The sequence below is a fragment of the Mytilus trossulus genome, chromosome 11 (assembly GCF_036588685.1).
Source record: "Mytilus trossulus isolate FHL-02 chromosome 11, PNRI_Mtr1.1.1.hap1, whole genome shotgun sequence".
NCBI lineage: Eukaryota > Metazoa > Mollusca > Bivalvia > Mytilida > Mytilidae > Mytilus > Mytilus trossulus.
In genome coordinates this window covers 24310734-24382822 of record NC_086383.1, presented here as the reverse complement: position 1 = coordinate 24382822, position 72089 = coordinate 24310734, and the positions used below count along the sequence as shown (strand labels likewise).

Sequence of the window (72089 nt, the reverse complement as noted above, 5' to 3'; positions counted from 1 at the left end):
AAACGTGACTAAAAGAAGTTTGAGTACACTTCCTGTCTTCTATGTTTGCGGTGCGCCCAAAGTGCCAGTTGGATATTCAAAATATATAGCGAAAACCTACCAAAGACCGCTTAAATGAGGTTGAGACCCCCCTGGTCTTTCAATGTCTATAAAAGTCTACTAAATCATTGAATCTGTATATATAAAGGTTGTATTCGATGTTTTTTTGAGAATTACATCATCTTCAATATCTACGGAGGGCTAAGATTGTCACTTTTCAGTCAAAAAATGTCAAAATATTAGGACAAAGGGCACAGGGTAATGGTGAGAGCCCCCTGATATCTTAATCTTTCTAATATCTTACAGACATTTAGTCACTAGGTAGATACATACGTGACGAAAAGGAGATTTTGTACACTTCCTGTCTTCTATGTTTACGGTGCGCCCAAAGTACCAGTTGGATATTTAAAATATATAGCGAAAACCTACCCAAGACCGCTTAAATGAGGTCGAGACCCCCTTGGACTTTCAATGTCTATACAATTCAAGTAAATCATTGACTTCGTGTATATAAAGGTTGTATTAGATGGATTTTTGAGAATAACGTCAACTTCAATAACTACGGAGGGCTAAGATTGTCACTTTTCAGTCAAAAAATGTCAAAATTTTAGGACAAAGGGCACAGGGTAATGGTGAGAGCCCCCTGATATCTTAATCTTTCTCATTTCTTACAGACATTTAGTCACTAGGTAGATACACACGTGACGAAAAGGAGTTTTTGTACACTTCCTGTCTTCTATGTTTACGGTGCGCCCAAAGTACCAGTTTGATATTCAAAATATATAGCGAAAACCTACCCAAGACCGCTTAAATAAGGTTTAGACCCCCCTGGTCTATCAATGTCTATAAAATTTAGGTAAATCATTGACTCTGTATATATGAAGGTTGTATAAGATGGATTTTTGAGAATAACGTCATCTTCAATATCTACGGAGGACTAAGATTGTCACTTTTCAGTCAAAAAATGTCAAAATTTTAGGACAAAGGGCACAGGGTAATGGTGAGAGCCCCCTGATATCTTAATCTATCTAATATCTTTCAGACATTTAGTCACTAGGTAGATACACACGTGACAAAAAGGAGTTTTTGTACATTTCCTGTCTTCTATGTTTAAGGTGCGCCCAAAGTACCAGTTGGATATTTAAAATATATAGCGAAAACCTACCCAAGACCGCTTAAATGAGGTTGAGACCCCCTGGTCTTTCCATGTCTATAAAATTCAAGTAAATCATTGACTTTGTTTATATGAAGGTTGTTTTAGATGGGCTTTTGAGAATAACGTCATCTTTAATATCTACGGAGGGCTAAGATTATCACTTTTTAGTCAAAAAATGTCAAAATTTTAGGACAAAGGGCACAGGGTAATGGTGAGAGCCCCCTGGTATCTCAATCTTTCTAATATTATACTGAAATTAAGTCAATAGGTGTATACAAACGTGACTAAAAGAAGTTTGGGTACACTTCCTGTCTTCTATGTTTATGGTGCGCCCAAAGTGCCAATTGGATATTCAAAATATATAGCGAAAACCTACCAGAGACCGCTTAAATGAGGTTGAGACCCCCTGGTCCTTCAATGTCTATAAAATTCTACTAAATCATTGACACTGTATATATGAAGGTTGTATTAGATGGATTTTTGAGAATAACATCATCTTCATTATCTACGGAGGGCTAAGATTGTCACTTTTCAGTCAAAACATGTCAAAATTTTAGGACAAAGGGCACAGGGTGATGGTGAAAGCCCCCTGATATCTTAATCTTTCTAATATCTTACAGACATTTAGTCACTAGGTAGATACACACGTGACGAAACGGAGTTTTGGTACACTTCCTGTCTTCTATGTTTACGGTGCGCCCAAAGTACCAATGGGATATTCAAAATATATAGCGAAAATCTATCCAAGACCGCTTAAATGAGGTTGAGACCGCCTTGGTCTTTCAATGTCTAAAAAAATCAAGAAAATCATTGACTTTGTTTATATGAAGGTTGTTTAAGATGGATTTTTAAGAATACCGTCATCTTCAATATCTACGGAGGGCTAAGATTATCACTTTTCAGTCAAAAGATGTCAAAATTGTAGGACAAAGGGCACAGGGTAATGGTGAGAGCCCCTGATATCTCAATCTTTCTAATATTTTACAGACATTTAGTCAATAGGTATATACAAACGTGACAAAAAGAAGTTTGGGTACACTTCCTGTCTTCTATGTTTAAGGTGCGCCCACAGTGCCAGTTGGATATTCAAAATATATCGCGAAAAACTACCGGAGACCGCTTAAATGAGGTTGAGCCCCCTGGTCTTTCAATGTCTATAAAATTCTACTAAACCATTGACTCTGTATATATGAAGGTTGTATTAGTTGGATTTTTTGAGAATAACGTCATCTTCAATATCTACGGAGGGCTAAGATTGTCACTTTTCAGTCAAAAAATGTCAAAATTTTAGGACAAGGGGCACAGGGTAATGGTGAGAGCCCTCTGATATCTCAATCTGTCTAATATTTTACAGACATTTAGTCAATAGGTGGATACAAACGTGACTAAAAGAAGTTTAGGTACACTTCCTGCCTGTTATGTTTACGGTGCGCCCAAATTGCCAGTTGGATATTCAAAATATATAGCGAAAACCTACCGAGACCGCTAAAATGAGGTTGAGACCCCCTGGTCTTTCAAAACCTTTCAAAAACTCTGTATATATGAAGGTTGTGTTACATGAATTTTTGAGAATAACGTCATCTTCAATATCTACGGAGGGCAAAGATTGTCACTTTTCAGTCAAAAAATGTCAAAATTTTAGGACAAAGGGCACAGGGTAATGGTGAGAGCCCCCTGATATCTCAATCGTTCTAATATTTTACAGACATTTAGTCAATAGGTAGATACAAACGTGACTAAAAGAAGTTTGGGTAAACTTCCTGTCTTGTATGTTTACGGTGCGCCCAAAATGCCAGTTGGATATTCAAAACATATAGCGAAAACCTACCCGAGACCGCTTAAATGAAGTTGAGACCCCCTTGGTCTTTCAATGTCGATAAAATTCTAATAAATTAGTGACTCTGTATATATGAAGGTTGTATTAGATGGATTTTTGAAAATAACGTCATCCTCAATATCTACGGAGGGCTAGGATTGTCACTTTTCAGTCAAAAAATGTCAAAATTTTCAGACAAAGGGCACAGGGAAATGGTGAAAGCCCTATGATATCTCAATCTTTCTTACATTATACAGACATTTAGTCAATAGGTAGATACAAACGTGATTAAAAGGAGTTTGGGTTCACTTCTTGTCTTCTAAATTTACGGTGCGCCCAAAGTGACAGTTGGATATTCAAAATATATAGCGAAAACCTACCCGAAACCGCTTAAATGAGGTTGAGACCCCCTGGTCTTTCAATGTCTATAAAATTCACCTAAATCATTTACTCTGTATACATGAAGGTTATATTAGTTGGAAATTTGAGAATAACGTCATCTTTAATGTCTACGGAGGGCTAAGATTGTCACTTTTCAGTCAAAAAATGTCAAAATCTTAGAACAAAGGGCACAGGGCACTGGTGAGAGCCCCCTCATTCTTCAATCATTCTAATATTATGCAAACATTAAGTTACTGGGTGGATGCAATTGTGACTGAAAAAAATGTTGGTACACTTCCTGTCTTCTATGTTTACGGTGCGCCCAAACTGCCACTTTGATATTAAAAATATATAGCGAACACCTACCCGTAACAGCTTGAATGAGGTTGAGACCCGCCGAGTTTTTCAATGTCCATCAAATTCAACCAAATCATTCTTGAACGGAATTTTTGCTCCTAGGATCAGAAGAGAACCCTAGTAGAATCGAGGACCTTGTTTAAAGTACAAACCGTCACCATAAGTGACGGGGAAAGATATACAGACCTTTACACAGATCACACAATCACCCCTTCTGATGTAAAATCAGTTCCAAATGCATTGTTGACTACTATTTCACACAGGCAACTTAGGGCTCCAACACCTCATGCTGGCAGAAGTGTGTTAGCCAACATAGGAAGGACTCGCATTGCCCTTCCCGCTTACATGAGTAGGAATCCTATTTCTATTTGAATAATTTTTTTTCAATTGGGTAGTGCTTATTTCAAGAGTCATACCACTAGAACCTTTTCGTAGGAGCTTGGTGATCTTTTCAATCTGTTGCGGGGTAGGCAACATCTTGGGTTCACCTTGCAGGTTTGTGTGGGATAAACGAATGGTGACCGTGCAACCTTTTTTGGCTGCTCCGTGTAATTTATTAGCTTGACCTTTTATCAGGCTCAAATCTTATTTTGATAGTCTATTTTTTCATACCTCGCGAAGATGGAAGCGGATGATGAAATGTTCACGGCGGAGGTTGATAGCTTCGCCGTCTTGATCAGCTAGGTAATGTATGTTTGCATGCGATTGATGGTTCACAAGGTCACGGGTTAGTACACCATGTTTGTATTGGTTTGAATGATCTTTACCCTGGGATCGATTGCGGTGGAAAAGCTTTAGATAGCGGACTGTTGGGTGCCAATCACGTAGCTTCCATTGATCACCAGGATGCCGTTTAGTCTAACAACGTATTCAATCACTTCGTAACCGTTTGTTGCCCGATCAAACCGGGTAAAAATGCGGATATCGTTTCCAGAGAAAAGAATGGAAAACCCTTGTTTTGGGTCTGTGTGGTCGACGATATCTGCAACAGTGTGGTGTCCATTTACTAATATTCATTAAAACACGACGTTCATCTTCTGACCGTCCGATTCGAACTGGAGGACTCCTTCGGAGATTGTAAGTGCAAATGCTTCGGTATTGGCGGGAACATTACGCTCGAATTTCGCTCGAATCTGGATGTCCACTCGGACGGATGACTTATATTTAATGTTATATTTAACTTTGCCATTAAAGTGCAAGGTTTGGCATGCAACAAAACCAGGTCCAACTCACCATTTTTATTCCCCTTTAAAAATGTCCTGTACCAAGTCAGGAAGATGGCCATTTTTATAGTATTGTTCGTTTCTGTGTGTGTTGCATTTTAATGTTGTGTCGTTTGTTTTTTCTTATTTTTGAGATATTAAGATAAGACGTGGCACGGTACTTGTCTATCCCAAATTCATGTATTTGGTTTTGATGTTATATTTGTTATTCTCGTGGTATTTTGTCTGATGCTTGGTCCGTTTCTGTGTGTGTTGCGTTTCGGTGTTGTGTCGTTGTTGTCCTCTTATATTCAATGCGTTTTCCTCGGTTTTAGTTTGTTACCCCGATTTTGTTTTTTGTCCATAGATTTATGAGTTTTGAACAGCGGTATACTACTGTTGCCTTTATTTACCTCGATCACAAACAGCGGCTATAGGTCAATGAAATCAAAGGGGTTGACGCCACCGTTACTGAGGAGGTTTGCAATGTTGTAGAATTTCTTTCTGGAGCCTCCTTGAACACTCTGGCAACCTTGTTTTGTGAAAAATAGGCTTTAAAGTCGACGGCTGAGTCGGGTTCAGCTTTGAGGGTGACATGTAGAATTTGCAATCGACAGTGATGAACACGAAAGCATTATTGGTTTTGTAATTATCTCGGTTGGTTTGGAAGCCATTGATGATATTTCTAGGCTTTTCTAGATCACTATTGGCAGCTAGGCGAAAGTTAAACTGTGCGGCTTAGGTCACGGTTATGGAATCGCACTGTCTCATGCGAAATTCACAGTCGATCTTGGATTTATTCTGGATGGTTTTGTACAGTCGCATCTTGGTTTTGTCTGCAGCAGTGACGCCAGGGATGACCCAAGAGATCTTACACAGGATTTGTGTTGACACATTAATGACGGCGCCTGCCCTCAGAATGGCATTTGCATTTGAATTGCGAACGAGTGGAAGTTCGTGTCTGAACCCGTACACTATTTTGTAGTAATCATTCCGAAATATGTTTCAGTGGAATGGCAAATGAGTACGATCCTTTGTTGGTTGGCTTGGTGATAATGTTTTCATGGCAGGCTGCAAACCCCGTGTTCTCAGTCTCGGCATCAGTGGAAGAATCCTTATTCCCGCAGTCGGTTCCCGTCTAGGTAGGTTAACATTTCCAGCATAGTGGTGGCGATGCCGGGGTCGTTAATGTGTTCAATCTGCTGTCCGGACAGTCAATATCATATAGTTTTGAAATGATACATGATACCATTGCAAATGAGATCAACGTCTGCATATGCAGTGCCGTCGTGGTTTCGAAGTCTTCCTTCTACCAAATGATAACGCTAGATTGGGCGGAGGAACAGGTCCTGCGTTCCTGTTGATTCGGATCACCGCTCGAGAGTTGGTAAGTTGGGCGCCGGCTCCAGGTACGAATTCGTGACTGGTATTAATATTTTTGAAGAATTCCATCGTAGGTTAACCCTTCTGTCATTGTAGGGATGTCAGACATAATGTATTTAGTGATAGCGTTGGGCGAAGTCGTGGATAGTAGCGATGCCACGACCAGAGATGAGATTGTTAAACTGTGTTTGGTTGTGGGGCTTACTGTGTTTAAAACTGAGCTGTTAATTGGCCTTGCTGCGCTGGACACTGGGTTTTTGAAGGCGGGTCACTTTTTCAACGCCATAGTCGACGACTTTGGCTACCACCTTTTCAACTCCTATCATGGCTGCATTGATGTAAGCGCTCATAGCCTTACTTTTCAAGGTATTGGCTACAGGGGAGGTGAACATGTGACCGGAGATACCAGCGATAGTGTCAAACAAACTACCACCGTATGCATACTTTCGAGCAAAACCTTTATCATTTATTTACAGGACACTACGATGGAGTTGCTTATATTCCTTGATGCTTTCTTCATGGCATCGGGTATCGCCACAATCTCGTTGCGCACACCATTGTTTCAAGCACGGTAGGCAGCGCTTCACAGATCCAAGCGATATATGGAGGAGCTGGTCAAAGTCAGAGTGTAGAAATACTGTTTGCAGTCCGCTACAATGCTTATATTGCTTTAGATGTGTGACACAATATTCGTCCACATGTAACTCTTTATCGCCTTCGGGTTGTAGAGAGGGTCAACTGTCTTGATACAAGGCACCGGAACTGTTCAGGATCTCTGCATAGTCGACAAGGTCTTAACAGCTTCGGGCTCGAACGATTCTGGTTTCTTTTTCACCATGAGTTCCCAGAGGTCAAGGGTTCCTGTGTACCTCAGTGCATCCCCGAAAATGTCATTGCCGTAAGAAGTAACTATAGTCAGTTTTCGATGAATATACCATCATGTTCAGATCGCGATCTAAAGGTCTGGTCGGCGTTATGTTGTGATCGAAGTCCGAGGATGGTGGTGCAATGGGTAGTGGGTAGGCAAACTTTGGCAGTGGAGGAGGGAGGGCTGTCACTGCTGCAGGAAGGTATACGATCGTTTTGGTATTGCTGAAGCTGCCTCTTGCTGAGCCTCAACAACAGGTTTAACACCTTGGAAAGGTCCCAGGTGAGTACAATATTCTCGATGCTATGCCGAATGTTACTGGCTTGAATCTGCCGCTTGATCTCTTGCAACTCCCTGGCGAGCGCCTCACACTGTTCAGTGTCTGTAATTTTTATAAACGTCATTTATTTATAGCGTTGACGTGAAACCATATAAGCGATGGTTTGAACACTTTTAAGCGTTTGTTTGAACGCGCGTAAGCGTTGGTTTCCTGAAACCATAGGTATATATATATCAAAAGGTAAAAAAAAATCACATGTATTTCTGCTCGGTTTTTTAATAAAATTGATTTGAAAAGATCGAGCGATAAATCTTTGTTGATAATCACTAAACTAATTTATGGAATTATGGGTGTTACGGATAGGACAATACGGACTTTTAAACACATAAATGCCATATAAATCATGCTAACAACCATCTAAATGTAGATATAAAACCACTAAGAAGGCTATATTTGTTTTCAAGTATCTAAAAATCTATTCTATTGTACAAAAACTTTCATATTTTAAAAAAATCACCATTACCATAACATGCACAATGCGAAACTAAACTCAAAACTGTGTATTGCTACCTTTTCGTATTTGGTTTCAACCTTATCGATAAAACACTCAAAGTCTGCGAACACCACGATAAGAACTCTCATCGTGTGGGTGTTGTTGACAAAGTTCAGCTGGTATGTCCCTTCTTTGGACAGCTCGATCGTGACTACCTTGTGGTTGGCGCGCCACTCTTTGTTGGTCTCCAGGGCTTACTTGCTGTAAAAGTTGTACAAGCACATGTAGTCCTCGATCAGCAGTAAGTTGAGTTCTCTCTCCCGCTGTTCACCAACGTCTGAAATGCGAAGCGGGTATACTTCACCACTATCATCTATTCCAAATATATTAGCCACCAGGGTGGAATTGGCCTTCTCAAACTTGAACCACTCCTCGTCGTTGTTTTTCACATTGATTACAGCCTTCTTGGCTTTAATCCACGCCGGCTAATCAATGAACTGTGACCCACCCAGCGGTCGGTGTTGTTTTACAAATTGCCATCAATGTCCATCCACTTTTTTCAGGGGTCCACTGTGCAATCTTTTCTCCGATCTTTTCATCCATCTCCTCGACGGTTTCAACCAAGTTCGTGGTTGTGGTGAAAATCTGTTTTCCCGAGTGAAAGTTGCCCTCGTTTTCATCATCCATCTTATACCTGTTGGGTTAATCAGTGCAGCATCACATTTTTTTTTTATCCTTTCAATGCCCAATCGTCTATAAGTTCCACCCTCGACATCCGAGAGACCTCAAGGAAGGTCTGCACATCCATGTCAATAACGGGGGTCATCTTTCAGGTAATAAATACATCTTTAAATGCTTTCTTCAGTGGATGTACCTCAATTTTATCTCCATGGCTTTCCTATCTTCTCTGATCTTTTCCTGTACGTTCTGCAGCAGTCGATCTTTCGACATGTGCCAACCCCTATCAACCCATGCTGTTTGGCCTGGGTGATAATATAATTCCTCATATAGGGTTGGGACAACGCTCAAATAAAGTTGGTCTTCGTTTCGATCAACTGAAACCAAGTGATCCTTCCCCATCCGGGAGTACCATCGGATGTGGTTCATTTTGGCAGTACCTCTCAGGGGTTTTGACGTTTTCAACAACTAATTCCAGCTATTTTTAGCTATTGGATCAATGTCTTTATCCTAACAATCCAAAACAAAATCATTTTAGATCACCCAAAACCACTATCCCAAATTCAATGTTTTAGACCCGGTTTTTGATCTTTCGATCCTATCGTCAAAAAATATATAATTCGTGGTAATCATACCCCGTACGCCTGTGTTTTTTCATCCCATAGCTCACAATTTGCAGAGCGCAATCGATCTCTTTCTTTGCCAAGACGGTGGTCACCTGCTTGTTTAAGTTAATCTCTAACAACCATAAGTGGGGATAGTTGCCCCCTTCCAGCATAAGGTTTTAATTTTTGCCTACCTATTAACTAAATGTCTGCATAATAGAAAGATTTAAGAGATTATGGGGCTCTTACCATTGCCAAGTGTCCTTTGTCCTACATGTAAAATTTTGACAATTTGTAGCTGAAAATTACAAACTGAGCCCTCCATAGATATCGAATATGACAATATTCAGGGAAATCCTTCTAATACAACCTTTATATATACAGAGTCTATCATTTTTTTTAAGTTATGGACATTGAAAGACCAGGGGGGTCTCACCCTCATTTAAGCGGTCTCAGGTAGGTTTTCACTATATATTTTGAATATCCAACTGGCAGTTTGGGCGCTCCGTAAACATAAAAGACAGGAAGTGTACCCAAATTCCTTTTAGTCACGTTTGTATCTACCTGTTGACTAAATGTCTGCTTAATATTAGGCAGATTGAGAGATCAGGGGGCTGTCGTCATAGCCCTGTGCCCTTTGTCGAAAAATTTTGATAATTTTTAGCTGAAAAGTGACAATGTAAGCCCTCCATAGATATCGAATATGACAATATTCTGGGAAATCCTTCTAATACAACCTTTATATATACAGAGTCTATCATTTCATGTAAATTTATGGACATTGAAAGACCAGGGGGGTCTCACCCTCATTTAAGCGGTCTCAGGTAGGTTTTCACTATATATTTTGAATATCCAACTGGCGTTTTGGGCGCTCCGTAAACATAAAAGACAGGAAGTGTGCCCGAATTCCTTTTAGTCACGTTTGTATCTATCTGTTGACTAAATGTCTGCTTAATATTAGGCAGATTGAGAGATCAGGGGGCTGTCGTCATAGCCCTGTGTCCTTTGTCCTAAAATTTTGATAATTTTTAGCTGAAAAGTGACATTGTAAGCCCTCCATAGATATCGAATATGACAATATTCTGGGAAATTCTTCTAATACAACCTTTATATATACAGAGTCTATCATTTCATTTAAATTTATGGACATTAAAAGACCAGGGGGGGTCTAACCCTCATTTAAGCGGTCTCAGGTAGGTTTTCACTATATATTTTGAATATCCAGCTGGCATTTTGGGCGCTCCGTAAACATAAAAGACAGGAAGTGTACCCAAATTCCTTTAAGTCACATTTGTATCTACCTGTTGACTAAATGTCTGCTAAATATAAGGATGATTGAGAGATCAGAGGGCTATCGTCATAGCCCTGTGCCCTTTGTCCTAAAATTTTGATAATTTTTAGCTGAACAGTGACAATGTAAGCCCTCCATAGATATCGAATATGACAATATTCTGGAAAATCCTTCTAATACAACCTTTATATATATAGAGTCTATCATTTTATTTAAATTTATGGACATTGAAAGACCAGGGGGGTCTCACCCTCATTTAAGCGGTCTCAGGTAGGTTTTCACTATATATTTTGAATATCCAACTGGCACTTTGGGCGCTCCGTAAACATAAAAGACAGGAAGTGTACCCAAATTCCTTTAAGTCACGTTTGTATCTATCTGTTGACTAAATGTCTGCTTAATATTAGGCAGATTGAGAGATCAGGGGGCTGTCGTCATAGCCCTGTGCCCTTTGTCCTAAAATTTTGATAATTTTTAGCTGAAAAGTGACAATGTAAGCCCTCCATAGATATTGAATATGACAATATTCTGGGAAATCCTTCTAATACAACTTTTATATATACAGAGTCTATTATATTATCTAAATTTATGGACATTGAAAGACCAGGGGGGTCTCACCCTCATTTAAGCGGTCTCAGGTAGGTTTTCACTATATATTTTGAATATCCAACTGCCACTTTGGGCGCTCCGTAAACATAAAAGACAGGAAGTGTACCCAAATTCCTTTAAGTCACATTTGTATCTACATGTTGTCTTAATTTCTGCTAAATATTAAGCAGATTGAGAGATCAGGGGGCTATCGTCATAGCCCTGTGCCCTTTGTCCTAAAATTTTGAAAATTTAAGCTGAAAAGTGACAATGTAAGCCCTCCATAGATATCGAATATGACAATATTTTGGGAAATTCTTCTAATACAATCTTTATATATACAGAGTCTATCATTTTATTTAAATTTATGGACATTGAAAGACCAGGGGGGTCTCACCCTCATTTAAGCGGTCTCAGGTAGGTTTTCACTATATATTTTGAATATCCAACTGGCACTTTGGGAGCTCCGTAAACATAAAAGACAGGAAGTGTACCCAAATTCCTTTTAGTCACGTTTGTATCTACCTGTTGACTAAATGTCTGCTTAATATTAGACAGATTGAGAGATCAGGGGGCTATCGTCATAGCCCTGTGCCCTTTGTCCTAAAATTTTGAAAATTTTTAGCTGAAAAGTGACAATGTAAGCCCTCCATAGATATCGAATATGACAATATTCTGGGTAATCCTTCTAATACAACCTTTATATATACAGAGTCTATCATTTTATTTAAATTTATGGACATTGAAAGACCAGGGGGGTCTCACCCTCATTTAAGCGGTCTCAGGTAGGTTTTCACTATATATTTTGAATATCCAACTGGCACTTTGGGCGCTCCGTAAACATAAAAGACAGGAAGTGTACCCAAATTCCTTTTAGTCACGTTTGTATCTACCTGTTGACTAAATGTCTGCTTAATATTAGACAGATTGAGAGATCAGGGGGCTATCGTCATAGCCCTGTGCCCTTTGTCCTAAAATTTTGAAAATTTTTAGCTGAAAAGTGACAATGTAAGCCCTCCATAGATATCGAATATGACAATATTCTGGGTAATCCTTCTAATACAACCTTTATATATACAGAGTCTATCATTTCATTTAAATTTATGGACATTGAAAGACCAGCGGGTCTCACCCTCATTTAAGCGGTCTCAGGTAGGTTTTCACTATATATTTTGAATATCCAACTGGCACTTTGGGCGCTCCGTAAACATAAAAGACAGGAAGTGTACCCAAATTCCTTTTAGTCACGTTTGTATCTACCTGTTGACTAAATGTCTGCTTAATATTAGGCAGATTGAGAGATCAGGGGGCTATCGTCATAGCCCTGTGCCCTTTGTCCTAAGATTTTGATAATTTTTAGCTGAAAAGTGACAATGTAAGCCCTCCATAGATATCGAATATGACTATGTTCTGGGAAATCCTTCTAATTCAACTTTTATATATACAGAGTCTATCATTTTATTTAAATTTATGGACATTGAAAGACCAGGGGGGTCTCCGTTTGTCACCCTCATTTAAGCGGTCTGAGGTAGGGTTTCACTATATATTTTGAATATCCAACTGGCACTTTGGGCGCTCCGTAAACATAAAAGACAGGAAGTGTACCAAAATTCCTTTTAGTCACATTTGTATCTACATGTTGTATAAATTTCTGCTAAATATTAAGCAGATTGAGAGATCAGGGGGCTATCGTCATAGCCCTGTGCCCTTTTCCGAAAATTTTGATAATTTTAGCTGAAAAGTGACAATGTAAGCCCTCCATAGATATCGAATATGATAATATTTTGGGAAATCCTTCTAACACAACCTTTATATATATACCGAGTCTATCATTTAATTTAAATTTATGGACATTGAAAGACCAGGGGGGTCTCACCCTCATTAAGCGGTCTCAGGTAGGTTTTCACTATATATTTTGAATATCCAACTGGCACTTTGGGCGCTCCGTAAACATAAAAGACAGGAAGTGTACCCAAATTCCTTTTAGTCACGTTTGTATCTACCTGTTGACTAAATGTCTGCTTAATATTAGGCAGATTGAGATATCAGGGTGGCTATCGTCATAGCCCTGTCCCCTTTGTCCTAAGATTTTGATAAGTTTTAGCTGAAAAGTGACAATGTAAGCCCTCCATAGATATCGAATATGACAATATTCTGGGAAATCCTTCTAATACAACCTTTATATATACAGAGTCTATCAATTTATTTAAATTTATGGACATTGAAAGACCAGGGGGGTCTCACCCTCATTTAAGCGGTCTCAGGTAGGTTTTCACTCTATATTTTTCTTTTTTAGGCTTTCCATAAATATTTCTATTTATATTTCTTAATGTTTTGTAGAGTAATCGGATTTTCTTTTCGTTTTAAGAAATATCGTGTTTAAAAGTAAATATATGAACTTTTTTTATTGACAACAATCTATATTATATAAAGACAAATATGCAACTTAGAAAAGGGTTTATATTTGAGGACAACGAGAACGTACAATAGCTTGAAGAGGTCATTTTACGATTTCCTACGTATCTTGTCAGTCCTCTTAATTATGAAAATTATGTTTTTAATGTTATCAAGTATTTCCTTTTTTATGATTTTAAACAAAATTTTGAATATCCAACCGACTGCTAGCAGCCGGTTGGATATTGAATATCGAATATCGAATAACGAACCGGCTGCTAACTTCACATACATCCATCTAAACAAAGAAAAGTTTTTTTCGGCTAACGTTTTGTTTTATACTACAAACATGTTCTTATATTTTCTATTGTTATTCAAAGCAACATAATTATCAAAGATGCCCAGGGCGATCTCATTATATCAAGAATCCCTTTTATTAACTTATTGTTCCTCGAACTCAATATATTGGTGTAGGTCTTTAAGTTGAGGTTCTACTTAACTTGTAAATTCATTTAGTTCTTTTCTTTTGTTCAATCATTAATGAAAGTAAAATAGTGAATAAACTCAGCATGTATAACAGGATTTTATATTAACACCAGAGACGCGTTTCGTCTACAAAAGACTCACCAGTGACGCCGAATAAAAAAAATGTTAAAAGGCCAATAAAGTACAAAGTTGAAGAGCATTGAGGAACAAAAATTCCTAACAATTTTACCAAATACAGCTAATGTAATCTATTCCTTATGTCGAAAAGCCTAAGTATTTCACAAATTCAAAGTTCTGTTTATAGTCAATTTATAATGTTTAACATATCAATGATAACTCAAGTCAACACAAAGGAGGCTGGTGATACCCTCGGGGAATTAAAATTCCCCCAGCAGTGCATTGACCCAGTGGTTGTAAATAAACTCATCATAGATACCAGGATTGAAAGTTTAAATTCACGCCAAACGCGCGCTCGTCTACAAAAGACTCATCAGTGACGCTCGAATATATTTTTTTTAAAAGGCCAAATAAAGTATGGAGTTAAAGAGCATTGAGGACCAAACATTCCTAAAAGTTTTGCCAAATACAGCTAAGGTAATATTCCTGAGGTAGAAAAGCCTTAAAATTTTATATCGCTTTTAGCAGCCAGTATGGTTCAATTTTGTTCAGTTTTATACCGGTAAAAACGATGATTAATATTCATTTTTAATCTATTATATGAAATCAAACAGATATAGAAAAATCTGATTGTACGAGTCTGATATCTATTCATTTCTATATTTATTTTTGTATCGCTTATATGGTAATCGGAAGTTTTCGGGGGTCAACTCGCCAATTAGTTAGATGGCGTGTAGACTTAAATAGTTATCAAAGGTACCAGGAGTATAATTTAGTACACCAGACGCGCGTTTCGTCTACATAAGACTCATCAGTGACGCTCAAATCAAAATATTTCTAATGCCAAAACAGTACATAGTTGAAGAGCATTGAGGTTCCACACGAAACGAAGCTATATATTTTTGAGGCCATACCGGTATATTGGTTATTTTTGATTTTTTATAATTTTTGATAAAAGACTTACATTGTTATTGATCAATTATGAGATTTTGACAGCTAGAGCCTATTTAAGGTACAAATGAATAAATCAGATTCATTCAATGATATATAAGTTATCAGTTGATAATTGTCTCAAAAAGATCTTTAATATTTGATGGTATATTTGATTTTTTTAACGAAGATTTGTTTGAATGTTTATAGACACGGATGACATGGATAAGTTTAAAGCATTCACGATTTTACGGTGATGTTGTAAACGAGCCCAGAAATTTAGATACAATCCGGGTAAAATTATGAATCCTTTAAGTACACTTATTTAAAAGGTTACCTTTTCAACACTGTAATCAAATCTTTCACCACTGTTTTTTTTTGTATAAGTCATGCTTTGTTATCAGTAAATGAAAGCCACACTAAATATTACATATATGTACTTTCATAGTACTACAAGCTGCCGATATTGATAGTTTGACCTTGCACAAAGTCATGTTTTTTTTCTCTGACTGTTAATAAGGTCTTTACACTAAATTCATTGGATGATATAGGTTTACTGATTGATATTTGAGTCAACGATACATGATTTTTTTCATTTGTTGTTATTGGCTTTGAACTAGTTGTGAGTTTTTACGAGTAATCTGAAATCTGTACTTTAGTCAAAATGTTGATGTTGTGTTAACTGAAAGTTTATCGGGCATGATTCATAATATAAGACATGTTCCCTTGAAATCATTGGGGTTTATAAAGAATCAAAAGAAAAAAAAAAGAAAATATCTGAATTAATTTTAGTGGTTGTTATTGCTGATACAATCATTTCGTTTTGTTTTGGCATTCGTTATTTTTCTCTGACTGTTACTGACGTCTTTAGACTAAATACATTATGTTAGTTTTCATAATTGATTTGTTTCATATTGTTTACATTTGTATGCCAAGGCATTTTTTTTGTTGAAGGTCGTGCATTTACAGATATTTGACTACACCTACTTTATAAGAACATTGGGCGATACTTGTTTCATTGGCAATTATACTACATCTTCAAATTTTTATATTTAACCCAAGACTATATATATATTTGTTAACTATTAGCAAAACTAGGTCCATTTATCAGTGAAGTACATACAAATGAAAATGTATTTTGTCTGGAGGCAGTCATCAAAATCATTAACATATTAATTGATAACTAAAAAATAACCTAACACTGACACGGAGTATTAAATTTTAAAAAGTCATCAGTAAAATAAGTGAGAACGAATATTAATATTTTCATCTGGATACTGTTTTATGCCGCACCTACGATAGTAGAGGGGCATTATGCATTCTGGTATGTGCGTCCGTTTGTCCGTTCTTGAGTCCGTTCGTTTGTTCGTCCGTTCGTTCGTCCGTTCGTCCGTCCGTTCGTCCGTTCGTCCGTCTGTCCGTCTGTCAGTTTAAAATTTTTGGTCAAGATAGTTATTTTTATGAAGTCCAATCGACTTAAAACCTTGTACACATGTTTCCTTTGATATGATCATTATAATGTTAATGCCATATTAGAGTTTTTATCTCAATGCAACGGTCCGCTGAACATACAAAATGATAGTGCGTGTTGGGCATTCGTGTACTGGGGACACATTCTTGTTGGTCACGAGTTAGCTCAATAAAGATTCCAGTGTTGAAATTTTGTACTTACGCCAGACGCGCGTTTCGTCTACAAAGCACTCACCAGTGACGATCGAAAAAATAAAAACGTAAACAAGGTCAAATAAAGTTCGAAGTTGAAGAGCATCGAGGACCAAAAATTCCGATAAGTTTGTCAAATACAAGTAGAAAAACCTTAGTATTTCGAAAAATATAAAGCTGATAGCAAAAGTTTATGAAATTACATGATGGTTTGGCAAAGTAATAAATGATTGCAAACTTTAACCACTGACTTAATCTAATGGTTGACGCGGTAACTCTGACGACATAGTCTAGAATTGATAGGTTGCTTTCACCAAATAAATGATACAGGCTAGACACAATCTTAATTGTAAGACACATCGTTTTCTGTTACATTTTTAACTAAAATTGTTGAGTTTGTAATTAGGAATACATGTTTTTTTTTCAAATTCGTTCCTATTTTCAAATTTGAAGAAAGAACTTCATAAGATTTTTTAAATAGATTCAATTTCGTAAAGGATGTTATTTCAAGATGGTTTTCTGCGCCAAAAAAATATTCTTGTGCCACTTTTTATGATTAGCTGTAAGAACACATACATAATCAAAGTACTCTCAGTTTAATTGAAATTTTACATTTACTTAGGGACACATACTGTATTTTTTCATGGTCTAGCGGTCACAGAAATTTTGGGTACTGTAAAAATGTAAATAATCGATATAAACGACTAAATTTGATGATAAGAGCACATATTGTGTACTCCCAGTCCGGATTAAAGTATTGCCACCGCAAGGCCTGGTTTTCAAATTATGAATAAATTGAAATCCTGTTTAATAGTTTGCTGTTTTTGCAATTAGAATTACATAAATTAATGTGTTTATCAATTTATATGTGACTCTCACAAAAATTTGCAAGAGGCCCTATAATTGTCATCATCATGTTTCTAGATCATTTTGTACCTACCAATTTTGGAATATAATCACAAAAAAACTGATTCTAACTTTCATCATCGTATATGTATATAGCAGTTCTCATGTTCCTTTCTCAAGATTGACGTCAAATAGACAAACAAATACATTGAAATTGATATAAAATAAACATAAAAGCATTATAAAATAAAATAAAGGTTTCTTTTTTTTATATCAGTAATTTACAGAAACATAGTTAGTATAGTACTTTTAAGTTATTTTAATTTAGCGTATTATGTAAACGCTTTCAAATAAGCAAATAAAACAATGAGATCACTGCCCTAGTTTTCGATTGATAACGCCAAATTTAAAGTTTAACATAATTTGAAAATCGAGACCACCATGTAATATTTTTTCAATCGTCTGATTCAAATTTAAATAGATTTTCTGGTTTCTGTGTTTATTTGGTGAACATTGGTGTTTGTGAAAAAGATTTCATTGATATTATTATTTGTAAAGGACAATCGAAAAAGGATTTGTTACCATTAACATTTTCTGGTAAAATGTCTAGAATAAACCCAGTTGTGAAAAAAATATCACCAATGTGTTTCTTGATGAAAATTGACACATGCACTTTGAGCCCTACATCATCATATACGACAAGACGTTTACCGAAATGTCTTTGAATGTCAATTGTATCTTTATATTAACTCCAGTATATTAATTATAAGGAAAAAGAGTTCATGGAGGTCTAGCCATCCCACTTTTACCCGAATTGTTGAAGATTCTTAGCTGAAAAATGACAATTTAAGACGTCCATAGATATCAAAGATAACATGATTCTTAGAAATTCGTTTGATACGGTCTGTATAAGAACATAGCCTAACAGATCAGTAAATATTATTTAAAGACAATGAGAGTAATCATTATTGTTTGTAAGAAATATAATGTATAAAGTTCATCTGTGTTTGCACTTTATTGGTACAACTTGATTTTCCATTAGGAAAATTGTCGATGTATATATAAGTGCTTACATTTGAAAACAACAATACTTTACGACAACTTAAAGGAGTCATACAACGAATTCCTATATATCGTTTTACTCCTTTCTACGGTGACTATCATGCTTTTAATGTTATCAAATATTTAGATTTCTATCATATTCTACTAAGAATTTTGAATATAAACCCAACTACTAGTAGCCGTTTTGATATTGAATTTTGAATAACGAATAACGAACCGGCCGCTTACTTCACATCCATAGAAAAACTGCGAAATTGTTCAACATGTCCAAAATTTGCAATTTTGAAAATACCCCCTTTAGACCTTAAACCACATTTTTCAAAAACATGCACTACTTCAGCACTCTACGACATGCCTTAATCAAAGTTTATTATATATATCTGCAATATAAGACCAACATTAGCCCTGAGGTATTTAGATCCATTAAGTTATCTTATTTTTCACCGTACTATATTTGTTGTAGAATTCTCTTCATACAGGTATCGCGAAAGTTTTTATACGATAAGCTTAACAACGTACAGATAGCCAAGGGACATACATTTAAGGATCATCAAAATATAACATGGCGTCAGTTTATTGGTACTTTTAATGCATGACTTTCCTGAATTACATGGTAAGAAATATGCGGCGATGTACCTATTTCTTTAGTCTAAGGCTGTGTTCACATTTACCTAAACTCGGTGTTGTGTTAGTGTAACTCACACATAAACTAAACGTAATTACGTTCCTATTGATAAAACTCAATGTTAACATGCTCTCGATAGTCAAAGCAAGCCTTGTGTACGTTAGGTGTACACAAAACTAGTAGGCGTTCAGAACTTTAATTTTCAAATGTGTATTTTAAAAAGAAACGATTTTTATATAAAATTGATACTAATTCATAAAGTTCTTTACAGAAATATGTGTTTAAACTTTTATATGTATTTGTTTAAAAACCGTTTACGTAGGCCTATTAACAAGTTGTAAACACACCCTATTTATGGTGATTATACCTGTACAGAGGGATAATCCTTCTAAAGAGGGATAACAGTATCTCTCTATAGAGGGGTATTTTTATTTAGGCTGGATTTAAATCAAAATAGGACAGAATGGCATATTCTACTTATAATGGCAGTAACCTGCAACAATTGATGCACCAATTGATTTACTTAATTTAATATGTACATGACCAGTTTGCTGCTTATCTGACTTAATATACAATCTATTGTTCACCATGACTGAAAGCTGTAATAATCAGGCCAATTCCACTCACTTTTGCCTCACTGAACAGAAGTTCTATGTTTAGATTTAACACGAAATTTAAAGGTCAACTATTCCCTTTGTTGTTGGTCAGGTGTTCAGATAGGTATACAATAGATTGCAAGTTTTGTCACTTAAGCAGAACACTGTTCATCCCAATTTGTAGTAAAGTGCATATGTTGATGTATATAATGCTAGAGATTATAGCCAATATAACTAGAAAATGCCATTTTGCCCTAATTTTCTATAAACCCAGTGTAAACAAAAATGTTATTCCTTTAAAGAAGACTTATCCCTCTAAACTGGTATAATCACCATACAGATTTGTTTCCAACCTGATTAACCTCTTATCAAGACTCATCCATCATCATTGTCGAACAGATAATTCATTTAAAAAGGTCTTCTCGAATCGACTGGACTTACACACAGAAATATTTGCCACTGGTCTTTATTCAAACTACGGTTCACTCATAAATGCATTACTGAAAAAGGGTGAGGTTAATTGTTTGTTTGTGTAGTATCTCAGATCCGATAAAATACAATTAGAAATAAAACAAAACTTTCCCCATCCCTCTGCTAAATACTCCTTGGAGAAAAAAAACCCATTTGAAACACTCAGAAAAGATAGAAATGAAGTGATCCTAACAATACAATTCGTTTTCTTCATCTGTAAGCACGCTGATGCAGCTTACATTTTAAATGCGTAATCGAGAAATCTGTAAACTACTTCAAATCGTCCAAAATTACTTTCTGAAAGGAGCAACCACTTTACTAAAAACAAAAAAAAAGGGGGGGGTGTCTTGAGTCAGATTTTTTCCTCGCGTGAAAGTTATAATTAGTTTTTTTTTCGATAGTACCAATTCAATATTTAAAACTATAATGCACGGGGAAACTTTGGATTCAGAATATTTGTTCATTCCAATTTCTGTATGACCCGATTTTTTGAAAAATAAAATTGTGGAAAAATCCATGCTACCATTTTTGTTTTAAGTCAAAAGGTCGTTCTCCTACTGCTAGACAAGTTGTTCTATAATTTGAATTCGGTTCTACGTAATGAACATTAAATGATATGTGAACAAATCTTATGTATAGGTAACTAAACAAGGTGTACATTGCATTGGACCAAAAGTAAACTTGTTTACTGTACACGGCGTTTGGTGTGAACACGGCGTAAGTCTTATTTCACACATTATTTTGTGAATCTTAGTGTGCCGGCAAGTTAATTGCAAGGGAAACTGTTCCAATATATTTCCTTTACTATAATCACTTGTTATATTCTATCCAATTTGTTATTGATTGATATGCAATCCTGTTTTTTTGTCCATGCAAAAAAACTACGAAACACAGACATAGACAAATTGTTTTATAAACAACAAATGTACATCGTAAACATATAAATTTCTATATCAAATGCAAACCGTGGACATTTCCTTACCACTTTACCTCAACAATTTAAAACGCAAATGTTTTATATTTGAAAAAAAGACATTCATAGCTTACATTTTCAACAAAGGAAATAAAAGGTAAGCAGTTAATGGCTGATAAGAAAACAACACATTGAAAGCAGATAGAAATCTTTTGGGTCGCCTGCTTGTAATAGCCCAGATAAGACAGTTGGATATGCGGGAGGTCTTCCGTTTTGGATTAGGTCCTCTTCCATGGTCTCTTGCAAACGTTTATGGTTCACCTGTAAAGACAAATAAATCTGTCTCAGCCTAGAAAAGGGTGTTGAACTAATGCAAGCTATTCCTGAGGAAAGCATGTGGATATTTGATGGCATGGCAGTAATTCAATCCATCACAAGGAAACCAAGTACTTTTTCTGTTTTTGGCAGATGTTGTTTTTAAAACCATCCTTTCAGTTTCAAAAAGAGCCCTCCGCATTGATTTTGTCACTGATCAGTAGCCCACAATATCCATAAAAATTAGAATGGGAACGCAGGTCCTTGGGAGTGCAAATCATTACAATAACTTCGAGACCACCACAATCGTGTCCTAGGCAATGGAAGAAATGTGTGTCAGTTAGTAGAAACGAAATTGCTCTTGTTTAATTCTTTGTGTCGGAATTGAGTAAAAATCCTCTAGATTTACACTTGAATTGATTTATTTGGATCAGCTGGAAGTGAAACCACGCAGCTGATTCCATTGTTATAGAATATCCTGACACTGATGTGGAAGTATTGGCCTGCTATTTTCAGAATTGCATTGTTCGAATATTATTCTTCTGACAGGTCTTCCAAATGCAGATTATTAAATGTGCAATCTATTTGCGCAACATTAGGGGAGAATGTTTGTAGAGCATTGCCAAGATTTCACGCCTTTACTGGTTGTGATTCAGTTAGTGCTTTGTCAGGTAAAGGTAAAGGCAAAACATTCGGCGTTTTAACAGGTTCAGTGGAGTAACTACAATGCTGTACTACCCCTGTCGGTACTTTAGATCTTATCCAGAATACAATTGTGTTGCTTTTCATGTGATTTTACTGATAAAATGCCCTTATTGTGTTTATATGAAAAGGAACATAAATATGATATCTGGGAACTAGTAGGTAACGAAAAAATATCTATGAATATTAAATATATCCCTAAAACAGGCTTGGTTTTTGAAACATCTGTGTTTACTAAGTGCAACATATATATAAATACTTTGAATTCAGATCACATGATCGATGATTTATGTTCTTAATGGTTTATGGAGAACAAATTTGCATAAAATGATATACAAATTTGACTCTTTATAATAGATTAGATCGTAAAACTAAAAAGTAAAAGAAAGCATTATCATATAATGTGTTGAGTGACCAAACATGTTGTCGAATTTACAGATTCTGTTTTGTTTATCTTTTAGTTTGTTTTGTCGTTGGATTGTTGTATCATAAATGTATTCCCTTAGTTTTTATATATATATAAAACTCGTCTAAACATCAACCCAACAATGTTAGATCTGTAAATTTGCTTTCGCAAATTTTTGGTTCTTCCCTCGCCGGGATTCGAACCCATACTACTGTGATATCGTGAAACCAAATCGCCTGCACTAAAGCCGTCCCGCTAGACCACACGACCACCTGGGCTCTACAAAAATAAAGCTTTAAAAGTCCTTTAAAGATTTTTTTCACAATTTTTCGTTAATTACTGTTATCTTTCCCAAAACTCTTCTTATCTGATACTATTTAGAGATATTTAACCAAACTTGGTCACATTCACCCTAACGGTATTTAGTTTAACAAATGTGTCCGATGACCCTGTCTGCCAATCTACTAACAAGTCACACTTTAATTTGCTGAAAAAAGTATTAGACTGTCACTATGTATAGGAGTGATTGCCCTGACACTTAAATCTACTCTTTTGTGGTTTGAGCAGAAACTGAAGACGATAGGGAGAAACTAATCAGGCTAAATGATCAGCATTACAAGATCAACAAAACTTAGATTTTTTTTTCTATTTGTTTCTTTTCAATAGTGGAGAGTTTCTTTTATTGAATATGCACTTAAACCAAGGTGAGCGGCATCGGCTCTCTAAAGCCTCTAGTTGTTTAATTGCGTTGGTTTTTATATATGTTTTGTTCTTTCTATGTTTTCCTTGTTTTGTTCTGCTTGGTGTGATTTTTGTTATGTTTCCTTAAATATTTATTTAATGTTGGTTCACGAAAAGAAAACACGAGTACAGCCTGTTCGAGTTTGTAAACTGATTTATACGGAGACGGTGGATGTCAAATGTAAAAGCGTTAAATGTCTAAGTGATAGTGAATATAATATATAATGTATTCAATAAGTACACCTTTTATTAACGAAATTAAAATGTAAAGAAATGGAGCATTCAATGACTTCAATAATTATCCGTATTAAGAGGCAACTGTGGATTTTCTTATCCCAGGTACAGATTATCTTAGCCGTATTTGGCACATATTTTTAGAAATTGGGATCTTCAATGCTCTTCAACTTTGTACTAGTTTGGCTTTATAAATATATTGATTTGAGCGTCACTGATGAGTCTTATGTAGACGAAACGCGCGTCTGACGTACTAAATTATATTCCCGCTACATTTGATAACTATATGACAGATGTACTATCCATAAAGGAAAGCTTTGGATAAGCACAGCTTTTCTTGGTTGGACTAGCTTTAGTCCTCAGACATTTCAACATACCAGTTCCGAACTACTTATATTAAATGTACTAGTATACGTTTTTCAAAGAAGGTTATAAATGATTTGCGACGATGCAAATACTAAAATTTGGAATCTGAATAAATATATATAACCAATGAATTCACAATATCAATATCTGTTCAATTTAACAAATATGTACTGAATATTAAAGCATAATGTAAATCGATAAACAAAGAAATAAGAAATTTATCGTTTTAAACAAGGGAAATGACAATCACAAACTAACCCTTACTGCCACATTATACTTAAGTGTAAATTCTTATGAGATTAGGTCTATCATTTTCCGACACGACTATCAATAATTTATATACTAGGGAAATCAACCGCATGATCGGAACGTAATGTAATATTTCATGCATTTAACGTTAATAAACTGAATAATTAAAAAAAAAAAAATGGTTCTTAAGGATGGAAGGGGTTCCGTAATGTTTGTTTTTGTTGCATCATTATTAAACATTTCAATATTAATTAGTGTACGGATATTCATAAATAGTCTCATGCACTTCATGTCGTAAACAGTTATCACGACACACAATACGTGAAGAATTAAATGTTTTAGAAGCAACGTGGCTAATTTTTTTCTCTGTGTTTTCATTAGAAGAATTGCGAAATGTTTTCAATTAAATTGTAAATGGTAACGGGGAATGATCCAATGAGACAACAACCCAAAGTCAGAGATGCCCGAGTCTAAAATATCTAAACATTTCTGAGCTGCATTTGAAAGAAATCAACCTCATGAAAATTAATATTAAAACAACTTCTTACCTATTTCGGATCGAAAACAATTGAGTTGATGTAAAACCCGACAAAACAGACCAAATTATCTATTATTTCTTCCTTGATGTTTCAAATTAATCAAAGTGTTATACAGGTACGTGTGTACGTGCACTTGAATAAGGTCGATTTCTATCCGACGCTGCAGCTCATATATTAACTTACACTGATTTGTAAAATATGAGGTAAATAACTAATTATAGCCAGGAAGCATGCAAGGAATCAAAAATATTTTAAGGGAGATACATTCCTTCATTAAAACTGACATTCAAATTTATAGAAAGCGAAATCACCAAAATAATTTTGAATGGAAGGTCCCTAATCAGAAGTCAAACCTATGAAACGAATGGATATCAAGTGTCATATTCCTGACTTGGTACAGACATTTTCTTATGTAGAAAATGGTCGATTAAACTGGTTTTATAGCTCACTTGAATGACAGTCGCATCAAATTCCATTATATTGACAATTATGTGTGAACAAAACAAACAGACAGAACTGGTAAATAAACATGTAAAAAAAATAGGGGTACAACAATAAATGCGTTTTAATCTGACTCCATATGACAACATTTCTCCAAAAAGAATTATCCATTTTGTTTTGTTAAAGGAAAATTATTGGTTATGTTAGCTGGTGATATCCTCGGGTCTTCAAAATCCAACAACACAAATTTCAAACCAGTCGTTATGCAAATATTAGCAATACATATATATCTTACAATCCTTAAAAACTAAGACATATTATACAACTGGAAGTCTGTGAAGGTTTGTCTAAAATTAAACGCATTTATTTCTAAGAAATCTTTTTCACACTTATAGCGAAATATTGTCGGTGAAATAACAAGAATACAGTTTAAAAAAAAATGCATATGACATTGTATTTAGCTAGACACTATCCAGAACTATCGCACCGTGGGTAAATCATCTTGTCGTAATTGGTTAAACGCTGTCACGGGGTAAACCCTATGGATCCGTAGAGGGTTCGTGGCCTCATGTCTACTGTTACTGGTGACGTCATTTATTGATGTTGTGGTATTTCATTGTTTATTTTCTACAAAAGGGCAGACAGAAAAGTCCCGTGTGCTTTTCATTTGGTATACGGTTCACTACTGACTCGATTTGTACCATAGACGGCGAGTGAAATCCATAGGAGTTTCGGCCATCGGCATCATCCTTTATGTATTTTACTAGCCCGCTATGGTTCCGTAGTGGGTAAGTAGCGAACCATATAACTGAAACTGTTGCATTGAACGTTTTTTGATAATGTAAAACCGCTGGAATATAAACATCGCTCGAAAACATATATACATAACAGTTGATTGAAAAGCACACAAACGACTCCATGCATGTCTTTGGTAGCCTTTATACCGATGGCAAGTCGAAAATTATGTACAAAATAGACATAAAACATCTAAATTCTATTAAATCAATGTTTGCAAGCAAACAATATAAGTGTCATATGATTTTGTTAAAAAAAAATACTTAATATGAGGCAGGCATTACCTGTGAAAGGGGACGAAGTCTGCATGATTAATTTTTTAAAATTATTTTAAGTTTTTAATTCAAACATATCTCGTTTCGTTTATATAGATTAGACCGTTGGTTTTCCCGCTTGAATGGTTTTACACTAGTTATTTTGTGGCCCTTTATAGCTTGTTGTTCGGTGTGAGCCAAGGCTCCGTTGTTGAAGGCCGTACTTTAACCTATAATGGTTTACTTTTTGAATTGTTATTTGGATGGAGAGTTGTCTCATTGGCATCACATCACATCTTCCTATATCTATACAATTTCAAACCGGAAATACCGTAACGTTTCCAATTTTGGTTCTGTTGTCAGGGATTTTAGTTGTGACGTTGATTAAGTTATGACGTTATATGCAATGTAAATAAAGAAACGATATAATCAGGTAACGTTTTTTTATATCAAGGAATAATTAAAAATGAAATTGGTATTGCGTTCCTTCCTACATTATACTAGACATATAAACGAGACCAGAAAAAGGAAGTAGATTTCTGCCCAGCTGCGGGAATTAAAAAAAGTTACAAAACAAGTTAACGATTTTGAGGTTATTAGTACAATACAAATTTCTTTTTATTGCTTTTTCTCCTATTCAAAAACAGATCTTGCGATAAAGATTTATCATTATAAACCTTCAAATAATGATAATCGTAAACAAAATTGGGGATATTATTTATATATATTTTCATGTTTTCATGTATGTTATATCAAACAGCCTTAAAAACAATTATTTTAGAACGGAAAGACTGCATTACATTATGCTGCTGATAAGTGTTTAGTTGATGCAGTAGAGATTTTAATTGAAGATGGTTGTGAAAAGAATCTACAGGACACCGTAAGTATTATATTAACTTTGCTGTGTTTTTATTTTCTCGTCAGGAGATCACCACTAATTTGTGTTATCGTTGTATTTGTATGTCAATATAGTTAAAAAAAAAAAAACCAATGATTCATGTGTCTCAAGCTGATTACAGTGACTGTCCAGTCCTATAAAAGCTACATTTATACCTTTACATGTTTTGTATTGACGGAATAATCATACCTATACTTCACTACAAGCGCGTACTATATCCCGATTTTCGGGGGTACAAAAAATCTTTGAAAATTAAACCTATGCGGGACTATAAGTAACTTTGAAATATGTACATATTTACATAATGATTAGAACTGAGCGAGTGGTATTCCCTTTTTATTTAATGGTATATACAACAGACTCTGTTCTGTCCATGTTAGAAGAGCGACAGAGTATATCTTATTTTCATAATTAATATTATCTTGAATTAAATGTGATTATGGTTTGATTAATCAGCATAAAAATAACTTTAGGTTTTACCGTTCATTTGCAAGAAGGGTTGCTTTTTTTTATTAGTAAGTCTGCTTTAGTTGAACGTTATGTACATGTATATTTAAAACTATGTAGGTTTTATACTGAAATTTATAGTTATGATTTCCTTAACTGGATTGTGAGCAAGTTGTACATTAGAAAACGGTCGTTGATTTAAGTAAATATATTATACTTAGATCGACGCCCGGATTCAATGTACGTTTGTTCCTCAAATTGACGTCGAAAACTGACGTCATATTCTTAAACTGACGTCCAATACTTTGATATTCAAATAGACGTCCAATGTTACATCATGTATGGTCAAAACAACGGCTGATTGATAACCGGACTAAATAATTACTGTCCAAGGTTGGTTGGAGGGTTTTGGATCCCGCTAACATGTTTAATCTTGACACATTCTGTGTGTACATGTATGTGCCTGTCAAAAGTCCGGAGCCTGTACTTCAATGGTTTTCGTTTGTTGATGTGTTACATATTTGTTTTTCGTTCATTTTTTGTTCATTAATTAGGCCATTAGTTTTCTGTTTTGAATTGTTTTACATTTGTCATTTCAGGGCCTTTTATAACGCATATGCGGTATGGGCTTTGCTCATTGTTTAAGACAGTATGATGACCTACCGTTGTTTATTTTTGTGTCATCTTGTCTCGTGTGGCGAGTTGTCTTATTGGCAATCATACCAAATCTCCTTTTTGTTTTAATTAAACTTATACATGTAAATGTTTTTTGGGGGATCAGGATTACGACAACTAAACTTTCAAACATTTATAAATTCATTTCATATAGATTTGTTTTCAACCCGAAATAGGTAAAATTGAGACTGGAATTGGAAATATGTCAAAGAGACAAAAACACGACCAAAGCAGAGAACGGCCGAATGTCACTTCTGGGAATATTAAATATTTATCCTGATAAAATGTTAGTTCAATTGATATTCACTGTAGTATTTCATTTCTATACATATTATTAAAATGCATGTAAGTGTAAGTCAATGAGAAAATATGTCAACGACTAAGAAAACCAAAACGAGCATTATTCAGTCTCTTACAATAAACAAAATAAAGAAGCACAAACAATTGATTTGAGAGTTTTATAGTTCAGACTCTGTTTACACATGAAGTGAAACATATACGAAAAAAAATGGTAATGTTTATAGGTAGTGTTATTACACCACTGTTTCAGATTAGAGGAGGGTCGGTTAGAGAAGCTAAACCTTGGACTTCGGTAAGGGAAGTCAAAAATGGGACGTCTATTAGATAGACATAACATTGGTCGTCACATTGAGGATATTTTATTGTGACATCAGATGTGGATTTCGATTTGAGAAAAGTATGAACTGGCCTATATCTGTGCTCAAATATACTGATTCGTACCCGATCATTCTAAATTGGTCTGAATTTTACTCGACACTAGCCTTAACCATATTCGACTTTACTGATTTGTACTTAACATTTATTGTTGACATTGAAAATAGTCTGGACTATAACTAGACCAGCAAAAACAATCTTAACCCGTTCTCTAACTGAACTCGACCTATTTTTTTAAGACTAAATCATACAAGATCTCATAAATATGTCTAACCCCGCCGCATTTTTTTAAGCCTGTCCCAAGTCAGGAGCCTCTGGTCTTTGTAGGTCTTGTATTATTTTAATTTTAGTTTCTTGTGTACAATTTGGAAATTAGTAAGGCGTTCATTATCACTGAACTAGTATATATTTGTTGAGGGGCCAGCTGAAGGACGCCTCCGGGTGCGGGAATTTCTCGTTACATTGAAGACCTGTTGGTGACCGTCTGCTGTTGTTTTTTCTATGGTCGGGTTGTTGTCTCTTTGAAACATTCCCCATTTCCATTCTCAATTTTATTGACCAAATAACCTCGTCTTGTTTTTAAAAAATTTAACCGTTATTTTTTTTTTACTTACATGACAACAGCCACAATAAAGAAAGTATACATAACATAGATTTTTACATCCTCACATGATTCGCAGATTAATCCATTAGAGATCCTCAGATTTTTTGGAGTGTTTTTTATTTTATTTTCCTAAATTTAATTTTGCTAATTTCCTAAAAAAAAACTACATAAGTTTCATGGTAACATACACTAATTATATGCTTCTCTGTATAATGAGGTAATAACAGCCAACACAATCGCTGAAATATACTTTTTATTATAATTTGGAATGTCTTATATATAATCTATATAAAAAAAGATAAAAAATCTAAGAAATGAAGACAATTGTTCTTCTGATTAGTGGTGAAGTTTCAAATGATACCTATTGCTACAGGCAAACTCATTAAAAATATCGCATCTGGTCAGTAAGTATTACATTCTATATAACATTCATTCGAAATTGCTTCATCCGGTAAAACTTAGTGAAGGGCCTTTTGAATTCACTAGATAAGTAATAAACGAGTTTAAGCAAATAGGGATTTTTTTACCTATAAAATACTCACGTTCTGTGGTAATTCAGCCTTATTAAAGTGCTCGTTGTATACCATGTCTTTATTTCGACAAAAACTATTTATTTTTGTTTAATTGAATTTTCATTGCAATCTTGGAATACATTTCATTTTTTTAAAGATTATCAAGGTTTGCAATGAAGTTTTAATTTCATGATTTTATTTAATTCATGGTTTAAGAAAACAAAGGTGTTATTTAAGATGTATTATAATGTAGCTTTATATACTATTTTATATTTATCTTAAATAAAAAAAAAACCACTGCATTAATAACAAAACTCTTCTGACCGCATAAATCTATACTAGGCTTAAGTTAATGGTGAACATTGTCCAGTAACCACAGAATATATATGAAACATTAAAAAATGTTGAATAACATTGAAAATATTAGTAAAAATTCAGTTTTTAGATTATTTGATCAGCTTGGTTTATTTAAATTTTAAAGGTGGTGTATATGTACGTAAGTGTTGATGAAAATGGTGTTGAAGTTATATTATGTTAATTGTGATATTTTGGTTTCAGTGCTACATTAAATACATTTTTAATTTCGAATTGTTGTTGAAATTTCATGCCAGGGGAAAAAGTAGTTTCTACATTGATGAAATACAACATGTACAATAGAAAGATAAAATAAAATAGGTCAAGGTGTGTTAAGAAATGGTCGAGTATGGTATATGACTTGGTCGGTCATTTCAGGCCTAAGAAATAAAAAGGCGAAAATCATCAGGCGAATCAATGATTGGGGTAGAAATTTTGAACTAAGAGACCAGCGATTTAAATTGAAAATGAGGCTGGGGAGAGGGCATGTTCATGTAAGGACATGTTCAATTTTCTCGTCAGAAATTATTTTTGTCTCTGCCATTTCTAGCCATTCTTCATTCGTTCAGTCTATAAGAATTTGGAATCAAGTTATTTATTTTAAAACACACCCCATCCCCTTTTTCCATGCAAGTTTAATGATCGGACCCTAAACGCACAATTTCAACGCAAGATGTATGGTTTGGGAGAGGTTGGTACTGCATCAAATTAAAGTTATTACTTGTTTTATAAGGCTTCAAGTTTGCAATAATGAAAAAAAGAGAGCCTATCTTTTTATCTTTTATGATTTCCGTATGTCCTGTCCTGTCTTTTTATTTCAGCCCTTCCCTCTACAAATCAAACGGTCATGTCCTATTCTAGGTGCAGGCAAGAATTATTTTTCTTCCATAATCAGAATCAAAATATTTTGTTCTTAACAATATACCCCCTCCCCTTCCACTCCCACCCGCAAATGCTCCAAGACTGACGACGACATACACAATAAAAAGAATAAAATAGGTAGTAAGCGTATCAATCAATAAAAAATGCACTTATAATCAAAGCGAGATACTCATGAACAGTTTGGCAATTAATGATCCGGCTTCGTGTCATACGGCAAACTATGTGACACGTTCGTTATTCGTACGTGCTTCGTGATCTCACCGATTACCTCTAATAAAACATATAGAAAGGATGCTACAAACGCTCAACGAATAAAGTGTTTTATTGATGTCCGGTAGTCGTCTGTTTTTAACGGTACTCGTCCGTTTCTTTTCTGTTTTGTTTCCGTTTCTTGTTCGTTATACATTCGTCAGGGGTCCGATGGACCAGTTCACCAACGTACATATACCAGACATATAACTTACGTATAACCGATTAAACAGATATGAACAGATGTGAAACGGAAAAAACAGATACGTACCGATTGAACTTAAATGTTGCAAATATCAACCTTCTAAACTATAAATTAAAACCTGATACAAGGAAACTTTTTGATTATTTTAAGGTCACGTGTATGTGATTTACTTGTTTTATTATTGCCGCCGTTTATTTTCTGGTCATCTGTTTTATCTGCTACTCTTCCTTTGGGTGTCTGTTGCATGCTGTACTCGTCCGTTTGATGTACGTTAAACATCCGTTCTGTCTGGTACGTTCCGTTTATCGTCCGTTGCATACCCCGTGTGTGTTTGTTATCCTTTCGTTACGATTCAGTGTTTTTTAGTCAACTGACCAACGTACTCCCAACGAGCTATCTGGTAAGGTGTGACCATAGCTTAATGGTGTCTAAAATTGGAAATGTATCTACACTGTATAATTTTAGAAAGTATGAGAAGTATTTGAAATACTAAAGAAAATGTTGAAATCAAACAATTACGTCTGCAAATTATTTACTTAAATATCAAAATTGTTTTTTTTTCCAGGATGGAAATACTGCGTTACATATAGCTACTAAAAATGACCACCGGTTGTTGGTCTCATTCATGATTAATAGATTTTGTGATCCAACAATACTAAATATTCGAGTAAGTATTCGTAAAATTGTAGTTTTTTTATCAGATACATACTAGGGCAAAACTGTCACACATGTGTCACGCATGTAACTTGGAACGCGTGTAATGCAATTGTAGCAGTTGTATGACACGCATGCTTCCTTCCAAGTATGACAAACACGGGTGGTACACATACAATCACATGCCTGTCCACGCATGTGTATCACAGATGTACACAAATATGCATGTACCACGCATGTGTATAACAGGTGTACACAAATATGCATGTGTCATGCATGTTTATCACAGGTGTACACACATATGCATGTGTCACGCATGTATTATAAAACGCATGAGTCACATTTGACATATGTGCTATTACTTTTGTCCCATGTATGCAATTTTACATTAGTGTAAGTGTATAATTTTTCAATGAAAATTTGTGTGAAAACACACACGCATGTGAATCGCATGTGTCTATTTAGACCAATGTGTTAGATGTGTGTTTGAAACTGAATGTTATACATGCGATACACATATTTGCAGCGCATGTAATTTAAAACACAAGTACACATTATAGTCATATAATTTAGATATGTCCCATGTGTGTTATCGTACTTATTATGAAAAGTGTTTAATATTCATGTCACATCTTACCTCGTGATCTGACTCCTTTTAAGGTGGATTTGTTGCAATTACAGAAAAAAAGTTGGTTTTACAATATACATGCTATTCCCGCTTATATTATAGAGTAGAGTGTTTTTATTTAGTTATAAAAACAATATACTACATAGAACTTTTTTAACAGATTTATTGATAAATCAATTTTTATTCTATTGAGTTTAGATAAATTTCTTCCGAACTTATTTTCCTTTTGTATTCCTTGTAATAGTATAATGTAAGAAGTCAATCCGACTGATAAAAAGCTTAATATATTACCATACTTAATCTTTGAAGTTACACAATGTCAATGAAAAGTGAATATTACATATCAATAACTACTAAACATGAGATATCTACCTTGTTTATTTACCCAAAAAAAATGTTCTCTTTTCCTTTAAATAATAAGACATGTAATATCTTTAGCAGTGGTTGATTCACAAAATTATCAATTTTGAAAAGGTTAATATACCACTTTGATATTTGAAGATTTGAATTATTTAATAATTATTTTTACTCAGAAATACAACTTTCGATGAGAATGATAAAAACTAACCGTCAACTTCTTAGTCCAATGCTTTTAGTAGGGATAATACAAAGTGGTAGAAATGGATCGGAACCAAAGTCATTGGAACCTTACATAGATTTGCTGGTTGATGAAATACTTAAATTATCAGAATTCCCTACATACAACAGCTACCGAAAAGCACCAGTAAAAGTGAAAGTTGCCCTTTTGCAATTTTTATGTGACATTCCTGCGTATTCAAAACTGTTACATATAAGTAAGTGGTTTGAGATCATGTGGATATTGCAAGGAAACTGGTATTTTTTGCAAACATCTAAGTAAGACTATTCATTTGTCAAATAGACAGTTTCTTCCTGAAAACCATCATTTGCGTAGTAGTAACCGCTTCTCAAATGGATCAGTGGAACTGAAACAGCAGCCAGTCACATACACCAATGAAGAAGAACGTCATTTGAGAGAAATATTTGACAATAAACCAAACCGAAATCAACAGAATAATTTTCAGAAGGCGACTGGACTGAAAGGAAAGTACAGTATTATGAAGTTACCCAATCATGACAGAAACCAGCAGATGCAACCAGACGGAATGCATACCATAGCAGACTTCATAAGCCATGTAATGGACCTGCTGGTTGGGAAATCTGACACCAAAACGAGATATACATGATATATGAAAAACCTAATATATTATTTTTTTGTAACAACCAGTAATGAAATACAAAAGGTGAAATAATAAGTCCTTTTTAGTAGCCAATAAGGTTCAATTGTGTCAAAATAAGCCAAAAACCATTGATATTGAATAATTCACTTGAAATTGAATAACTCGACCTCATTGAATCCGTATTGATATGCACTTTTTTAAAACCCTTTAGTTTGAGATGGATAACACGTGCGTTTTATGTGTACAGTTATTTAGGGGAAGTGAATGTCAACATTAAAAGTGATACAAAGGAAAATCATTTGAGTGACTGATTCGATCCACAAATAAACATTCTTATACAGGTAAAACGATGCTAAACATTTTTTTTTTATCTGTTATATGAAATTAAATAGACCTAGAATAATTCAACAGCACGTGTTTGCTTATCTAGTCATATCTATATTTATGGTTACATCGCTTATATGTTCATCGAATGACTATAGAGGTCAACACGATAAATAATTAGATGGCGTCCAGACTCAAATACACACGAAACGAAGTTACGTATTTCCATGCCTGTGTCTTGTTTATTGTTTTATTTAGACTTTTAACAGCTTGGATAAGTGTTTTTCATTGTTATAAATCAAATATGATTATCTGATTAGAATTAGTGAACATGAATTTGACAGCTATTCCCCTTTTAAGTTTTTGTGTATTGGTCTGTTTTTCTAACACTGTATGTAATAGGGCAAGTATATGTGGTGTATCAACATATTTTGCGATGTACAGGTCAGTTTGTCATGCTTTATTTGACCTAAACCTAATTTTTAATGGTTCATTAAATTGCCTAATGCAAAGTGTTTCATTTTTGGTCTGTTATCTTATACATTTAATCAATATGTCAATTATATTAGATTTATAGAATGATTGTTAGGTGTATATGACTGTCTGGCAATAATCATATGACCGTGACCTCATTTTCAATTAAGTTTCATTGGTCAGTCAAACGTTTGCCTGGTTAAGTTTAATTCTTAGATACTATATGCAAAAGGTCAACAGTATAATAAATATAATGATTGTAAGATGGACATGTATGTCTGGCAGTGTTCATCTGGCCTTGACCCCGTGTTCATGGTTGATAGATCAATATTGAGATTTCTTTGTTTAGGTTTTTGTCTTAGATGGTATGTGCAATTTGTCAACTATATCTAACCATGTACTGATTGTTAGGTATACATGCATTTGCTGTTTGGCCTCAACCTTAATACAATGGTCAGTAAGATCATGAGACAATTTAAGGGTTTGCAATCTTGTTGGAGTTTTTTTTGAACTATTGGACTACCATGACACTATGTTAGGTCTTTTGTAAAATAAAAAAACCCACAAGTAATCTATGTTCCAACGTTGTAATTTTCAACTCCATAATACGCACATCATTGTATTCTTCATTCACACATTCAGTGACAGTGGACCCTTAACTATGGCATATATTGTACATTTATTGCATGTTCCCTGTTCAGCATGTGAATAAATATACGAGGTTGTTTCTGCATTCATTGTATGATTATATTGATATAGAGACAAAATGACAGATATTACCAATTTTAATGACTATCGGTCATTGTAGAGAGTTCGTCAATAAATTAAACCCATATTGCGAAGTCAGCTTTGAAAAGCCACGTAATGTCAAATGTGAAACAATTCATATGGAACACTAACGGCTAATTTATATATGGAAAATAATAAACAAACAAAAAATATGATATACAGCAACAAAGGGCAAATGAACTTAATTCGGGTGATTTTTTATGATGCTTCAATTTTACCTGTGATGCTTGTGGGTTGCAGTATTAATAAGTTCATGTGTTTGTTTAAATATCAATGAACACATTTTTGGCGTTCGTATAATTCTATCATGTCGTCGTCGGCACCGTCAGTGTCGTCGGCGTCGTACAAAGACACATTTGGGTTCCGGACAATAAATTTAGTTTAATTGCATGAATCTCTCTGAACTTTTAAAAGAAAGTTAACATGTTCAATACAACGAAAGGAAAGTTCGGATTGATTTTAGTGTTTATGGTACCATCAGTTTAGGAATTAGGGGTCCTGGTGTGGCCAAAACAAGCATTTTTTTTAGTTTCCACACAAACTTGTGTGCAAGTGTATTGACTTCTCTGAAATTTTAGTACAAAGTTCCATATAAAAAATGGAAGGCTAGGGAGGGGGCAATGCCCTAAACGTTCATAAAAAAGGGGCAAATAAGGGTAAACACAAGATTTTGTCGAGTTTCCATACAGAATCCTGTGTTTCAGTGTATAGATCTCTCTCCAATTGTACTACAAAGTTCCATAAGGGAAGGTTTGGATTGAGTATTTGGGGTAAAAACTCCAAAGAGGGTTCAAAACAAAGGGTGCAACAAAATTGGTACCGTTGATTTTATTCAAAAAGTTTGTTTCATATTTTTGAGGGTTCAAATATTTTTTCTTCAAATTGTTTGAAATTTAATTAGTATCGTAACTATATCCCTTCTCAATAAGTTTGTTAAAAGGTTCGGTTAGCCTTTGAGGTCAATGTTAAGCTTCCTTTTTTTGTACTGGTTAGTAAACACAGTTGTCTCATTGGCAATCATACCAAAACGTTTAAGGTAAATAACTTTACGTGCTTGTCTAGCCTTTTCCGATGCCCCCTAGACTAATTAACGTTATTTTAACATATTAGTATTATTCAACACCTTGTAGTGATGCGCTGAACCTTATTTTGTATTAACATTTTAATGTTTGGCCCTGTTTTCAAATAAGTTCATTTTAGAGTTTGAATGTGTCCAATATTATACTTTTATTGATTTCAAATAAAAATTAAATATTTTTTTTTGTTATGCTGAACCTAACCATGTTGTTAGATTTTATAGATCAGACCAATCTAGGTTAATCTAATGTCCTGTTCCATATTTGTAAGACCGTTGACCACATTTATTTTGTTTCAGAAACTTATAATATGTCAAGAATTTGATAACAATCCAAATTCAGGAATTATCAATCTTATATAATGTGTCAAAACTTGCCCAAACTATTCAACGTTTGACCTCTGTGGTCGTATCCGACTGCGTTCAGCTCACAGGCTGCAATTGTTAGGTACTATTTAGACATGGAGACATCTTACAATATCTTATACGTTTAGGTATTTTACCTTCAATCCTTTATGGTAATATTCCTAACAAATACCATACATGTTGTAATTGACCTCTAAGGCTAACCGAACCTTTAACTAGACTTATTCAGAAGGGATATAGTTACGACACCATTTTCAGTTCATTGAGAATGGCATATTGTGGTATTAATATACTAATAGTTTCTATCAGGGGTATTTGCATCGGAAAAAAACCTGCATTAATTCTAAAACCAGTTGTTTACATGATACATGTTATGTTCTCTTATATATAGCTTATGATGGTATAATACTAAACCCCTAACGGAAAGGATTGTTTTTGATTTTCATATGATTAAGACATAATCCTTCAGTCAGTTTAATTGAGGTCTACAGCTGGCATGCAAGTATCTGCTACAATGTAGTAGTTCTTTGTTAATTTAATGTATCATTTGCATTTTGCTTAGTTTCTGTTGTTACCTATTCTAACATCAGACTCGGACTTTTAAACTGCGTTTTACTGAGCGTATTGCTGTGTGTGTTTTTTTCTACATTTTAATTTAAGTTCATTGATATGTTTTGAAGTTTTGTATAAAGTTTAATTTCACTGAACTAGTACACAATTTATTAGAGGCCAGGTGAGGTTCACCTCCGGGTGCGGGATTTTTTCTTTGCACTGCATACCCATTTGTGGCTTTCGGCTGTTATCTGCATTTTAATCGGGTTGTTGTCTCGTTGACACATTTGCCATTTCAATTCTCAATTTCATCAATCACAAATGTGTACTAGGTGAAAAATACCTTTAAAACGTTGAAATAATCGTAATGTTTTCGTGTTATAGACGTTTTTCACTGCCCACAGGGTAACGTAATTGTTAATGCACAAAAAAAACTAAATCGGTGACCATATGATTATTTTATATCATTATAACGCACATTTTTAGTATTAACAGCATATAGTTTTTAAAGGACAATTTATGTACTAAAAGTTGGGACAACATCCCTAATGCGCTTCGAAATGAGGAACTCAAAAGTCACGTGTAAATAAAAATGCCCTGTGTAGTGATATTGGACATGTTTCTATTTTTAACAAATAACTGAACTAAATCATTTGTGATGATTAGGAAAGTAGAGGGACATATACTAAATGTGTAAAAACTATGGAGCTATTGAATGTGTTCAAAGTATATAATTTTCAAAGAACTTTTTGTGTTAAATAGATGATATTTTACCACAAGGAGCCGCATCACAAAAGGATGTTAGTGGTTTGCTAATTTACGGAAAAAGTAATCTCACTTCGTACCCCGAAAATTTAACCACATATGTGAAAATGTAACAGCTTCGAAACGAGCTATTATGCATATCCAAGTTTACGATATGGACTGAGCTACATGACAAAACGTTATCATTACCGCCTATGTAAAACAATTAAATCTTTTATATAAGCTTTGGATTTCAAATATTTTGGCCACGAGCATCACTGAAGAGACATGTATTGTCGAAATGCGCATCTGGTGCAACAAAATTGGTACCGTTGATTTTATTAAAGATAATGAGCCAGTTGTTGTTTTTAATTCAATTTAATAAACGTTCTTCGTGGATATCATTAGCTTCCTACACAAATGTTCACCTATTTTGAAAAAAAATATGTAATCAGTTATACTATGGAAAATAAAAGACTGAGATAAAGCTATTATTTTTCGATTTTAAAATATAATTCAACGAGCCCAAGATATATGCAAAATTGTACTAACATATGTGATATAGCCCATTTACAGTTCATTGGCCTCAAATCTAAATATCAATTAAAAGGTAATAGTGCCAAAATTGTTATTTTGATCTACATGACTTTAATGTAGATGTCTGACAGATTAAAGTACAAAGAACATCTAAATGATAACATTTTGGATAGTGAAATGCTTTTAAATTGTTGATACTAAGGATGTTTTTAGGTTAGGTATGGGAATTTGTGTAAGATGTCTGAACTCCTTAGTCTTTTTCCATCAATGCAAGGTAAAATATGTTGCCTCATCATTCCGTTTTTCTGTTCATATAAGACTCTAATTGCTCATAAAATGTAATTTACCAAACTTTAAGCATATTCTTTATTTCTTTTCTTTCGATTTGACACCAAAATAAGGCCAATGCAAATATAATGTAAAAAAACGAGTAAGCCTTTCCTTACCCTTATTTTTTAAATCAAATATCTCAAAAAGGACTACATAACCAACCAATATGTTTTGCTTATGCTAAAGCACTTCTGACTTAAAGTATCAATTTTGATGTTTTTCTTATTTCACCTCAGTACAGCCTTAGAAGACCAAACAGTATCATATTTGATAACAAAAGAAGTAAAATAATTTTTTTTTAATAAAATTCAAAAAGAAAAGTCCCTGATCAAACGAAAATCAAAAGCTCAAACACATCAAACGAATGGAACAACTGTCATATTCCTGACTTCGTACAGGGTTTTCTTATGTAGAAATTTACGTATCAAAATCTTTATTTATTTAGGGATATAAGCCAAAAGAAGTTACAAAAGACGCGGACATAATAAGACTTTTAACGGTAATATGCATTTAGTTCTTAATTTCCTATTCATATTTGTAAAATATTTATTTTTTAACTTCTTAACGTTTTTCTGAACTTAATACAAATACATGTAACACATACATTATGCAGAGGAACATATTACTTAATTAAAGAATCATTTATATAAATGTGTCTTGAATCATTTAAGAGACTGTTGTCGTAATAAATGAAGTAATTAAGATAGCTATTGTTTTACTATGAATATATACTATTACAAGAGACGAAGATTCATACCTTTATGCCTATTTGCAGGATTTTGAAAATACTCTTTTACCTGGTGAGTATTTCGGTTATTATGTCTACATACCTAGTTTTTACATCAGTCTTTAATTTAAAATGTTAGTTATAAATTATTTAATTACTGATGTATTGACTGCTGAGCTGATGATATCATTTGAAACAAACAATCCGCCATAAAAGGAATCGATTCAGTGGTGTATAATAATTGTTACACTTTATTTAGTTTGATGTGTCTGGGAAAAACACATGAATCAATTTGATACGCTAGTATATCGGAAAAAGCAAGACAAGCACGTATATTTATTTAACTACAACGTTTTAGTATGATTGCCAATCCGACAACTTTCATTACTAACCAGTTCAACATGGTTAGCTATACAAGGCAGTACTAGTATGTTTAGTAATTCTTTTTTGTTCAGGTCAATCTGTAATCTGACAACAACAGCATTTCATAAAAAAAATGATATTACAAGATTCATTACAACACGTATGACAAATAGAAGTATAACAACTAATTCACAGTCGAATTGCTTTTTATGTTAAAGTGTGAGAATCGTTTCATGTCAAATAGTTATCAAAGGTACCAGGATTATAATTAAGCACGCCAGACGTGCGTTTCGTTTACATAAGACTCATTAGTGACGCTCATATCAAAATATCTATAAAGCCAAACAACTACAAAGTTGAAGAGCATTGAGGATCCAACATTCCAAAAAGTTGTGCCAAATACGGCTTAGGTAATCTATGCTTGGGATAAGAAAATGTTTGCATCAACCTCATTTGTGCAGAAACATTCAGCATATCTTAAATATCATATTTTAGGGCACTGGATCCAGGTATTATTAAAGCAGGTATATCTGATCTCATCTGATCTGATCAAATATGCCTTTCTGAATAAAATGGTATTTCGTTTCATTTTTGAAAAGAATCTTTCCACAGGGATTCCACACTGACCCCAAGTCATAATGCTGTTTTATCTAAAAACTAAAAAAAAAATACATAAAAATATAACATATTGACAAGGTTACAGCTATTAGCCATATACACAAAAAGTATGTATTACTCCCTATATTGTCTTTGAAGCAAGTTTCGAATTAATGGTTCTATGACTAACTATATATGATCATGTTTGGAACTAGAAGATAACGCAATAGGCATACTTGTTAAGAAGCCCTAATAAATATGATTGCATGCAAGTCAGTTTCATGACAAATGTCGTGCCGTTTTTAAGAATGGTATGATTTAAAAAATGTTATGGTGTTTTTGTCTGTTTCTTTCTTAATGAAACATTAATCTTGGATATGTTTTACATAGTGCTTAGTTTATTTAGTCAAAATGCAGTGTACTATATAACTTTTGATTTAAGTCCGAGATGAAGAATTTCTATATGTAACCAGTAACAAAAACTATACTATAATAGTACCTGTATTTTATCAAAACTGTTTTAGTGAAAATTCTTTTTTTATTAAAATACTGACCATTTATGAAATATGTAATAATGTTGCTAAGTCATTTGTTAAACAAAACAGAGACACACTTTTAAAATCATATACATTGTATATTCAATGATATACAAGATCATTATTTGTATATAAACAGAAAACTAGCTAAATATGTGGCAATAGAAATTTTATGAAATTATTCTTTATGCATAAAGGAATAGGTCTGATCTATGACGGTTCTGTTCCCTATATGGTAAACTTATATTTGTATGTATAAAAGGGTAGAATATATCTTCTGGACGGCTTTATCAGATCAATTCAAAACACCAAACAGTTGATTTGTTATTTCTCCAATAAATGTTCTTGGGGACTCCCAAAATATCAAGTTATTGGACATTTATTGAATCATAGGTAATTCAATAGTATATGCATTTCAATGCAGAATTATTGAAAATTCCAAAAATATCTAAATGCAGGTCTTCCAGTTGAAGTTCAGAAATTCGATAAGAAATCAGCCGACGTGTTCTCTGGTCTATTGGAAGAAGAATGTTATCCCCACTATGAATCAAGAGTAATGTTAGCTGGCGAACAAGGCACAGGAAAGACAACTATAGCAAGGTATCTCGTCGAAAAACGGCCAACTAGAATAAGAATGTCCACTGATGGAATAGAGCTATACAATGGTCTTTCATACATGGACCGTGAATCGAAAGTCTGGCTTGGCGGAAAGCAAGGTAATACTATAATTTGAAGATGCAATAGAAGATTGATTTAAGATAAATAGAATAAAGATAAAGTCATAATTAATAAAATGACAATTATATTTCGTTGAAATAATCTACAGCACACTTATGAATACAATTTCCTTTTATTTGTTTCTTTTCATTAGTGACACCCACCTTGTAGCAATTTTGTTCTGACAATGTCAGTGCTTAATAAAAGAACGGTGTTAATTGACGAATACAAGCTATATTTGTATATGGGGTAGTTGATCGAGGGGTCTAGGGCACTGGAGACAGTACAGGCCAATATATCAGATGAAAGCATTAAATCCCGCTGAGGGACGAATTAATATGTCCTCATGCAAATTTGCTTGTCTAACATTTTGTGGCTGAATTTGAGATGAAGTATGTATAAATGATAGTGTTAGTCCTGTATAGTGTGGAGAACATTGAAAAGTTGTCCCATATTTATACGAATATAATATAATCAAAATTGGATTTAATCTTATCGTAAAAAAAATCTTGATAGCTGCTCTGCAAATGAGCTTTTTACACTAGAGTTTAAGATAAAAGTGAAGGTTTGGTACCATTTAAACGTTTAAACACGCTGCAATTGTTTGTACCTGTCAGAAATCTGATGTACAATAGGTGTCGTTTGTTGATGTTGATTATAAGTGTTTCTAGCTTGATGTTTTTTATAAAGATTAGACGGTTGGTTTTCTTGTTTGAATGGTTCTATACTAGTACTTTTTGGGGACCCTTAAAAGCTTGCTGTTCGTTGTGAGTCAAGGCTCTGTGTTAAAGACCGTACTTGACCTATATTTTTTTTTTTTATTAAATTGTGACTTGGATGAAGAGTTGTCTTATTGACACTCATACCACATCTTCCTATATCTATCAACCTGACACTATACCTCATGTACTGTGTTTAAACCTTAGTTCAAGACGATAAGGCATTAACCGACTAATGATAGCTATATTCTTATATCGAGCTGTTTTAGTGGCCTATAGTGCAGAAAATAGTGTGGGTGGTGTTAAGACAATGCCTCAGATGCAGTCGTTTGAATCCTTCTCAACAATGTACAATATATGGTAATTCAACGGAGAATTAAATGCAACAGTAGTATACCGCTATCAAATAGTGATTTATCGACTAAGTAACAAAAATCAATAAAGCCAGTCTTCATAACGTTTCTGAACATGATCGGTGTACTGATTAGGGGTATATTATTTATTCTGACAAAGTTGGAAAAGGGGGGGGGGGGGGGGTCTTCCATATATTGGGGGTACCAATGTTTGCTGTGGATAGGGAAAATGTAAAAATAAAAATAAAAAAAGACAAGAGGATAAACAGTCCTTATCATTCTTACATGATGTTTTCTTTTTTGCAAGGGTGATAGATTTGTGCATTTTTCATTGAAGTTAAATGAGAGAGATGGGAAGCTCCCCAAACGGCTAACAGTAATATTGATATGTCCTTTGAAATATAAAATGTAATTTCTTATGTAATACAGTTTTCAATAAGGAAAATACAAAGCCATCAAATTGTTAAAATTTGTAATGGAGTAAAATGAGGAGTCGACAACCGACATGCTATTCAACAAAGAATCGCTATCAATGGGCAAAACATTAACCAGGGAACAAATAAGACACAAAGGGACAAAGAACACCATTCAACATTGAAACCTTAAAACAAATAAGAAACACGGACCTCAAAAAGACTTGGGCGACGTCTGGTGTTCCGGAAGGATAAATAGGTCCTTCATGCAAGGCACCCGCTGTTAAAAAAATAATGGTAATTACGACAGGCTCTCGAGTAAACGTGCATATGACAAATTTGTATAATACAAATGTTGAAGAAACACAGTGATTTATTTCAGTTCTTAATTTTGACAGTCGCTGCATGATTTTCAAAAACTCAAATCCTTCAAGGTTAGGACGACCACCCTATTGTCTGTCGAGTAAGTGGTTGTCTACAAAAATTACATTAAACATGTAAACCAGGCCGCAATTCGGCGCCTGTCACAATATAGGAACCTCTGGGCTTTTTTCTTTTATTGTTTTCAATTCTTTTTTTTGGGTGTGTGTTATGGAGGCTAAAAGGGAGTGTATTCATCTGAATCAGTTTTCATCCTTGTTTTTGAGCCGGATGTAGCGTACTCCAGTGTGTGAGGCTTCCTGTATTATTTTGACACATTCTCCATTTCCATTCACTTTACTTTTCACTTTAGATCAAGAATTGCTAGTCGCACTATTGTTTTAATTTTATGAAAATACTAAGATTTTATAACAAATACACTGACAGCATATGTTATAAATTATGAACTTTTTCAATTGACTTGTGGTGAAATGTAGATATATAAAATGACAGTGTTGTTCACATTTACTGATCTTGCTATGTAAATTACACAAACATGGAAAACAAAATACAAAACCCCAAGTGATTGGAACACAGACATTTATGTCTGATTTTTTTCAAGTTGTCGAGTAAAAAATCATGCTTTTTAAAAACAATTTTTAGTGCCAGGAACCACCTAGAATGCAGGATGTTAACGCTATTAATACCAGAGCTTCTGGAGGCCTTGAGCGGCTCTCATACCTTCTACCGTAATAGAAATCATATGTAAACATGATTTATAAAACATGAAAACATGTTTGCTTACGTATGTTTTAATATGTTTCAAAACATATGTAAACATACAATGTATGTTTTTTTATGTTTTCAAAACATATGAAAAACATATTTTCAATTGGTTCCTATGTAACATTCTTAGTTTATAAGCAATGATAGTGATGTATGGTTGTCCACCAAGATAAGGTAAAGAAGTAGCAAATATGAGACTGACGACATATATCATAATGTATGATTCGAAGAAAAAATGAGCGTCCTAAAATAATCTACAAATTCTGTAAAACTTTTATTAAAAACTTTTTCTGAAGTATACATAAAAATATAAAAGATTTTATCATTCAGTTAGTAAATTTATATTTGTATTAAATTAGAAGAATTATTTCGTATTTACTATAAGTTGACTGAAATTTTAATTTTTTTTTCCGGATCTGTTTCATTTTGTAGTGTACACGTTTAGTTCACAACGCCTCTACAACGGTCAGTTGTGGAGACGCTTACTGTGTCAACGCATAAAATTTGGCTCATTTTATACGAAAGGCTTTGGATTCTCCAAATTGTAATAGTCATCGTAGTATGTAGGAAATTAAGATAGTACTAATATCGCCTCTGATTTGATTGCTAACAAAATACATGTATATTATTTTAATGGAAAAAGCTTTTTGTCAAGCATTATGCAGACTCAGTAATATAACGTTACTCGTAAGGACATTTGAGCAATTAGTGTAGCTAGCGGTAAGTAGAACAATCAATCATAAATTTGCACCTTTGGTTGATATTGTAATATACATCCGACCTATTATTTTCCAGGAAGTCCTCCGTAGTAAATGACATGAGACTGTAAGTTGGGTCATGAAGGGGAAACATCAAATTTGTGATTAATGTATGAATATAAAGGCTTGGTTATACATTGCTTGTTGAAGATAGATTTATCACGGTGTACATGCATCATATAGTTTTAAACATATCAACAAACTGACAGCAATACATCCAATCTGAAAGTAGGGCAGTGTCTTCTTGGTAGTGTTTGTCCTCTTGATTGGATAATTTGCATTAACAAATTATTTTATTCTCAAAACATGACCTATCTAAGTTAACAATCTTTACTCTTTTTTATAATTCTCATTTACATACTAAATTAAACACAGAAATGCCAAAAAAAATTGCACCAGCCTCAATAATTTAAAATTTAGTACAATGTTGATTCAATATTTTGTAGGTACCACTTTTGTAGATGTCATGGGTATTGCCAACTAACGCACGAACATTAGTGATCAACATGATCAACAAAATACCAACGTTTTAAGATTTTATTCAATTGTCTGCAACACTACAAATGCATGTGATGAACACAAATATCATCGGAATCACAATGTTTGGTTAATGTTCGAAAACATTTTCCCCAAAAATAATGGGGAAACCCTCAGCAATTTATTTTGAAATAAATTATACTGCTTTGCTTCATTGTTTGATATCAGTATATCTGATTTGGTTCTTGGACCATACGTACTAAGACATTTTTGAACAATATCTGTTTTTTCCAGATTTTTCACTGGAAGAAATCATCGTTAGCAGATCCCTTTTACCAGAAGACAAAAAAGCGAAAAAAGTGAGGATAAAAAATACATCCCAAATCTATAAAGATGAATCTTCGAATGACAAAAAAACAGAAGAAAATCAGTTTGATAAAATCAAATCAATCGATGATTCAGATAATGCTTGTTCGATGGCATGTCTCAGTGATGACATGCATATTCAAACTGTAACTAAACCAGGAGCTATCAGAAACCTAAAACACTTTTTTGGTGTAAGGAAACAAGTAACAGAGGTCAAAGTTTCAATCACAAAAGAAAATTTCTTAGAGAAGTCTGCAAAAGTTGGGAAAAAGCAATTACACAATAAAAAGATTGCTCCTATAATTATATGGGATTTTGGAGGACAGGATGTTTTCTATTCAACCCATCAGACATTCCTTACATACAGAGCTATTTACTTGATTGTATTGGATGGAAGCAGAAAACTCGATGAACCTTGTCCATATGAACAGTACCTTCCAGGAAAGAGTGGACACAAAACAGCTAGAGGTATTTATCCCGTTTATGTTGTTAAATCAATAGTTGTGAAAAGGTTTAAAATAGAAACTTTATCAACAAATTCCCTAATGTTTTTCTACTTGTAATCATGAATATCAGCTCCTGAAAGTGAAGTCTATCATTTCAAGACTATATCGGTATTCGCGTTTGTTTGTTAAGGAGGCTCGAGGGTACAAACCTTCAGCAAAAAATAAAACATGTTTTTATGTCATTACAAATTGTATGTATTACACTATTTGTTGTTACTTTATGATATGGTACAACAATCAACCATCAAAAATCAATTTGTTTTGGCCCCAGATGACTTTTAAAATGATTATATAATTGGAAAAACTCCAACATACATTGTATCTCCACTTGGTGAAAACAATGCCATTTTTTGCCATTTAAATTGAATTAACCTTTTTAACTCGTCAGTCAATCTATATTTTTCTTTTTTTTTACAAATAAGCTATACTTGAACTAAACTATTCTAAAATTAAGGCGATTTCTTTATTTTACTTATTTTTTTATTTCGATATTACCTTTTTTTCTCCTCTTAGTTTAACAGAAAATATGGACCTTAACAAAAATGCACGCTTCTTTCGAAGGCAGATTGTGAACTAAAAAGAACGGTGACCCCATAATCTATAAATAGTCGTAATACATTCCATTGCACACATAACTAGTCCTAATCAAATTTTATTTAATCTAATATTCTAAAATACATTTCTTTTTTGGCAGATCAAGAAATAACAACAACAAAAAAATATTAACTGGTTTGAAACACTGATTTAAGATTTACATTGTACACACAATATCATAAAATAGATAATTTGTAAATTGTATGGAAACAAGTTTCACCTCTTTCAAAATCTAGGATCCGCCCCTAAAGTAAATGAACTTTTGAAATGTGCAGTATATCTGAGATAGTTAATGCACAACTTAGCTGTGAATTATCCAGATTATAGCACATTAAGAACAAAGATATTGTACCCATGTCATCTTTAAATTACGTTAAAATGTTCTTTTCACCTGAGGTATACTTGTTTTTTTTGTTTATTTTAGATTTGAATGCTTCTTTTTGTAAACTATTGTAGCTTTAAAGTGTTGACCGAAGTAAATTTTGTATGAAGCGCTGAAGCGCTTCAATCTTAAAATGTGCGAACGGTCATCGCGTTTACAACCCTTTGAAATTATTAAAAGAAGCATTAGATACCTAGAATTATATTTTGTCGCTATGATCATGAAAACACGCTTAATATCTAGTTTTTTCTTCTATTTACCTGTGCACTTTATTATAGAAGCACGTGTCAACATGAATAGTACAATTCATTTTGAAATGAAGTTGATCAAGGAATAACGCGAGATTGCAGTCAGCCAAACAGAGAAAAGTATTATAATGAAACATACATCAAATGTAAACATTTTAAATTACAGATTACCTTAAATTCTGGATCAACACAATAGTTACATATTGCAGAGGAAGTGTTCAGGATTTCCCTAAAATCATGATTGTTCTGACCCACAAGGATAAGATAAAAACTAAAGTGAGTACATCTGTTTTCATTTCTAACTGTATTAAATTTACGCAAACAAATGCATGCTGTATAGAAAACAAAAAGTATGTTTTGTTTTTATCCAAAAATTGTAAAATCGCTTGTTGTTAATGCAACAAGTTTCAGTTAATTCCTTAACCTTGACGAAAATGCCAACATATCACGAGGCATGTGAAGAATAACATTGTCAATGCAATTTAAGGTATGTGTGTGGTCATCGGTGAATGTTCGTTAAGTTGATTAGATTCGACATCAGGATCTTACAGAATTATTACGAGAATGCACAGTTAATTAGTATTTTGATATATTACAACACACTTAAGGATTTAAATAATATGTAAATAAGCTTAAACTTTTAGTTCGGAGTAAATTCAGATACAAGTAGTCACTTTTAAATTTGCTTATAATTATTCAAAATCAACTTGGATTTTTATAAAACTATTGAGCTATCTCTATCATATATTGACCTTACAGAATTCTAGGTGTTTGGTAGTTTAGTTTATTCCTTATTAATTCCTTCATTTAAGTTGTATTAAGTTAATTAAGTTTGATTTTTCAGTTCTAACTAAATTCAGATAGTCACCAGATATATTGACCGCTCCCTCCTCTCCCCCCCCCCCCCCCCCCGTCAATTGCTAATAGTAATGAGCCTCGTTCACGTCTCACTCTAACTCGAAATTGACAAAACGATAAAAACTGACAAGAAATCCCAAGACAGTTGTTTTAATTCAGTATTGAACATAAGTCGTAAGTTAGGTTAAAAGAAGTGTTAAAGGAATTTGTGTTTGTTCCGTGAGGTTCTGCAAAAAGAAATCACAAATATTCCAACTGACATTATATACTGTTACATCTGTAACAAATATAAACTATTAGCTACTTCTTTACAAGCAAAACCAAATAAAGGAAAAGTTCAAACTATGGCTTTCAAAGCTGCATAAAAACACCTCATGTCAGCACAGAAGTGTTAACTACTAGGCTAGAGATACCCTCGGGGGAAAAAACCCAAACAGCAGTGGCATCGACCCAGTTGTTGTAAGTAAACTAAACATAGATACCAGGATTAAATTCTGTAATTTCGCCAGACGCGCGTTTAGTCTACAAAAGACTCATCAGTAACGCTCGAATACAAAAAAGTAAAATAAAACCACAAAAGTTCGAAGTTGAAGAGCATTAACGACCAAAGTTCCTTAGTGTTTCGCCAATTACAGCTAAGGTATTTTATTCACGAGTCAGAAAAGCCTTAGTATTTCAAATTCTCAAAAGTTTTGTAAACAGTTAATTTATAAATATGAAAGTATCAATGATAACTCATGTCAGCACTGATACCCTTGGAGAATTACAACTCCACAAGCAATGACATCGGCCCAGTGGTTGTAAATAAACTCACCATAGATACCAGAATTAAATTTTGTATTTACTCCAGACGCGCTTTTCGCTTAGAAAAGACTCATCAGTGACGCTCGAGTGCAAAAAGTTACAAAAAGGCCTAATAAAGTACGTAATTGAAGAGCATTGAGGACCATCATTTCCTCAAGTTTTGCAATAAAATACAACTAAGGTTATATATTTCTAAGGTTTAAGCCTTAATATTGAAAAATTCAAAATTTTCTAAACAGTTAATGAATAAATACTACCATTTCAATGATATTTCATGTCAGCACAGAATTGCCGACTACTGGGCTGATGATACCCTGGGAGAATTAAAACTCTACCAGTAGTGGCATCGACCCAGTGGTTGTACTATGATTACATTTTGTATTTTCGCTAGAAGCGCGTTTTGTCAACAACAGACTCATCAGTGTTGGACTTCATTCCGGGACAAAGTCCTAACCCTGATGGACAAGCACATCCCACATAAACTCACTCGTTCACGATACACAAATCCATGGATGAACACAGATACACGCCGACTTGCAAGACGCAAGGACAGAGCTTTTAAGAAAGCAAATGCCACTAAGAGCACTAGAGACGTTCGCAGGTATAAACATCTTAAAGCAGAATGTCAACGCAACATCAGACAGGCTCACAGCAATTATGTTAAAGACATCATTAGCCCGGAAGCGAAGCAGAACCCCAACAAGTTTTGGTCCTTCGTGAAAAGTGGGAAACAGGAAGCCTCAGGTGTGGCTCCACTTAGGAACACCGACGGATTGATCCACAACGACACGAAGATAAAAGCTAATATCCTCAACAACCAATTTAAATCTGTCTTCACAGAGGAGGATACAAACACAATGCCAGATAAGGGACCTAGTCCCTATCCCAAAATGGCACCTATTATCATCGGAACCACAGGTGTGGCCAAGCTTCTTAAAAATTTAAACCCACACAAGGCAACAGGACCAGACTCGATATCGTCTCGCTTCCTTAAAGAGTTATCATCAGAATTAGCGCCTGCTCTTGCACACATCTTTCAATTCTCAATTAATGTTGGGCAAGTTCCAGATGACTGGCGCATGGCACATGTGGTGCCCCTCTTCAAGAAAGGAGACAAGAGTACTGCAGCAAATTATCGTCCTGTGTCTCTAACAGCAATTTGCTCCAAAGTGATGGAGCACATACTCCACTCGAAGATAATGGAACATCTAGAAAAGCACTACATTTTAACACCAGCCCAACATGGATTCCGCACAAAACGCTCATGTGAGACTCAACTGATCGCCACTATTCATGAACTGGCAAAGGCAAATGGACTATCAGATGGCCAACAAATCGACGCAATACTATTAGACTTTGCCAAAGCCTTTGATAAGGTGCCACACAAGCGACTTCTCCATAAGCTCCAATACTATGGAGTCAGTGACTATACTCTCAAATGGGTGGAGAGCTTCCTGAACAGTAGGAAACAACATGTTATAGTGGAGGGAACAATGTCAGACGAAGCAGAGGTAGTTTCTGGTGTACCACAAGGTACAGTAATGGGACCCCTGCTCTTTCTTGTCTTCATCAATGACCTCCCTGAATCCGTTAACTCGAGCGTGAAATTGTTTGCTGATGACTGCCTGTTATATCGTCCTATAAGATCCACTAGCGATTCCACCAAGCTACAAGACGACCTTGATAAATTAGAAAAATGGGAAAATGATTGGCAAATGGCGTTCCACCCGCAAAAATGTACTACCATCCATATCAGCAAGAAACTCAAACCCACCATATGCAATTACCATCTGCATGGCCATACCCTTGAAAGCGTCCCAGGCGGGAAATACCTTGGCTTATACATCAGCAAGGACCTATCTTGGCGTGAGCACATCAACCAGACCACAGCCAAAGCCTCCAGATCTGTTGGATTCCTGCGAAGGAATCTCAGGAGTTGTCCTCAGGAAGTAAAAAGCCAAGCATATACAACGTTAGTAAGACCCGTTCTGGAGTATGCCAGCGCTGTCTGGGATCCCTACCAGCAGCAACAAATCCAGCAACTGGAAAACGTACAACGCCAGGCTGCTAGATTCGTAATGGGGGACTTTTTCTCAAGGGAACCAGGCTGTGTGACTAAAATGACTCAGCAACTAGGTTGGGAACCACTTGAACATAGGAGAGCCAGGAACAGAGTCATCATGTTCTACAAGATAATAAACCATATTGTAGAAGTTCCTGTTCACCACCTGCTCTGCCATCATGATACCAGAACCCGTGGTTCCATATCAAATAACATCAGACAGATAAGGACCAGACTGGACTGCTTTAAGTATTCGTTCATCCCAGCCACCATCATATCCTGGAACAACATACCTCCAGATATCCGAGCTTCCCCGTCTGTGGAACACTTTCGACACGCCATCCAAGATGTCAGCGTGTCGACACTACTCCACATCTAAATTACAGCACCGTTTTTAACTGTACATACAGATCTCTTTTTATTTGTACATACTTGAAGGTTTTTAGCTGTTCACTCACGCTGGAGTATATACACTCAAATATGAGTCCACTCCTTGACGGGAAGATAGATAGATAGATAGACAGTGACGCTCGAATCCAAATAAGTTAAAAATGCCAAATAAAGTATGAAATTGAAGAGCATTGAGGACCATAATTCCTTAAAGTTTTTCCAAATACAGCTAAGTAATATATTCCTGAGGTAGAAACACATTATTCTTTTAAAATTCAAAAGTTTTGTAAACAGTTAATTTATAAATACGATCGTATCAATGGTATTTTATGTCGGCACATATTATGACTACTTGGGTGGTGATACCCTCGGGGAATTAAAACTCAACCAGCAGTGGCATCGACCCAGTGGTTGAAAATAAACTCATCATATATAACATTTTAAAGAACATTTTACCCTCAACAACCATAATAACTATATTTCGCATATCAAACATAAACTTAAAGAACTAGCCAATGAATTTGTGTTTGTCCCAACCGATAATCTGCTGATGATATCATTATTGTTTGACGTAAATTGTATATTGAGGTTCTGCAAAAGGAAATCACAAATTAACCAACATTCAAACTGACTTCGTTTTCAGAAAACGACTTCGAAGTACTTGATAAATTGCATGCATACATTGGTGATTTTATATCTGTTCAAAGTTTTGATTTTTGTCGAACCTTCGACTTTAGTCGAAAAAAGCGAGACTAAGCGAACCTACATTCCGTCGTCGTCGGCGTCGTCAGCGGCGTCAACAAATATTCACTCTGTGGTTAAAGTTTTTAGAATTTTAATAACTTTCTCCAACTATCCTGGGTTTGTACCAAACTTGGACAGAAGCTTGTTTATGATCATAAGATAGTATCCAGAAGTAAATTTTGTAAATAAATAAATTCATTTTTTTCATATTTTACTTTTAAATGTACTTAGTTTTTCTGTGGGGAACCATAACATTCACTCTGTGGTTAAAGTTTTTAAAATTTTAATAACTTTCTTAAACTATCCTGGGTTTGTACCAAACTTTGACAGAAGCTTATTGATGATCATAAGATTGTATCCAGAAGTAAAGTTTGTAAAAAGATTCTTCTTTTTTTTTCTGTAATTTACTTTTAAATGGACTTAGATTTTCTTACAATCATAAAATAGTAACTAGAGGAATATTTTTATTGATTTTTTTACTCATTGTTGTTGAGCCTGCGATTTGCAGCAAAAATAGGCGAGACACTGGGTTTCTATCCTAAATACCACTTTGCCTCATTTTCGTATTGAGAAAAAAAATCACATTCCGAATTAACTCGGCATTTAAAAAGTCTGAATGCGAGAACATATGTGCAAACTCTTTCAGGTCACATTTTAAAAGCAATAAACAAAAAAAAACTATGTCAACTGGACATGCTTCATACTATATCTGCGCTCGAATTATTACTTGATAACATTTTTGTTCGCTTTGGAGGTTCCGTATATCGTCAAGGTCTTGGAATTCCAATGGGGACTAAATGTGCATCACTTATTGCGGACCTATTTTTTGTATTGTTACGAGTTACAGTTTTTGACTAAAATTAGCAAAGACCCATCGAAACAACATTTGATACACAAATTTAATAATACTTGTAGATATTTGGATAATATAATGGCTCTCAATAATGTCGACTTCAGTATGTATACTAAAGAAATGTATTCTGTTGAACTGACTTTACATAAAGCTAATACTAACAATGACCACTGCCCTTTTCTCGATCTTGATATCTATATCATTAACGGGAAGCTTAATACAAAATTTTATTATAAAAGAGATGATTTTTTTAGATGGTACCGTTCACTATTCACAATCTAACGGTGTTTATATATCTCGACTTGTACGATTTTTCGTGTATGTGACAACGTAAAAGATTTTAACGAGAGAAATTCATATATTACTGAAAAATTATTACACCAGGGTTTTCGATATCACAAACCAGTCAAAACATTTACTAAATTTTATCATCGGTATAAGGAAATAATTCGTAAATATAACTCAACATGCAGACATCTTATATGTTCAGGTATTTTACATCAAATCTTATATGTTAATATTCTTTACAAAGCACAAAAATGTCAGTATTCACCTCAAAAACTTACAAAACCTTTAAATAGACTTATTGAGAAGAGATATAGTTACGATACTGTTGTCAGATCATTAAAGATTGCATATTTTGGCTTTAATATAGATTCACGTATAGGGTCTTTAAATAGTGACCTATAGTTGCTAATGTTTGTGTCATTTTGGTCTTTTGTGGATAGTTGTCTCATTGGCAAACATACCTCATCTTTTTTTTTATATTTGCATCAGAACTAAACACATTTTTTTCAAAAATAAATTGTTGGCATGACATGGGTTATGTTCTTCTTATACATTTTTATGATAGTATGAAACTAAACCCCTAACGGGAGGGATTGTGCCTGTTATTTTTGTATTATGGTGATTTTGTTTATTTTCATTTGTTTCATTTTCTGACATCGGACTCGGACTTCTCTTGAACTGAATTTTAATTTGCGTATTGTTATGCGTTTACTTTTCTACATTGGCTAGAGGTATAGGGGAGGGTTGAGATCTCATCAACATGTTTAACCCCGCCGCAATTTGGCGCCTGTCCCAAGTTAGAAGTCTCTGTCCTTTGTTAGTCTTGTGAATCTGAATTTTAGTTTCTCGTGTATAATTCGGAGTTTAGTATGACGATCATTATCAATGAACTAGTATACATGTTGTTTAATGGGCCATCTGAAGGACGCCTCCGGGTGCTGAAGTTTCTCGCTACATTGACGACTTGTGGCGGCCTTCGGCTGTTGTCTGCTCTATGGTCGCATGGTTGTCGCTTTGACACATTCCCCATTTCCTTTCTCAATTTTATCATTATAGATACTAGGATTACATTTGGTATTTTCGCTAGATGCGCGTTTTGTCTACAAAAGACTCATCAGTGACGCTCGAATTCAAATAAGTTAAAAAGGCCAAATAAAGTACGAAGCTGAAGACCATTGAGGACCAACATTTCTTAATGTTTTGCCAAATACAGTTAAGGTAAAAAAGCCTTAGTATTTCCCAAATTCAGTTAACTTATAATAATGACCATATCATTGATAATTCATGTCAGGACAGAAGTACTGACTACTAGACTGGTGATACCCTCATGGAATTGAAACTCCATCAGCAGTGGCATCGACCAAGTGGTTGCAAGAAAACTCCTAATAGAAACCAGGATTGAATTTTGCATATACACCAGACGCGCGTTTTGTCTACAAAAGACTCATCAATGACGCTCGAATCCAAAAAAAGATAAAAAGGCCAAATAAAGTACAAAGTTGAAGAGCATTGAGGACCAAAGTTTCTTAAAGTTTTGCCGAACACAGCGAATGTACTCTATTCCTGAGTCAGAAAAGCCTTAGTAGTTCAAATATTCAAAAATTTTGTAAACAGTTAATTTATAAGTATGACCATATCAATAATAACTCATGTCAGCACAGAAGTGCTGAGAACTGGGCTGGTGAAACCCTCCGGGAATTAAACCTCTACCAGCAGTAGCATCGACCCAGTGGTTGTAAACAAACTCATCATAGATAACAGGATTAAATATTGTATTTACCCAACATTCTAAATGGGCATTTAGTAAGTCGGAATGCAAATGTATATGCTCCAACTTTTTCTGTAAAACGTATGTCGTCATTTTATCTGAATTCCAATGGGAACTAACGGTGCACCATTTATTGCTGACCTGTTTTCGTATTGTAATGAGTTACAATTGATATCTAAAATCAGCAAATAACAATCAATACAACATTTGATACTAACATTTGATAACACCTTTATATATGTGGACGTTATATTGACTCTAAATAATGACGACTTCAGTATGTACGCTAAAGAGATTTATCCTGCTGAACTGAATTCAAATGAAGATGATTCTAACAATGAACATTGCTCTGTCCTTGACCTTGATATATATGGCTTAACACCGAAATATATGAGAAAAGAGATGATTTTTATTCCTTATGGATAGTTATCCACGTTCCCTTGTCAACGTCTTATACTGTTTTTTATATATCTTAATTGTTCGATTCACTTGTGTGTGTAACAACGTATTTGATTTTAACGAAATGAATCTAGGTATTACTGAAACAGTATAACTCAAGGGGTTTTGGTATCACAAACTAGTCAAAACATACACTGAATTTCATCATCGGTACAAGAACATCATTCTTAAATATAATTCAACATTGAGACACCTTATAACGAGTTTGGGTATTTCACATTCAATTGTTGACGGTAATATTCTTTACACAGCACAAAAATGTCGGCATTTTCCTAAAAACCTAACACCGAACCTTTCAGATGGGATATAGTTACGATATTGTTTCCAGGGCTTTGAAGATAGTATATGTTGGTTATTGATTCATTCATAGAGTCTTTGCATCGAAAATAAACACATTTATTCTTAAAATAGTTGTAAGCATGATATAGGTTATGTTCCTCTCATACAATTTTTGATGGTATGATACTAAACAGGAGGGATTGTGCTTGATTTTCATAGGATGAAGACATAATCTTATCAGTTTAATTGAGGTCTAGAGCTGTCATGTCAGTAACTGTAGTACTATAGTACCTTTGTTAATGTATGCATCATTGTCATTTTGCTTAGTTTCTGTTAGTATCTATTCTAACATCGGACTCGCAATTTCTTTAAATTTAGTTTTATTTTACGTATTGCTGTTTACATGTTTGTTCAGGGGCCGATTGACGCATAACTTCGGGTACATAATTTGTGTTGAAGACCCAACGGTGGCCTTCGGTGGTTTTAATGCTCTTTGATCGGGTTGTATTGTCTTTAAAACATTCCCTATTTCCGTTCTCAATTTGACCCTTTAATACAAACGCCATTATTGCTCTATTTTTCAAGAAATTATGAACCGTCATTTGTTTTTCGATTTTTTTAGTAAATTTGTTTTGTTGTTTTTCATAAAATATGATGAATTTCAGGGAAATGGTTCTAAATTTGTGTTCGCATTGCTTGTAAATGCAAATCTTTCGTCTTTTATATCAGCAATAATTGCAATCAGTCAAAAGTAATGCATTCAGATAAGTATTTTTATATTATATATGAATAATTTAAGGTGGTATGGGAGTCTAAAATAAAAATGATAGAATATGTTCATACTTTGCCAAAATGTAGTATCTATTGATACATGTTAAAAAATATTATAAAAATGATAGGTCACCGTGCATTTTTTCAAGCTACGGGGCGTGACAAAATGACACATTTTGTATGGATTATACAGGAAAAAACACCATTTTGTGAATAGAAACTAAACGAAATGATAGAATTGTAAAATAAATTAGAAAAATATAGCTTTCAAACAATGCTTTGATAATATCAAACAAAAAGATAGGGTCACCGTACATTTTTCCCGGCTAAAATACAAAGTAGGAAAATTCCATGAACAATCCAACAGAAAATGCACTGTTTTAGAGTTACCTCCCCTTAAAATGACAATTTCAAAATATTTAAAAACAACCAAAAATAATCTACACTTGTACATATATTTATATTTATAAGTTATATTGTTATAAATTGGATCTTTTAAATGTAAAAACACATGAAATATCTGCATTCTTGCATCAAATTTTGCTAATTTGATAGAAAATATGGACCTTAGATGCTCTGTTTTTTACAATCCAAGATGGCGAAAGACACCCATACCACCTTAAGGATAAATATACACTAACTTTTTTTTTTAAATAAGAATTCAATAAGATCTCCTTTTTAAAGGAAATTATCGAACGCCTATTGTTTTTTTGTACTTTTTATAGTTCCGGATTTCTTGTATTACATAAAATATGTTGAATTTAAGGGAAACAATTATAAATGTAATGTTTGCATTGCTTAAAAATACAAACATTTCTTCTTTTACATCAGAAATAATGCAACGTCAATTGCTATCAGTCATTATACATGTTTTTACATAAGTATTTTTTAATATGTGAATAAACGAACGATAAATATGCATAAACTTTTGTTTTTGTTGAATAGGAATGCAGTAATTTCTTTTTTTGAATTGAAATTATTGACTGCCATTAGATGTTTATACTTTTTATAGTTTAGAATTAGTTGTTTTTCTTTAAAGTAAAAGAAGATCATAGAAAATATCCTTAAATGTTGTTCGCATTGTTTAAATTTACCAATTTCTCTTGTTTTGTTACTTTTTATTTCAAAGGGATAAAGATTATTTTTTTTATAAGAATTTTAATATTGTAAGTAGAATGATGCGCTAACTTTTGTTGCATGGTGCCGAAAATAATGCAATACTATCTTCATTTTGATAGAAATAATGAATCACCATTTGATGTCAGTACTTTTTGTACACCAGGATTGGATGCATTTCATAAAATAGGTTTAATTTAAGAGATCAGATACCAAATTAATATTCGCATGACAAAAATACAAAAAAAATATTTGTATATCAGAAATAGTGCAATGCAATTGCTATCAGTCATTATGTATGCCTTTTGATAAGTAGTTTTTAATAAAATGTTAAAAAAAGAAGGAAAAATCTGCATAAATTTTTGATTTTGTTAAAATAATATTTTAGATGAATCACTTTTTTTTTAGATAAGCCTGGTTCTTACAAATATGTGTACTTGAAAATGCCAGGCTATTTAGTAATTTGGTTTACTGCTCAAGATAGCCATCGAACATTTAATCAATACTTACTTGCTTGTTTGAATAATATGATGCTTTAAAAATGCGATGATTTATGTATGTAATATATTGTTCATGAATTTTATAACTAAAAACCAAGTCATCAACTGCTCTCTTCAAATTGATATTTTCTTCGAATTCCTGTCGATTTTTCCTTTTTTTTCCAATCCTTCAAGTATATATGTTGATAAAAATTGATTTATGCAAAGACAGATTATAAATATGAACACATGTTCCTTTTATTTCTTTTAGGATGCAGTTGAACAAAGACGCAAGGAGTTATTTGCAGAAATCAACGAGATGTTTGAAAACACACCATTAATGAAGCATTTGGTGACTGGGGATATGATATTTGTAAACGCTAAAGACAAATATGACCCAGAAATGGCGAAGATTAAGTATACTATCATCAGCGAATCAGAGAGGCAACCGAATTGGGGAGAATCTCTTCCGAAGTGCTTTATCCCTTTAGAATTAGAATTTGCATCGCTGATCAGTCGCGGAATTCCTCTCATTACATTGGAGCATCTGACAAAAATAAACTCATTGCAACCTATTAGACCGTTGTCGGAAACTGAGTTAAAGATATTTCTGAAATTTCAACATTCCATTGGCAAGGTGTTGTACTTTGATGAACATAAATTGAAGAAGCATATCATTTTGTCCCCTACCCATCTCATTGATGCCTTTAAATCTATTGTAACTGACAAACGATTTTGCGAAGGAGACAAAAAGAGAGAAGAGTTATGGAATGTCATGGAAAAGACAGGAGTTATTTCAAAAAGCGTAATCCACCATGTTTGGAAGAATAAGAAATATGCCAAATTTGACAAAAATAAAGAATATTTACTTGATGTTATGACTCATCTGGATATATTAGTAGAACCAAAGAGATACGATTCTGCCGGGAAAAGTATACCTGCTGAATTATATTATGTTGCGAGTATGGTACGGGCTGAAGATGATTCTGGATACCTCCAGTCAGCTGACTTCATAAACAGGAGTATTACCATAGCCTTTCAATCGTCATCATTGATGATACCTCCTGCGCTATCCTTTCGTTTGATAAGTTACTGCCTGTATGTGTGGGCGGTGAAGACATTCGGAGAGAAAAACAAGGACATGCTGTTCCATAAAGCTGGGGTATTTATTATTGATCCTTCTTTAGAAATGCACATTCAATGCGAAGATGAAATGGTTATTGCCCGTCTTGTTCATGCCAGAACAAACACCCTTATAATGAGAGATCTTGCTTCAAGTATCAATGAATGTTTAACATCTGCCTTGGAAAAAATCAGTCAGCTGTATATCAGAACAAGTAGCGACCAGTGTCACGTCAGTGAGGCATCCTTTACGACTCGGATATGCTGTAACTCGCCTTATACACCTTGTTTCCTCCCTGTCAATGATCTAGCCAACACAGACACATTTTGGATATGTCCTTCACATGGCATTGAGCACAGCATACACACAATCACATCGTGGATTGCAGGAAATGTATTAATATATGTCATTTAATTTTCCATTTGGAGATTTTAACATCGTCTGAAGTAACAATTACATGGTTCAATTACGTAATATTACATTGTTTTACATTTAAGAACAAAGACTAGTAAGAATCACGATAAATTGCTTTGACATGATACATTTTTATTAATTAAGGATGGTCGCTTCTCTGTTTAAAAGACGGTTATAAATTGAGAGTATATAACTAAGGAAACTAAAAAAGCAGAAAAATATCGAGGGTCCGTGTGCTTGTTTTCGAGATATAAGCCGTTGAAAATTTGGCAGGAAACAATGCCCTTTAGATTTTTCTTTTTTAGACTTAACATTGACACCTTTTTTGTTAAAAAAAACTATAAAAAAATAACAAGGATTTCATAAGATTTTGAAATATGGCTTTTTAAATAATATGTTATAAAAATATGAAACTTAAAGAAGGAGTTAGTGGGCAAATTGTTTTAATGTTAATACATAAATAAAAGCAGAGGATTCCAAAAATCTGACAACAATTCAAAAAGCAGAGGAGCAAACATCCATAAGGGGCAATAATGACCATTTTAAGAAAAACTAAATGAAAGGTTTTCTTGTGAAGCGTCGGTTATTACATTTTTTTCTGTTTGACTCTATCTGACTTCCCGTCAATACGAGAATACATTTGATAAGGAAATTTAAATTTAAGCTGTAGATATATAATAATTTTAAGTAAAACATGTAACAAATTCCGGAGACAAATAAAATACACAAGTTCTGCTAAATAGTAACAACTGAATGTTCGTAAATTTTAAGATATTTTTTTAATTGTTATATGATCAATCTGGCGTGATGCGTTATGCATAATGCATGTACTAGTTAGTTATAGTATATTAGTATATGATAAATAATTATTTGCTAATGTTAGTTTCAAATAAAATTCTTCTATTGGTTTTTTTTTCAGGATGACAAATGTAAACCAGGGTGCACAGGTATTGTATTCCGATTTGACATAGCAGTCTGATTTGAATTTGTAGTTGCACTTGCTGTATGCAACATATCTTGACTACTTACTATATATAGCTTAATGAGATGGTTAAAATTTCTTTAACCCATGTTAAAAGTTGTTAAAACTTGAAAACTAGATAACTAGTTTAATATTAATAATTTTTGTTTTATGATTCTTGATAGCTTGACAAAAACCTTGCTTTCGTGCTGTGTTCAATCTATACACATGGAAAAAAGTATTGCAACACCAATGCAAATTGAAATTAAAATAAAAAAACAACTCTGTATTTGTTTGTGACATAATTTGTTAAAATAGAACTAGTTAAACATTATTCAAATATCACCTGAGTTTAATCAACTGAAATCGACTCGATAAGCACATGCAGCTATTGTACCCGTAAACAGCAAAACAGATATGTTTATCATAATTGTTTTCAAATAATTTACATAACCAAGTTATGTGATTGAAACCATGTAATGGGTCCTCCACAACTCTTGTCTGCAGCAAGAAGGCAGATTTTCAGCCTAAGAGAAGTAGGAATGTAGCTGTCATAACCGCAAGTATTGTTTGTCATCACCATTCCATTATAAGTCGTTTTGATAATAAAAATCAGGCAAGAAACAATGTTAAAGATCTTCCGAGATCAAGAAGACCCTCTATACCATCTGCTAGGGAAAATCAAGCATAATGAAGGTTGGTAAGAACGAAACCCATTGCATACAATACAATCTTGAAAAGAGAGTGGTGGGCATAAAGGAGCCTTTTAGCAAGAACTGTTCGAGATCGACTCATCGCTACTGGTTATCTTGCGATAAGAACATTTCGGGGACCTTTGTTTACAAACAGACACACAGTTGTCCATATATAATGTAGTACAGAGCTCGCAAAAGTTTGTATAAGCATCGTGGAGGAAGATCTATTGTCCAAATGGAATTCGGTTCATCTTCATTGGCACGATCGTAGCCCGAATTTGAACCGTATCGAGCATATATGCGAAACTATTGGGCGTAAAGTGCACGAAAGGGCACCCCAGTTCAAACACGTCATGAAATTTAAGTCAGGAATCAGAAGACGTTAAGAGGCGGTTATCCGTTTGAATGGAGGCTGCGCACAAACTACTTATTCTTTGGCGCATTACGATCAACCATGATGTAAACAATCATCTTACGATTAATTTTGAAAAGTTGTAAAGTTCGACTACATTAAAAGTTGCAAAATGCATTTTTTTTGTACAAAAAAACCCACTTTATTTTCTTATTAAAATTGTGGTTAGATAAATCATTTTTTTTCAAACATTTTTTGTTCGTTTAAATGCCAATGTTATAATAAACTATGTTTCAATATTATTTTACAAATATTTTATCATTTTCCATCCAAAAAAAAGAGGCTGAATTTTCAAGTTTTAAAAACCAAGGTGTTGCAATACTTTTTTTCATGTGAATATTAATCATGTACATGTCAGTTTGTTGTCGTAGGTAATTTTAACTTTAGATGCAATATTCTTCTCAGAAAGTTTTTAAAATTGTTCGTTTACTCATTCTTTATCCTTCAGTTTCTGTGGTCGAATTCTTATAATTAGGAATAACCGAACTATGAAATAAAGTGTTTCTACCTTCTTCCCCTCTATTTTTATACTTTGTTGGTTTAGAAGTTTGGTCGACGTAAGGCTATTCTTTTATGATGTGTTAAGTCAAAATTGTCATAAATTTATAAACTGTGGTTTCCTAAATTTTTCGTTCTGTTAGTTTGTCTTATTACAGACAACAGTAGTTTGTTGAAGTTCAAGTGTCTTGAAATTATTACCGAGATACTATTCAAGTTTATCAAACGAAGAAGTCACATGCATTTAGAACGAAAGACTGGTTGTGTATTTTATACTAGATAAAGATTAACTGAAAATAAACGTCATTGCCCAAGGCAAACAGCTCAAAATATATTTAGAGGCCTCAATAGCTTTTGATTTATAAGGAGTCACAACTGTCATCATAACCAGTCAATCCTGCTGTTGCGAGTTCGAACCCGCTCGTGCAGGTGAACTCGACCCTAACCTTAATTGACTAGGATTATCAGTTTTCCTATAGAAAGTCGGTGGTTTTGTCCACACACTTCGACTACAAATAAAAACTGGCCGCCAAGAATTATATATATATATATACAACTCGTCTAAACATCAACCCAACAATGTTAGATCTGTAAATTTGCTTATATATAGATGTATGCATTCTTTCAAATACAGTTACAAATGCAGAGTTTTTAAAAGCGACACCAACAGACCAACACTTAAAGCGGTTGTCATTATTATACAGTAAGAACTACATCAGAGAACTTGTGATACATTTAGGATTGTCGACAACGTACATAGATAACATATTAGTCACCGATGATCTAATGAAATGGAACTTTGAAGTATTGAGGCAATGTCGAGACAACCTTGCTTTGACATTTAAGCAAATCAAAGATGCAGTAGAATCAGATGGAAAAGAAAGTATTCACAAACTGTGCAAGGTAAATATACTAAATGAATCTTTGAACTTGTTAATCCGATTACAATCATGTTTACAGTTTGAGTTTGTCCATATGCATCTTAATTTTATTTTCCTTTTCATGTTGACATTCACCGTTAAAAGATAGATAGGTTAAAAAGAACAAAAAAAAAAAAAACAACATCAACTAAACATTTTATCCCGTTACTTTCAAAATATATACACTAATTTTGAGCAATTAAAAGTAGAAAAAAAAGCAAACCGAAAGCATAAACATTTCTTCTAAAAATGACATTACTTAGATGATAAATTTTAGAATTGATATGTGGCATGATTATTTTTTTTTCTAAAAACTAATAGAAAATATGAATATGCCTTACACTCCTATTTGCCTGCAAGGTAATTACAGTAAACACAGAAATAAGATTAATTTTATGATATTTTAGAATTTTTTTTCTTTATTTTCATTTTACTATTTAGGCCTAAATAAGGCCTAAATAAGATATAATATAATAAATCATTTTCATTATATGATAACAGTTAATGTCATCAAACGATAACTGTCATTTTTGTTTGTTTTTGGTTTACAGCTTGTGAATTGCAATCCTATTGATTTTGGTGAGTTATGGAAAATAACTTTTACTTTAGCATATTGGGATAGGGAAATACTAACGATTTGGTTTTAAATTTATAAGCAAGTATAAAACTGAATATAGCTCGTTTTATAATATTGAAATATAGTGTGTATAAGTTAGATGAGCAGGTCAGGCGCTATAAAAAATAGTTAACAAGGGTACACATTTTGAATGTTTGTCAAAATATAAGAATCAATTCATATGTTTGTGTATACTCCTTTTACTGTCTAAACTATACACAGATGAATTCGATTGAAAAAAAAAATTAAAATACAAATATGATTGAATATTGAACGGTATTTAAATCTAAATAAGTTATTCAATTGGTTGTAGCTGATATTAAAGCTATCGACACAAATAAGCTTACCCACATGTAGCTGACAAAGGCCAGAGCTCCTGACTTTGGACAGGCGCAAAAAAAGCGGCCGGGTAAAGGTGTCAGACCACCAATTAAAAATCCCTATCTGTTCAACCACATTTTTCTAAATATTTTACCTTAAGTTTAACTTTAAGGAAACCAGGTATATCCTGATTTGTACATGTATCACCTTTCTACATGCCAATTTTCAACTAATGTTTAAAGTCTTGTAACAAATTTCTGAACTTGAAAAAACAGGTACTACCAAAATAACTCCCGGTTTTCTGGAAATCTTAAATTAGTGTACTATGTAGCGCATTAATCCTGAATGTTTAATGCAAACTCATAGGCAAGTGAATTTTGGCTCAAAATGGTCTAAATATATTTCCCTTTCACCAAAAGTTTCATTTCTGCAAATATGTTGGTTAGTTTAAGTAAACAATGACATCAAAAGCACTATTTTGTGTCAAAGTAGTACTACTTTTACATACGTTCTAAATTGGAAGGAGTAATTGGTGGTCTGACACCTAAAACATGTTTAGTGATATCTCAACCCTCTAACTAAACATACCTCCAGCCAAGGATTACTATACAAAGCATTGGTCTAGTCAATCATAGAATAAAGAAACACATAGCAATACGCACAGTAAAATTCAGTTTCAAAAAAGTCCGAGTCCGATTTCAGAGAAGGTAACAAATGAAACTTAGCAAAATGACAATGCTATATACATTTACGAAAGACTACTTACAATTATTAAAATTTCAGTCCTGATCCCCATTAAACCAATTAAAAGATTATGTCGCTATCATTTGGAAATTATGCACAATCTCTCTCGTTAAGGCTTCAATATCATATCATCAAAAAATATATGAGAACAAAACCAGTATTATGCCAACAACGGGTATTTAAAATAAATAAAATTGAGATGTGGAATGTGTCAAATACTAATACCAAAATATGCCATCTTTAATTACTTGACAACAGTATCGTAAGTATTGCTCGTCTGAATGAGTCCGTTTGGTTTTTTTTAAGTGAATTTCAACATTATATTTTCAATTGATGTCCATGTACCGATAAAAATCTAATAAATATTTTGACTTGTTTGTGATATCGAAAATCCTGATAAAACTTTTTTCAGTATTACAGAGATTTATGTTGTTTAAATTAATCACGTTTACTTGTTACTTAAACAAGCGAATCGAACAAGTTGGGATATATAAACACCATAACATTATAACAAGGGAACTTCACCATCTTAAATGGATAATTTTTAATCGAAAATGAAAAATCATCTCTTTTATCATTAACATAAGTATACATACATATATGATGCAAAGTGGTATATGAGCAGAACGTTCAAAAACTTTGAACAAATTCAAAATTACAAAAATAAGCGTGCAATTTATCAATTTGTTTAACACTCCAGAAGTAATTAATTCCACTTTTTTTAAAGGCCTTTTTCGTACAATTCATCACTAGGTTTTTGATTATACCAAGAGTACTAGTAAGTAGAATATACAGTTTAGTAACGGAACAATGGCTTGAACATGAAATGCTGTATCTATTTGGAAGGTGTTTTGTGCAGCTTCGATAGCCAGTACATAGTAAGAACTTTCATTGTATTTGGTTCTGCTTGTAAAAAGCAGTTAAAAGTTTTTGTTTGTTACATATCTCATGTTCTTAAACTGGAGTCATTTGAAGTGTTGTCGAATACGTAATTTCTTTTTGCAGAACATCAATGTAAAAATTACAATTTTACGACAAACAATAATGATATTATTGGCAGCCTCATTCTTTGCAAGTTCTTTAAACTTTTAACTTATGTTTGATACGAGAAGTAGGGGAATATCTAATCAAATTTGACTTTTTTTCTGTGTTACGGACGAAATTTTCGGCCTTTAAGAATGCTTAACCCGGATGTGCTACATGTATACCCTCATGTTATAGTACTGTTCAATAGCTATTAATGAGAGTATCGATCATAATACCTAGCCATAAATAACTACCGCGACATTGGGTCGGAAAGTTGGCGCCCCCGAAGCGTATTTTATCGAATTAGGGTTTATTTCCATCTTTCGGACGCAATTTTCGTCCTCTAGGAATGCTGACCCCAGAGATTCTTTACCCCTTGTGGTAGTACTACATAATAGCTATTTATTAGAGCAGAGTCTATACTCCCTAGCCATTAAGAACTGCCGGTGCAATGGTTTTGAACAAGTGCGGTGACCCCAGTGCATATCTTATCAGATTTGACTTTTTCTTCTGTGTTACGGACGAAATGCTCGGCCTTTAAGAATTCTTACCCCAAAAATTGTATGCCCCCACATTGTAGTACAGTCCAATGGCTATTCATTAGAGTAGCGTTTCCTAGGTTAGTCGAAGACCCATTGGTTGTCCTCAGTTGTTTTCTGCTGTTTGGTTGTTTCGATTTCTTTTTGACAAAGACCCCATTTCTTTTTTCAATTTAATAACTTAAAAAACAATTTTAGACTAATGCTTTGTATTGCGCTTCTATATTGTTTTACTTTATGTGTTATAAAAGAAATAACAAATCTATAAAAAAAATGTAATCATTATTAAACAGTTTCTTTATAAAAATTCAATCCTCACACCAATCACAAATAACTACTGATCTTTGAACTTCACAGATAAGGAGCCTGAAAAATGGGATTTGGTACCAACAGAAGAACATATCGATAGATTGGCTCCTTTGATCGGAAATAACTCCCTCCCGTTCTTGATCGAACTTGGAATGGAGTTTAAGACCTGGGAGCAGATTACGCACAGGCAGAATACAAGAGATTTGGTGAGACTGAATAAGGATATTTTAGAAGAATGGAGATTCAAGTTTTGCAGTATGCACAGTATGAAACCAACTTTGCGAAAAATAGCACAAGCATTTAGCAACACTGGCAAGAATATAAAAATCGTTGACAACACGTTATCAGATTTGTTTTGAATGCTTCTTATTCAAGATTGATTTTCTCTGTTTTATTTCTGCTGAAATATAACTTTAACATGTATAAGATTTAGGAAATATTTAATTTATAGGTAACAGAGACACTGACAAGAGGGACAATTTTATTCTTTAAAACAACTGTATACACATTGGTACAAAGAATGAAAAAATAATACATAGTATACAAAATTAATAGTGCACATGCTAAGATAAGAACGTTACAATAACTATAGATCATTTAGTTATTATAATAGAAAAACAAATTTGATCTATAATTTATATATTTGTTGAATTTAATTTGTTTATAAATTTTTTTAAATGTATTTCTAAGTGTTGTTTGTAATATTTTACAACTTTTTTTTTCTTTATGAATTTACAAGCATCAACATATATTTATCTTGTGGCACGATACGAAAGCAAATGAAATAAAGAAGCATAATAAGCATGCTATGAAATAACTCTTAGAAATCTATAGATTAATTATAGTTGTAACATTTTCATTAATATAGCAATAGTAGTGCAAGACATATATGAGCATACATATGGTATGAAATAACAGTATACAAATAATTTCAAATGCTCATATATATACATGTTTGAAATTAAGTAATTTCCTTAACCCAGTGGTTCCAGTACAAGTTCTGTTCTACCACACTTAAGTATATATGAAGAAATATGTTTCTTTAAAATCAAGCTCTCTTTTATGTAATTTTGAAGACTGTTTATATTAGGTTTTATATCTTGTATCTTACATCTGTAAATAAAGGTCTTCGTCATTAAGATAACTTTAAATTTAGTAAATGAAATACCTTCCCATTTTTTTTCTGCTACAAAATCTGAAGGTAAAATTCCTTGTTTTTATACGATATTATTACGTAAGTATTTCTATATTGGCCTTGTTATTGGTCCGAGGCTTGCTGTTTTGACCTGATGCGAAGCCGAAGGCCAATACATCTGGCCGAGGAACAATGAAAAGGCCAATACAAAAATACACTTTATAGTATCTTTACTAATTAACAACAGTGTTACAATATCTTTTTTTATTTCATTTCACAAGCGATACATATTTTTACCTTGAAATGGAACTATCCAAATCTCAGTTTCTTTTTATTAGATGCAATATATAATGATCTGGTGCTGTTGCCAGGTGTCTTCAGCATTTTGTCATCTGGTAAATTTTCCTTCTCTTTCCGGTCACTATAAACATGATAAAGTGTTACAATTAAATTTAGACGCAACACATAGATAGTAATTGGAAAGGTACTGTCATTACATATGTTATGCAGAAACATATTGAATTTATATATTAAACATAATGTAGGAGTTGAAAATGATATAACTAGCCATAAGCCAAATGACCAAAGAACGAAGATTTCTATAATAACAGAATGCATATGCCTGGTACGGGTTTAAAAATAAATGACAGGTTAATTTACTATAAATAAGATAAAAAAAACTAAATATTATTTTTTCAAAGCTCACCTTAAGGTATAAATTTCTATCCCCTTTTGAGTATTAAAGATAAAAAATGTAAATGTTTTATTTCAATCTTAATGTTTATTTTTAAGAAATGTAGAGTCTTAAAAAAACAAAAAGCACCCCGCACATCCTACAATTGTGTAAATATACACTTCTTAAGGTGATCTTATACATTCAAATCCATTGAAATAGACTAAACCATGCATTTTCTCTAGATATATAAACACCACAACACAACTTGCGGAACGAAAATAGCAACAACAAAAAAAACACATTATAACATATAATACCTTTTTGTAAGCTTAAGCATGCATGCATTTATTCAACATAACAATATAAGCCAAGAAAAAACTATATATCAATTGAAGCTAGCCAAACAAAATAGAGCAAAAATAACGCAAAACTTAAAATAAAATGTGAACAATTATTTTTTTTTCTATACTTACTACATGACCTATCAATCTAACCTGTAAATAGAAATCTAAACAATTCAAAATTCTTGTTTCAATGTAATATATTATGTTTTCTAGAATTCATTATTAGTATATCTTTTTATATTCTAAGTTAATTTATATACTCAATAGTATTATGATATTTTATATAGTAACCAGTTTTTATCTTAGAATAGTATAATTAATTTACAAAATGTAATACCATTTACTCTCTAACAATAAAAATTATCATAAAACAGTTTTCTTCATTTGTCTAGGGATCTTCAATTCAAAAGAAAAGGGAATTCGTCACCTTATTCTTGGCATTGACACACATTATAATATCTTCTTTTTTTATATACATCTTCAAAATTCAAGTGGTAATCTATGAATACCAGTCCTAAATCTACAAAATATAACCCTATCTCTATTTGGTTATATATCTTAATATTTTTTGAATTCAAACTTATCCTTATACATGATATATAATTAGTATGATAAAGCTTTTGCATACGGGGTATATATCTCCCAATTGATACGATATTCCCATGCTTGCATTTTCTATCATGATTTTCTTGATAGAGGGTTATTGCTCACAAGGAAGCTATTAAACCAAGAGTTCCAAATGGTGAAGTTGAAATCATCCCTTCGTAAATTTTACGGACGCCATCACAAGTTGGTTGAAATACCTAATATACAGGGATCCAGTCTCAAAGTTGTATTCAGAAATTGATGTTAATTAAATCTTTCTTTTATTCTATTGTTCTTCCGGAGCACCTGGGATCACCCCTAGTTTTTGGTGGGGTTCGTGTGGTTTATTCTTTAGTTTTCTATGTTGTGTCGTGTGTACAATTGTTTTTCTGTTTTTCTTTTTCATGTTTAGCCTTGGCGTTGTCAGTTTGTTTTAGATTTATGAGTTTGACTGTCCCTTTGGTATCTTTCGTCCCTCTTTTTTTGACGAATACATATATCTGAACATTCAAACTTACAATTATTCTGTGAATATTTTAAAAACATGTTATACAAAATGTGTGACCTTTTATTTTCTTTGCTGTGAACAATTCTAGACCAAACATTTACCATACACAGTTTTATGAAGACTGCCATGGAATACACACCAATTTAACCCTATTCTATAAAGTTTGGAGTTGACTTCTTAAAGTTCAGAAGTAGCTTTCAAAATCTCACATGTTCTCTCTCTAAAATATCTATATCACTGAACCACATCATTTCACATCCATAAAGTAAAATAGACTTCACTATCTTATTGAACAAATCTCAAACTGACATTTCACAGAAAGGTTATGAACTCTCCTGTTTTTCAGTACATCGTACATAGCACAATTTGCCTTATTAACTATTTTTTTCTACTTGCAATGCTACCTGTCCCTAAAAAAGGGAATCCCAAATATGGAATTTCTTTGACAACATCTTATTCAATATTATCAAGATAAAAGTGAGAATTTTGCAATAAACGTTCACAAGAAAGTTTTCCAAAGTTTACAACCTTCATGAAATGTATTAAGTTGAGATTGAAGAGATTCAGCTGGTTCAGCAAATATAACTGGATCATATGCATATAATAAGGAAAAAAGTTTAATATAGATATTCATCTCATTATCAATGTCTTCAGATGTACAACGTAGTCCCAAAACATCATGTAAAAAAGATTCGAAATCATTAAGATATAAGGAGATAGAAATATTGTCGTTTTTTAAAGACGCTCTGCTATTTCTAAGGGTCCCAATTGTTATGTTTAGAGTTTGCGGTTCCAGACTAACAAGTGTTGAACTAAACCTTCTCATTTAAACCATTTGTATCATAATTATTGTTGACTTTTTTCAAAATATTCCTTTTTTTTTTTTTTTTTAACTTTTTTCTAAAAAAGAGAGGCGAACAAAAAGGACATTCAAACTCATAAGTCTAAAATGAAATGACAACGCCATGAATTAAAAAGAAAAAAATCCCAAACTAGATCAAACTAGATCAAATTTGACAAAACTAATAGTCTTAGA

General features: G+C 33.6%; 1 protein-coding gene and 1 pseudogene across 1 annotated transcript; both read left to right on the top strand.

The window, feature by feature from the left end:
- The first annotated feature begins 33617 nt into the window (after positions 1-33617).
- On the top strand, positions 33618-34269 carry LOC134689880 (uncharacterized; annotated as a pseudogene).
- Positions 34270-59191: 24922 nt separating this feature from the next.
- LOC134689878 (uncharacterized) lies at positions 59192-61743 on the top strand. Its single transcript, XM_063549848.1, has 3 exons — positions 59192-59206; positions 59499-60581; positions 61684-61743. Exons 1-3 carry the CDS (start codon positions 59192-59194, stop codon positions 61741-61743), a joined length of 1158 nt encoding a protein of 385 aa, XP_063405918.1.
- The last annotated feature ends 10346 nt before the right edge of the window (positions 61744-72089 follow it).

Excerpts from the sequence above, each read along its gene's own strand:
- LOC134689878 (XM_063549848.1), top strand. Across the intron at positions 60,582-61,683 it reads CAAGTAGCGACCAGTGTCAC|GATGACAAATGTAAACCAGG; the intron begins GTCAGTGAGGCA and ends TTTTTTTTTCAG.